Genomic DNA, 53367 nt, shown 5'->3' on the forward strand with positions numbered 1-53367 from the left:
CTAATCTTTCCAGAATGATTTTATTTTCCCTGAAATGTTCTATCAACCATCCCAATACAAAATACCCTGCCTGCTATTTCACTATTTAATATAACTATGGGGAGGGACAGGTCAGTGTTCACAGAACAAGAAATCAGCTACGGGAGCATCCCTGAGCCTCCAAGTGCCTGGTGGTTTACTGGCAGGGTACGTATTATGGCCGAAACATCTCCCCCGGGAGTGCTAGGCCAGGACGTGGAGAAAGCACTATCTTTGATCAGAAATGACAGACACAGATGGGCTTTGATCAGACAGAATCAGGGGCAGGTTTACTTTTCACATAGTTTTCTGTATTAAAAAATACATCAGTGAAATCTGTTACAGGCAGGGACAGGACTACCGAGTACACAACGTCAATAGACTACTTTCTGATTTTATTTTTGTTAAATTACTTTTGTTACTGCTAAAAAAATAATGAAAAAACAAAACCAAACAAAACAAAAAAAAAGGAAATATAATTCAAGGCTGTTGATTTTCATCTCTTGAAATTTTAGTGACAAGATCAAATATCAGACCCCTGTTACAGAAGATGGATAACTGACCAGAGCTAGATAAAAACCATACAATTCTCTTCTTTAAAAATAGTTTGGGTTTCCAATGAATTTGTGACCACTGGTCATCAGAAACACACATCTATAGCTTGAGAAAATGGAGATACAGACAGTATCTGACAATGTCCTGTTCTCTAAACACAATGTGGGAGCTTTTCTCTTCAAAAAGACGCAGTAACAGCCAAGCCTTAAAAAAATCTCTTTCGATTTCCAACACTATGACTAAATCTCTTTGGGTGGGGTGGGAAAAAAACACACATGGTAATTTTCTACCACAGTTCTGCTGTCAAAAGTAATACTGCATCCTTTGTACAACACTGCACGCGTTGCAAAGGTGGAAAGAGAAAGAGTGCATGTATCTTGCATTTGAAATGACAAGGCCCTCCAGATTTGCCTTATAAAATAACCAAAAACATAGGAGTAGGGAAAGAGGAGAAAGGAAAGCTGCCTTAAGGGAAAAAAAATTTCCGCGCACCACAGTATTTTCTAGATTATATCGACAGACTGCAGAGCTACTGGGCTAGGTAAGGGATTTTCTGCACATACCCCAGGACAGTCACTCTCCTGTACATACCCCAGAAATGTTCGTCCCGTAACATGATCGCTCTGAAGTTTGACCTACAGCACCTCTTCCACGTCGAAGACTGAACAGAGCTAGAGTTGGTATTAGCCTGGACCGAGAGCTAGATTCTGGCATCGTGTGACCATTTAACAGCAGCCAGACAGTTGTCCATTTAGATAGCTTCCCTGGCAGACATGCCAGCGGCTTCTGCCTTCCTAACATTTGATCCCAGTTTCAAAAAAATTGTAAGAGCATATGTGTACGTGTACTTATAACGGAAGGTGTCTGTCTGCCTAAATATCACCACTTTCTCTCCTGTCCTCGTGAAGAGCTCTAGGATCTCCACGTGTTCTTTGGCAGCAAGGACTGCCAGCCATCAGGCTGAGAAGTCACGTGAGCCACAGTCTAGCTCTCCATGCCCAACATTGCTATGGTAGATTTTACACAACCATTTTCCTTAAAAATATCTCGCAACTTTTAAAAATCCTAAACAGATAAAGGATTTATGCACCACTCAGATAGGTTAGTTCATCTTGAATTTGTTCAGAGGATTTATCAGTGCCACAGGACGTTGTTTCTTGCAGCTTACACAGCTTGCTTCCTTCCAGTTCCAGTTTGTACATCCACTGTGGTTCAAAATATGCCTGTAGGTGACATTATCGTGGCTTATTTGATACACATTTTCCAAAGGCTGGACGTATTCACAGTTTGGTGCTTCTGATGTGTATTCAAAGGAAAATACCCCGCTTCAGTTAGTCTGATAACTCAATATCAGAGTCCTCTGATTTGACTTTGGCAAGTTCTTCGTGTACCTCCCTCACCATAAGAATACGTGTTAACATGATGTCCAAGGTTCCTGGGTCTATTGGCAATGTGGAATACCACATGGGGCTATTGGGTACACAGGAGCGCTCAGGTTGAAGGTAAAATACATCACTTCTCTGCTTCACGCTTTCAGAACTGTCAACGTAAAGAAAGGAAGAGCACATTATCGGAAGGCAGCATTAACAGCCCTACTCACAAAAACGTTAAGGAGAAACAGCAAAGAAAATGAAAGTTACATTGAGACGACAACACTGTAAGTTAAACAGCATAATTCAAATCTTTTTGTTAGTGGCTTGGTTTCCTCCCTTCATTTTAGGGAACAGTTAAGTTATTTCCAGGTCACTTAGCATTAGTTGCTTTTAAAGAAAAATTAGAGTGACTTCTTTACAGATGTGGTTCTTCAATCATAGTATCATCCAATTAATGGTACTAGCATCTTGATATGATTGATAGATGCATTTGACATCCAATCTCTGAATGAAACTGTTTCTAGTATTCCAGAATTGCTGTGTACTTTGGCACAAGGAATGTTCAAGAGCTAGCAAAACTAAATCCTAGCTTGCCTGCTCATGGTGCAGAATAGTGGGCCCATCTGCTTGAAAGACTGACTGTCTGACTCTGAGGCAGCTTCCAGGCTCTGGTAGGAAGACACAAAGTCCTCTAAAGCAAGGATCCCTCCTGCCTGCACTTTGGAATATTCACATTAAAACAGTAAAGTGAATTTTTACTGCTGCTTGCACCGCTGCAGGGGCTCAGTTATGATATATGATGAGGTGCATGAAAATGTTTTCCCAGCCCAAAGCCAGCTAAAAGCTTCTAATCATATGCAAGTGAATACAAGGAAGGTAAGACGAGGGAGACAAAGAGTCCGGACACGTGCTAGGCATGCCTTTCCCTAAGTAATGGAACTATTTGTAGTAAGCTCAGTAGGTGCATTTTTGAGAGTGATTTATTTGAGTTTTAGCTGACACTAATGAGATGCTGTTTCATTTTGCATGTGTATTTTCTTTGAAGAGAGAACATCATATTCCACCTGCTCAAAGATCTAACTAAAGTTTATATAGAAACAGGAGAGACAAAATGATTTATATCTATGTCCTTGCTATATAGTCTCCTTTCTAACTCCTAAATACAAGTTAACCTCACATTTCAGCAGGCAAAAGCTATCAGCAGTTTTACCTAATTCACACTTTTTCTACCCTCTTTCACAAGGAACATGATGTCAGGGTATTAGTTATAATCTTCTCAAAAGAAGGATCCTGTATGGGAATTAAGGGAGATGAGAATGTCATAGTCACTGTGGTCATGTCCCCTGTTTACATTTACACCCAGTAGATGTGTAAACAGGCATTTAAAGAATACATCTCTCTCTGTAACTCTACTCTTGACTCAACGCCAGTAACAAATACTACCTATTTGCTGAGTCTAACAGGAGTGCTGACGCTGGAAGTCCTATCAGCATGGTTCCATTCACACTGAGGGACCAGGAACTGGAGAGAGGAGCCCACAGCACAGGCACAAAAAGTCCGAGTGGGATCCCTGCCCAAACGCCTGTTCTAGTCTACATACAGATCAAAAATCAAGTTCTGTCACTTACCATTTTGATAAGTAAAATTCATAAAGTCGGACTGGACATCGCAGGGGATTATCTGTATTTTCAGCCATTTCCACTGCTGTTGGAATCTCCTCATCTTCACTGCGTTTCCTTTTGCCTACAGATAATTTATCTGGATACACAAGAAGTTCAGTGAAACACAGCGCCTTCAAGAATAAGCCCTAGTCACTCAGCCTAGCACCTAGTGATAGGACTTTGCATCACACAGAGACACACTACTTGAACTGATTATCTGTCACATGCAAGTCAACTGGTTTGATCTGCTGGATGGGCAAAAGATTGCATATGCTACAGGCTGTCCACAGCCCATTCCTCTTCTAGAAAATCAACAAGAACTAGTATCTAGCAGAAAAATATGGAAGATATGATTTTTCTTCATAAAGTAGAATTCATGTAACACACTGGCACTATTAACTGAAGAAGCCAATAGGATCAAAGACTTTTCTTTTCCAAATACCAAAAAATAACTGCGAACAAAAATCTGTCTTTCTTTGCCTCTGAGGTCAAAACGATAGTCCCTACTCATCTGCAAGCCCCTGGCTTCATCTGAACTGCTGTTCTCCATTTGGGCTGCCTTGATTGTTCACCGCACAGACCTAGGATAAATCTGGGAATTAAAAAAGACCCAGATAAGAGTCTGGACCTCAAGAATATGAAGTCCCGAGAAAAGGTCTTCAGAAAAGGCCTTTAACTCATGCAGTGTTAATAAAGCTTTATGCAAGCCTAGGATGTTATAAAAGACTATTAAACAAATTTGCAGCCAAATGTGTGGCACCTCTTTTGTAAGTTTTTACTGGATGCCTTGGCTCATGAAGAATTTCTCTCTAAACCTTACTAGAGTGAAAAAGTTTTGAAAATGTACAGGATTACAGCATATTCACAGCTCTGCTTACTGCATAACATATTTTTCTCCCCAGCCCTTTTTAAAAAAAGGAGCAGACAATACAAATATGATTGCTAAAATTCAGATGATCAGAAAGCACTCACTTACCTGATTCTACCTCTTGTTTTTGAAAGGGTGGGAAAAAACGTAAATATGTCATCTTAGTATTATACTTCAGAGTTCGGGTGCGTCTCATAACATGGGCAAAGGATAGTTTCAGGTGCTCACTGACATTCTTTAGTTGGAAGTATTTGGTGTTGAAGAATAGAAGTGTGTTCAATAAAACAATAGGGGAATATGCACCCAGCTGTTTACATTCCCACAAGTGTTCCTCTTCAATTCTTGAGAACATATAACCTAGGAACAATGGGCAAAGAAAAACGAAGGGGGTTATTTATGCAATTTTAGGGCTGTCCCCATATTCACTTACAAAGGAACAGCTTTTACAGGCTGTGTCTAATCTAGCAGATTTTCAGAATTTTCCCAAAGCAATAAAAGCATCATACATGAGCAGGGTGGGAAGGCAGAAATGACTTAAATTAAGTAGGCAGATTTTGCCAGAGATTCATGTAAGTCTTCTTTCAGGTAACCTTCTATATTAATGAAGTGCATATCAGATCAAATTCAGACCTATCACAAGCAACTGTAATTCCAATAAAACCAAGAACACTGCATGCATGAACGTAAGAGGGAGCATGGAGAATCAAGCTGTGGAACAGCATGATCTTCCAATACCTGAAGATTGGAGAGAAGGATATGAAGGAAGATTGCAGACACCAGCAGAATCTCACTAAGCTCTAATTTCACTGTATTAAACCACAGTCAGCCAACTGCAAAAATGTGTAATTCCTAAGACATGGAGCATGAGTCTAAAATGTACCATCTTTATATACAAATAGCCCATTGTGATTATCATAAGTCAGTTAGGAAAAGGAGATAATGGGGGCTTATAAAAGATTTGTGGTGAAAAAAAAGCCATCGCTGTATGCAGCAGTTCTATAAGTAACTGGATCATTTCTGTATTAAATAAAAAGTTTGTTTTCTAAATGAAAAGCCAGTCGTGGATCCACATATGGAGTTGCCAACATCACTCAAGTTTCGCCGATACTCTGAAAAAGATCTTATGTACTAATATGGCTGGTGTCTAGCTTTATAAACTGCATGATCATACCTGAAAACGAATTAAAAATATCTGCAGAATTTGGGAACTCTTAATTTGGAAGTGACTGAGGTGAGATGAACTTGGAATTGAGGAGTCGAGACACGATTACAATGATTTGCTAATGTGATCCTCGGATTTATCAGGAGGAGTATTTCCAGTAGTAACAGGGAAATGCCAGTGCAACTGTACATGGTATTTGCAGTAACTCATCTCCAATACTATCTACAATTCTAGCTAACTGTATTCAAAAAAGATTAACTAAAACTTGAGGGAAGAGAAGAAGTAGCATGTTGACTACAGAAATGGGAAGCCTGTCTTTCAAAGGAGTTGAGAGATTGATCAGAGACAAAGGTATATTTAAGTGTAATCCATAACTGGGAGAGACAGACATAAAATCCATGATGCTAGTCTACCACAAACAATTACGTGGTGGAGAAAGAGAAGACTAACGTGAATGCCTCAGATCACATTCTTCTTCATGGCATTGAGAAAATATTAATTTATAATACGGCTTTGTCATGCAGCTACACAAAACAAAACAATTGTCCTACCATTTGGAAGAATTGTAGGTTCCCAGATTTTCAAAAGTTTTGTAAGTTCAATCATAAACCTGGAATAGGGCTCGGTAAAAATGTTATCTATTCTACCATTCTCAAACAGGTACTACAAGAGAAAAAAAGGAAGACATACAGTTTGTGATTATATAACATTTCAGAGAAGACACAGGACATCAGATTCTTTTCCTTTCTTATGTCCCAGTGTCATATGGTCCAAAACACTTTGTTGAAATCTTCAGTTAAGATATCAAATCAAATTTTCTGCAGGGACTGGGACCTCCCCAGTATGAAATGAGAGATCTAGGCAAGAATTATTGTTAATATTCCAAGCTCTAGAGCTGTTTTCTGAAAAATCATCATCCTCTAAGTGTTAAATATTCTTGAAAAAAGTCTGCCTATAAAAACCAGAAGAGTTATTGAGTATTTTTCTGTTGAAAAGAACTTCACATGCTAATACCTCCTGATAATAGATACAGGCCCAGTGCTACGCTGCTGAAATAGCTCGACTTACAGCATCAAGGTAAAAGTCCCTTAAACTCTTGTCAAGCAGCAGTTAAAAAAAGTTTTCTACAAGTCAGGAGTGTGCATCAATAAATAAGTCAAAACTGGAACACACAAAAATTGATGATACTCCTAGACCCTAACAATGGCACTTTGAATTTTAAGTCTTTCTACATTTATTTCAAGAATAGCCAGGGAAAAAAATCAGATAATTCCATGCCTAGTCAAATGATAGGTTTTACATTAGAAGTAGCTTTTGATTCCTTATCTCCAAATGACTGTTTAAGGAAAGGAACAAGCAGGCTATTCTAAAAAAAAGCCCCTAACAGAAATATACTGAACACTGAGTTTTAAACAGAAGTTAACATTATACTAGGTTTGTACTGCAACTGTTTCAAGGCAGGTAGCAAGGACTGATTACATTACTCTTAGTATTCATTAATTACAATGCTATTATTCCCATTGTATTTCTTCTGTAAATATTGCCAACACAACAGGTATCTGCCTAGCCACTGAAGGCACTCAGTCTTTGCTGGGTAACCTCTTCCATGTAAACTTGTATATTAGAAGAGCATTGCGCAACTACTTTAGATCTAAAACATTCCATCATAAAGCAAATATTTCTGAGGAGTAAATCTTTCCTATACATGAAAAAGGATCAAAAAGGTACCAAACCCGAAGATTTGTGTCTAGATAGAAACACCTAGCCCTCCACCCCACACTCCTCCCAAGTACAGAAGCAGCCTGTTCACTCTGATCATAAAAAGGTCCAGACAAACTAGTCAAATATGGGATTAACACTAAGAATAAAGCACCAAAAAGATACATTCTTGTCTCCTCTACAAAAACCAAGCAGCTACATGGGACTATGGATACAAAGCATAAATAACCAGAGCAAGTATTGTATGTTCTCAGCAATACCCTAGTTCTCCAAGTTACCTGCTGAATTCCAAGGCACAAGTATAAGATGCTGTCAGGATCATATTTTTCTCCATTTGGTCTCCGCACCTCTTGAATAAACTGGCACAAGCCAAAACTCAGCTCAGCAAAAGTGCATGAGAGAATGTCCTCCTTGAGTTTCACAGGACGAACTGTGGCCAAGAAAATTATTAGAAAAATTAACTTAATTCAACAGATTAAGGCTTCACACATTCCTTATTATTTCATGTAGGCAGAACTATTAAATCTTCTATCTCATACCTGAAGCACTTTGTATGACTAAACTTGTGAACTATTTCCTATCTGTTGGCTAACAATTAAATGAGGATTTGGCCAATAAAAAACAAACCACCTGCATGTGCAACCAGTACAAATGCTGCAACTGAGTAATAAGGCTGCAGGTATTTAAAGCTGAGACATCTAAAGGGAGTCTGCTGAATTCAAAGATGTGGCAAGGCAATGGCTGCACGTACTCGAGGCTGGCAGCGTAGGGTTGATAAATAGGTTTCACCTCTATAGCTGGACTCAGGGGAATTCTGAGTGAGAGCAAGATCTTGAGTATTTCCCAATAGTTCTGGACACGAGTTGAGAGCAGCATATTCAACTCCTTAAAGGGAGAAGGAATGAAGAGTTGAACGGGACGTGCATGGGATTTGGAAAGGGAAGCAGAGCAACCAGGGAATCGATCAGTCAGAGGACCTGCAGTGAAATTACCAGGCTTGGCTGCTCCACACCTTACAAAAGTGCCTGCTTGGGACTAAGCAGGGAACCTTTTTGGGAGGGGATGGGGGTGGACACAGTTTTCTGGAACTGACTCTAATATTTGCTTCCTTAGCCACAAGAAGAAAACACAGTAACTCATGTGATTGCTCTTCTTCTGGGAAACAAAAACCAGCTGTTCTCATATAATGACAACAAAAATTCCAAATAAGAGAGGAAAAGCAGAGCTCGTTCTAAATAGAATTTTTCCCTTTGGGATCTTTCTTACATATAAGCCCTGCCACACTTAGTTCTTTACATTGCAGAAGTATTTAATATGTTTTGCTCTCTTCCCTACCATCCCCAAAAAGCTCAATTATATTCCTAACTTAAATTCTCTGCTTGATTCTGAAAATTTGCCCACAAAACTCTCAGTGCAAGCATGTAAGACAGATTTGAGACCTGAGAAAAGGGGAGTTAGACACTGCCAAATCCCAGGATTGCTGTGCTTTTGTAAAAAAAAAAAAAAAAATCCATAATTAGAAAAATAAACAAAAGTGACATTTATATTGCCATTATTATCTATCGCCCTAGTGAGACACAAGGAACAATTCATGCCTTTTAAAGTTAGTTTCAGGCAGCACAGAATGGGTAGACTTTTGGAAAGTTTTTTTCCAGCTGTGAAGCCTAGGAATAAGGTGTTAAGATCTTAATGTTGTGGTACACAATTTTTTTTTACAGCAAACAGTTATGCTGATAAACAAATACTTTGTGAATGCGTTAGCTACAGATGAAGAAGATGGGGCCAAGTTGGTGTTGTCAACTTAGAATTATGGCCTGATAATAGCTCAGTAAAGCTCTGCAGCTGCATAAAGCACCTCTTCTACAAATGAGGAATTACTACATATAAATGAATGCGAAGTGGAAGCTAAAAGACTAACATTTCCAATGTTGGAAAGAAATCTGGTGTTTTAGAGCCTGTTTTAATAGGTAACAGATCAATTAAGAATGTAATAGCTACGATTTTTAAATGCATGACAAGACATAAGACAGTATTCCATAAAATCTTTTCTCCACTCATGGATATTTTAAAACTCAGTAATATCTAATCCTATTTTTTATTTGAACAACATATCGTGCCAAGTGCTTTTCAACTAAGTATTTCTGTTTCCACTGAGAGAGAAAAATTTACCTGAAAACTTCAGGTCCCCTTGTTCCTCCTGTGCATTTTTCCATTGGACCCAGTTTTTCCAGGCGTTTACCCCATACATATACTTTAGGGTCATCCCAGAAACAGAGCATCCTGGGTAGGAGCCCTGCATCAGATTCCGGGGCTCTACAGAAACTACAGACTTCTTCCGTCCCTACAGGCAAACGAACAAACCAAACCAAACAAACATTTAATAAGCTCTTCATCTATGGATGCTTAACTTGATCTCACATAAAAAGGCCATTATGATGACATGCTAACAAAATCCTACTCTCATGACAGAATCTGAGTGGATATATATGTATTTTTAATATGTGGACAAGTATTAACCACATTTTACAGAAAAGGTGCAATAAAATACAATAATTCTCACTGTGATATATATGCACAGAAATATATTCCTCTCTAGCTACACAAGAAAAATTTATTCTTTCCTGTACATTATGACATTACTTAAAAGACATATTTTTTGGAGTTTTTTGAAATGATACACATATAAAAAATGTTGTGCACTAAAAAAAGCATTTAGTCTACCTAGTTGCAGAGGGGGAGGAAAGAAAATCTTATCTCATATAGCAGAACAGGAAAAAACATACAGTATAGTTAAATCGAATTCTCATTTTCACCCTGGAGCAGTATTTTTTTATTTCTCAGAATAAGCATGTGCATAATGTTATTACTTCAAATGCAAGGAACTTGTGTTCCAGAGGCACTTTCTTACCCGTCTTTTTGGCTGTGGGAAGCCATCTCTATGTCTCCGTCTTGCTCGTGAACGTGAATGCAAACCCAGTCCTTTACTGAGAGGGTCAAATGAGTCTGAAGTCAAATCAACACCATTAAGAGTTTAATTATATGATTTAACAGCCCAGGTAGAAGTGTCACTTAGATACTACGGAATACCTTACAGTTGGCAATCACACCTGTATATTCAAATAATGCTTCACCTTTGAATAATTAGGCAATATATGTACCTTCTCTATAAAGAAAGTAAATTCTCAGAAAAGGAAAAAAGCTCCCCCCCTTCCCCCAACAGTGGGTGTACTTATTCAGGCAAACTTATATTCTTCTGCACCACTCACATGGATTATACCTAGGGACACAGAAGTGATAAATTCAAAGCAGTCAAGCAAGACTACCTGCTACTCCTGTCAGGGGTTCTGTAGAATGCTGTCTTTAAAGATAGCAATAATAAATAATAATTTTTAGTAGAGCTGATATATTACTGCAGCTTTAAATATCCAGTTTTACTAAATGAAAACACATACCCTTCATAAGCAGACTGCTGGTACAATGCTTACTCAGAAAATTGTGCGTACTTTTATACAACAATGCATTTTTCTTCACATTATACAGACCTGATGGAAAATCTGCCTCCAGGTCCTGTTCCACATCACCTTTGGAGAACTGCTTCAGTTCTGGATCTGGTTCTGGCAGGGCATTTGATCGTAAGGCATAGTGATTTAACTCATCCTCCCAGCTGTGTGGAGTGGACACTGCTTCGGATTCTAGATCTCCACTATAAGTGCTACCTTGATCTGTAATGAGAGTGACCAGATATACCATATGCTATAGGAAAGGGCAGACAAAAAGAGGAATTTGCAAGAAAAGATACAGCAGGATCAAAATCCATTTGCAAAAAAAAGATCCAACTGACCTTTCTCAAATATCTTGGGGTCCAGGAAGAGTTCATGCTCAGATGTTTGAGATCCTTTAGAAAAAGAAGGAAATCTGTATCTACAAATGACTGACAGCTTACGTAACTAATACAAAATACTTTGAACACCAAAAAAAACTATGTATTAGGTCACAATACTAACACACATGATGCATCTTCTCCTCCACTAGACTTCTCCTAACAGCTTTCTACCTTAGTCATGCTGTTATGGGAGAAACAGAAATGCAGAACTAACCCATGTTTGCCTTTCCAAACGTTTCCATCCCTCCATGTTTGTTATTTGAGTCATCTGTAGATAAGTTAGATGTTTTGTTCATTTCTTTTCAGCTTGTTCCGCTTTTATTACATGCGGTGATCACTATCCAACACATTCTAACCTGCATCACCCTCCAAAAATCCACCATAAAAAGCCTGATAGGAAAATATTCTCGTAAAGCAGCTGCTCTGTATTCTTGATTTTGACTGCTTCTGCTAATGCATGATGTACTGATCTGCAGATTACTACCTCTACCAATTTGTTACTGTCAACAAAAGTCAAATCAGCCCCTAGGATGACGGAAAGGGAATGCAAAGACATTTAAACCACTGTCAGTGCTCAGTATCTAATGTGGGTTCTATGCTAAGCATAGCTCAATTGAATATTGACTGATAAACCTCTGTGAAATTACAAAAGCATCAGAAAGGTGCAAGTATAACCAGCACCTGAGATGGGAACTATGGAGGAAGAGTAAATTAATCTTGAAAGAAAACGTGTTTTCAAAACAAAGAACAGAATATTGTACACAGAGACAATTTTCATTGTGGAAAATAAATGTTGGTAAGACAACAGGACCATTCAATTTGACATGCATACTTGGGAAGCAGCCAATATAGGCCCTACATCTATTTCTCTATCTATTTTCCATGATGAGAGGGCCTTCACCTCACTGCATTTAGTTTCCTTTTTAAAAACACCACATACCACCATGAGAGTGTGTTTTTTCTTTCTCCTCATCTTCTGCAATCATTTCTGCCATCTGAAGGAGATCAGCTTCAAATGGATTTGTGGGAATCTTTTCCTTGATATCCTGAATAGTTTCAATGATCTTATCAGCATTATCCAGGGTAGTTGGGAAGAGCATGGGAACTGGTACCTATGGAACACATGGAAAACATTCGCGCATGTTTGGGGGTGAAGGGAAACAGTAAATACACAAGGGAGATTCCTCTCATTTAATCTTACATATGTTTTAGGACTACTAAATTTTATTTTAAAATAACTCCAGACTGGACAACTTGTTTCATTTCTGCAATAACCCTACAAATTGGTAGTTTTGTGTGATGATGCTGAACCAAACATGATGCAATAACGAAAGAAATGGCTTCAAGGACTCCAAATACCACTTGCATGACTAGTCACAAAACCCAATGACACTGCTCTGTGTCCTCTTCAGAACCAAGACTGTAAACCAGTTCTCCAATGAACTGAAATATAACTTACAGGTACTGGCATCCCAAGTGGAACTGGTGTGTACTGAGTGTAGAGGTGAAGGGGCACTGGCACAAACACTGGTACAGGAACAGGTACCACAATGATCTGGGGTTGAACTTCTTCTTCTTCTGTTATATCAAAAATAGAACAAAACAAAAATTGTTTAGCCATATGATTATCCAGCACACTCCAGAGTGTCCATGATAATTGTTTGGACTTCTGCTTGTAACTCAGTGTGCACGGTACTGCATCTTGGTTCATAGTCATCTTTCACTTTAGCATTGTTGTAACAAGTATTAATACTACAGTTTGGAAATAAACAGCACTGTGAATACATGAATGCTGGAAGGGAAGAGTGGAAATAAGTATTAAATACATCCAGGTAAATGGTGTGTTATTGCAATTATCTCATAAGTAACTACAAGACCTTAAGAAGGTACCATTAAAAACCTAACTACAATCTTCCCACTTAACCTCATCTTCCTCATTGAGAGGTTTACATCAACACTAGATACCCTCCTTCTATAGCAACAATGATGAAAAAACCATTTCTCAATGACAGTCTGGACTATGTAATAGCCTTTGAAGGTGCTTCTATTTCCTCCTGCCCACAGAGGGAGCTTAGAGCAAATGTGAATCTAACGAAATGATCTTAGAAATAGGGACTTAATTTTCAGAGGTTCTTAGTATCTAATAATTAAAGGAAAGCGAGAGCTGAAACAATCTTTGAGAAATCATGCACTTTATTAAAATGAGTCTGCTCTTGTGGCTTGTGCTGTGAGAGCTAAGAACTCACATATTCTGTTCTGAGGAAAACAAGTTCCCTCTGCAGCCTTTTGCATGTCACTTAACTATTGCACTTCATTTTCCACAGTTAAGATGATCGCAGAATGCTAAAGATCAGTTAAAGCAAATCTCAAGATTCATCACACATGAAGCTTTAAGGATTTCAAAGAATAGCAGATGTTTTACATCTGTAAGACAAACTGCTACGTGGAAAATACCATATAACAATCTGTAAACTATTTAAAGTTTTAAGACATAGTAAAAAATATTCGCTGTTACATAAATCATGCATTACGCTCTCAACTGCAACACAGTCTTTTATAAAATGCGTAGGAGATTAGATACATACCTGTCTGGCATTCTTTGTTTTGTGTGTGAGGTTTGCATGAGGTGGCCTTAGTCTGTGTGATTGGCTTGCACAATAATGCTTTGTTTTTTAGAAGCCTAGGTGGCTGTGATGATGGTAGCTTTAGGGCATCTGTCTGAGTACTAGCCTGTTTGGAAAAATAAAAATGAGGGCAGAGTCAGTATTGGTTTGAAGGATATCATAAGATTAGTATTTGTTCTCTATTATGGGAGGTTGAACAACTTAAAACTCTCCTTGCTGATAAAAATGATCATTTAAAAACTACCACAAAAACAGCTTGCTAATGTATTTGGTGCTTTCTGGTCTTCACCTCAATTTACTTTAATCAAACAATAGGCTTTTTTGTTGTTGTGGTTAACAGTGCAGCGAACAAACCTGTAAGAATGTTTTGTTTCTGTAGTCAAATAGCCTCTATAAACTTTTGGCCTTGGAATCTTACTGATGGCAAAGATGTAAAGAGGAGTTATGTTAAGATACTTTTGACGACTAAAAGTCTGGCTGATACAGATACCCAAAAAACTTAGTAAACTGATGTGAAACCACTGGAAAGAAATAAAAGTAAAAAATGAACACAAATACTGGCAGTATCAGTATCACTTCCTGATTACACACAAACTGACTATTCGTGCTTGTACTAATTTCATGTCCTGCTAACTGTAATTTTCAGTCATGCATTCAAATAACAGGATCTGTTTCATGGGGAAAATTCATACTCTAATCCATAAATGACATTTCAGCTAAAAGCAAGGGTGTCAGTCTTCCAGAACATAAAAGCTACAAAATAAAATCTTCATATTTTAAGAGAGTTGCAAGATATTTACCACATACCTCACAGACCTCAAGAATAGGAACTCTAGTAGTTACTCACAGATAAGCGGTGACAATTGTTCCCCACAGCTCTGTTACCACACTACTAGGGAGTTGGGAAGGAAAGCTAAGCTGCAAGAGCTTGGTCATGTCAGCCCCAGCAGCCCACGCTGGTCCCCTTCCTCCCATGCTAGTCCTTTTGACATTACATCCCACTTCTGGCCACAAAAGATAGCCTCAAGTACAGAAGCCACACATGAACTGCTTGAGAACTACAGCCATCTCAAAAGCTACAATTTGACAAGCTTTGTCTTAAAACATCTAATCAATCTGTCCGTGGACAGAAAAAGACTTTTATACCATACAAGTTCAATCCATTTTTAAAAAAGCATCTGCAAGCTGGATGAATTTTAAATCCCAATCACAACCAGGAAAAGCAGTGACAAAATGACGGTGCAAAATTCTTGGATACTTTACTTGTTATTGACACAATCTGGGCGTAAGTGAGAAAAAGAGTCTCTCGTAAAACTTACATCTCCTATTATTTTTGCTGTCACAGTAGGGACTGCACCTGTGAAGAAAAAACATACAATAGCCTATGTATTTATCATCAAGGACCATAACCCATACTCTGCCAAGGTCAAGAAAAAGAACTCCCATTAAACCTCATTCCCTGGTGTATGTACATAAATTTAAGTCATATTTATACCTAGGTAAAGGAAGGACAAAACTGTAACCATCTGCACTGATGTTAAGCATAATGAAGAAGTGGCTGTTGCCCTCAGCAGAAAAGATCCCTGAATAAATATAAGTGTTCAGGAATAGAGATTTAAAAATACAGGCATTATATTCAGCAGTCTTACCCTGTAAAACATTGTTGGAGTTAACTGTAGGCTGGGCAGCTGGGGTGCTTGCAAGGGACACCACATTTGCTATGACAGGGGTTGAGTCCTTTCTCAAAGAAGGAGGGCCTGATGAGGAAGCTGGTGCCATAGAAAGGTTTGCTGGACAGAGTGAACAGAAGAAAACTAAAATAAGCAATAAGGTAATTTATAAAACAGCATTTCTGAAACAACACCCACCCTCCAGATTTAGCTCCAAATGAAAAAGCCTGCTGTATGAGGAGAGAATGTAGGTGTCAAACTGCAGTGTTTCAGTTTAAATAGCAGCTGGTTTCACAAGCAAACTTAAGCTGTTTTCCAGTTACTGAAACATTTCAGAAGTTCACCATAGTATAAAAGCAGCTTTCTCTTTGTAATACTGTGTGTATTACAGCAGCACTCAGGAGACAAGAGGACTGGATACCTTACTGTGCTCAGTACTGAACATACGTAGTATAGGAGACAGTTGACATCCTGACAAATAATGAATGAGGTGAATTTTATGAGGCTCTCACAGTTAGAGCAATTCTTAGGTTCTTTCCATTCGAAAGCACCATTCGTTACCGCATTACCATGAATTACCACAAGTCATCAAAAAATACTGTTCTGAGGCACTCCATTATCCTGGCTGCCCCCAGCTCAGAGAGATGCCTGGAGACCAGTTTTGCAAAGGCATTGCACGCTTGCCTCAGCTGAAGTTGCAGGCACACTTCTGGAGAAGCAGGCCCACCATACATTTTGCCATCCTTACTAACAGCCAAATGTACTGACAAGATCAGGAATGTCACATGGTATAGTTATGGCCTGAAAGTATAAAGTTACTTATATATGACTCTTAATCAGGAAAAACAGCTCCCACCAATGTAAGCAGCAGATGCACACAAAGTTGAGGAGTTGAATATGGCCTGGTGCCTACTATAAACTCTCAGTTAATATTCTTTATTGCTTGTTGGGTACCTTACTGTTGCAGTCACCATCACTCAGTGGGAGATTATGCCCCTCTTTAGGATCAGTGCTATTTCTGCCCTTTGTTTCGCTTCCTCTTCCTGTCTTTGTGGGCCTTTCTTCCTTTCTTCCCTTTGCATTTCATTCCCTACAGAAACTCACAGTTCCTATTGTGGGCTTCATTCCCACCCTCCTTCCCATTCCATCTGCTAAAATAATGAGCAAGGAAACAGCTACAGCACACATCAATCTTGGCATTGATACTTTAAGCATCAACACCTAATGACACAGAAACGGTAACTCTTCATATGCCTACAGACTACACAGAACTGGCTATTTTAAGTTCATACATGGAAGTCTGTATTTACAACCAGTAAGTCTACCAATTTCACCACTTGATTTTTTTTGTTAAATGAACATTAACATTCTACTGTATCTAACTATGTCTTATCAAGTCCAGGAGACAAGCTAGGTATTTAACGTCTTCAATAGATATCAGTACATTTTACCCTAATAAAATGGGCCTTTGTTTCATGAAAGTAATTGAAAAGTAAGTGCTTTTCTTTCATCTTCTTTAAAATCACAATCTAGAGGTTTGGTATATGAAGCAATCTCATTTCATACCTGCAGAGGTTTGAAATTGTCTGAAGTAAGAGAGAGCTCTAAAACTGAGCCCATTCAATGGGCAAGCCCCCCAGTAGAGGATATATCTCAAAAAGTTCACTGAATCAAGTTTCCAAATAAATGTTCTTATCGCTATCATGCACACCAAAAGGCAATACTATTCCCAGCCTGTTTTACCTGTGTTGTTTGGAGGTGGAGGGTCAGAAACACTTTGCTGATTACAGAACAACAGAATACAAAGCAGATTGCAAAAATGCTTGATCTCCCCTTGCCATTTCATGGACTCACTGAGTTTACCTTGTCTCTTACAACCATCACACTTTGCCATCTAGGAAAACAGAGTGAGGGAGAAATTAAACACACTTGTAAACAGCAACAAAGAGTATGTGTATAAAAACCTCTTTGCACCTGCTCAGCAAATAGAGTGTAAAGAAATCTGTAAGAGTGCATCATTTTTGCAGCGTAACACAAAGCAGCAGAACATTCAGTGCCTGTCTTCCCACAACCCGTATTAGGTTTTCTCTATATAGAAAACTGGTACTCAAAAGTTAAGAAGGATTTACTCATCTCTCACATATATGTAATATATCCCATGGACACAGAAGTCAACCACAGGTAGTTCACATAGCTCCTAATGTACAAAGGTTCTTTTGCTAACACGTTTATATTTTAGAGCATGCTACGTGAGAATATGGCTTACCTGGTAAAACAAAACTGTGAATTTAGACATGCACTCCTCTGAGCAAAATTCCTCCATTTTCCCCCCAAAGTGATTCTGGACCAGTTTGGGGGAAGCCTGTAAACAGTAACTGCACATTTTACAGTGGTTTCCCCAGCGCTTAGCCAAGTCATGTTTATAGAGCAGTTTACAACCTAAAAGAAGAGAAAATATCAAGAAAACAAAAGCATCCTTCAATATCAAGATGACATTTGCTCAGCACTTCTAGTTCTTATATTTCATTATGTCTGTAATAATTTGTTGAAACATACCACTAAAATGTAAAGTGTGAATGAAGTTCCGTGTTTCTAAACCTAAAAAATGGTTTTCTAACCTAAACCGATTACATTTGTCTTAGTATCACCAATTTTAAGGCAAAACACTTCTGACTTGATTTGTCCGAGACACAGTCTTGCCCTTTCTTACCTTCACTACAGAATGGCTTATCTATGCCTGAGAATCGCACTGTCTCCTTGATAATTTTCTCAATTTTGCAGTATTCACACATCGCCATTACACTGCTCCTCTTCTTATATTCATCACAGCAGGTCTTCCCACAAAACTGGAACATTTTACCCTGCAACACAGCCAGAATGTTTTGGTTTCAATGTTTGACATCCCAGATAATACATTTTAATTGTTAATAAAAATGCAGAAGCAGTTGATTTATGCCCTTGGAAATCAGCAACAGACAGCACTAGCGAATAAGTCTCCGCATTTAGCTTTATAACAAAGACAGCACAATTTTCAGCAGAAAGCCCTCACCAATATGCTTTGGCCTGGAATTAAAAGGATCATCTCTGGGACCAAGAATCAGGAATGTGCTTACCTAGCCAGGCAATCATAGGGTTTGGTTTTTTGGAGTTTTTTTTTCTGTTTTTAAGATCAAAGAGCTAGTATCAGTATTAATTTTGAAAATGGTTAAATGATACCAAAATCAATTCCAAATTCCTCCAGAGCAGGTCATAGTAAGCAACAGAGCAGTACTGACAGACCATTGCATATAAGCTACAATTTCTTGGGTTTCTGTTGAGAAATATGAGCTAGAAAAGCCTTAATCTTTATTACCTTGTAGTCAAGCAGTTCTGGTTTGGTTGCAAACAATCTGTTACAGTGCTGACACCTGAGTTTTACAACAGGGCGGGCAAAAGTGACTTGCTGGGATTGGGCAGCCAGCCTCTGTAGACCAGCTGCAGCTGAACTGCTCATGGAGCTGGGGGACACAGTCGAGGTGGTGCCACCTGCCGATACCGTTGCCCCCGAGGGAATGCTTACAATGACTTGACCTTGCGAGAGAGGTACCACTGAGGAGTTCATTCCTGCAGGCTTGTTGAACAAATTCTGCAGGAAAGCAAATTGAGAAATAGACTTTATTTTACAATATTAGGTATTTTACCCGACATCCCAGACATTTACACCATCAATTTATTTTTCTGTTAATTCAGCTAAGAAAAAATCCTAGATGTCACACCTGAAAAGCTACTACACAACTGTAGCTGCAAAAATTGCGTATGCTCCCATCTGACATAGCCAAGTGATACTGAGGGTTTGCTGAAGTTTTACAGCTGTTGCACTGAACTTGAACACCTGAGGGTGAAACAGAGAAGAAAAAGTGATTTATACAACATCAAGTTGTATTGCAGATAATTTTGCACTGTGCATACAAAATCAAAAAATCTGAATGACAAGCCAAGGTACACGCAGAAGCCCAAGACGAAGTTTCTAGAGATTCAGAAGCAGACACTGCAGCTGCGGTGCCTGTTGCTTGCCAGATCCTTTAATTAATCTCCCAGTATCCCTAGGATGTCAGTAAGCATTTTTCTGTTTTACAAGAAAAATAGCTGAGAATATGTTTGCCTAGCTCAATGCAACATTAGGCAGAGGTAACTAAGCTAATCACCCTGGAGAACAAGGGGCAGAGTAGTCACAGCAGTGATATGATATATGTCCACAGAAGTGTCTTTGTCTAGCTGGGAAACCCACCAGCTGCACTTGCAAGGGCAGAAAATAGATTAATGTCTATTATCATGCTCTCTAAAAACAGAGCTGAAAAGGGCTGTACTGTCACTGTTAGGTTTATCTATGGTAGAAAGTCTTTATGTTCCCATCTCAGCACCTCCCTTTAAAAAAAAAAAGCTGCTTTCCATCCCCCCCCAAAAGAATATCCACCTTAACTTTCAAGACAAATCAAGTTTGGATATGAGCTATACGAAATTATGCTTCTAAAGAAGAAGGAAAAGGATAAAGTTACCTGCAGAAGTAACCATTTTCACTCTATATGCTGACAAGCAGTTAACAGAGCAAAACAGTTCAGTTTTTCCCAAGTTATTTGTGCTCTCTATCATCTCGGCTGAAGATCTCAAAGATTTACACAGTGTGCAAGGTGTAATTTTAGCTGACTTCTGTGGAAACATGGAAATCTGTCATTCATTTGGAACAGTATTTTTATTAACCTGGAAATTAATCACTAACATATAAAACATATATAAAAGTGACTGCCAGTGCAGTTGAAACAGCACTTATTTTACAGCTGTATTATTTATGATGCAGATATACTTATTTGCTTTCTCCAGTATGCTTGCTGTATTCACAGTTTGACCACCTGAGACTTGGGCTGTCTCTCATTCAGGGTAAGCGCTACCTTTGCAGGCCAGTTTAAACAGTACCGAGGCTGTCAGGGCGAAGGCCTCCAAGTGCAAACCACACTACATGTTGTAATAGCACGTACCAAGCACCTTGTATCAGACGACTTCAACACTTTTGCTGAGAAGCAACATTTTGCTTATGATTTTTAATACATCAGCTATGTATGTAAGCAATATTCCCATCTAACAGATGAGAAAAGAAACAGAGAGGAGGTTCCTCTCTCACCCACAAAACCCCAGAAACTATCAGAATGTAGCTGACAATTGAGTTGAATGCTGTTTAAAAATCAATTAAAAATAGGTAAGACAAGCTTTGAACATACTGTATTTTCAGGAAGACTAACATATATGAGGTTTTGATGTGAAATGCAAAAGTAGCGTGAAATCCCTCTCCTTTCCAGCTTATTTAATTTAATTTCCAGATTTGTTTCAGAGGACAACTAATGTAGGTAATTTTCTGGATGAAATACTTTTACCAGATTTTTTTTTAATTCATTAGGCGTTTCTTGGCCTAAGTGGTCTGAATAATGGGGCAGCAGAGTCAAGTCACAAAATGAAGTTAAACTATCTTATCAGAGGGCAATTTTCCCTAAAGTAATTGCATTAAAATAAGCCAGTCAAAAATAATTGAGCTATTATAATAAATTAAGGTTCTCTCAACTGCTCAGCTCTTTAAGAGGCTCCATTATAATAAAAATTAAAATAGTAAAAGTTTAAAAATTAAAAATTATCAACTAATTATTACTTTTCCTCTCTACTTAATTCAAATGCCACAATTTAATAGAGAATACTCAAACAGGGAGCATCTCAAAGGCTGAAAAAAGTCACAGTGGACTGCTGCTGAGTGGTCCCATCGTGTCTTCTCTCACACTGGAATACTCTGATAGCCGGTTCAGTGGTAAGGGAAACAGAGCAACATGTTTGGGCAAAGATTAAGCAGCAAATAGCAAAAGGAGTTATCTTAGACCAAGACAGTAACTGAAATAATCAACTAATAAATTGGGTGTTTCTTAAAACACCCAAAATCTAATCAAAGACATTATTTTTAATATTCTGTCAAAATATACCTGCTTGTATGCTGTCACACATGTTGAACTGCAGAACTTTTTTGACTGTCCCTCTATTTGAAGCATGTGACATTGGCCAGAGCCACTGTAGCAGTATCCTCCACAATTCTCACAGCAGTTCATGGTCAAGTTGTTAGCTGAGCGGAACTTCGAGAAGCAGGCATCGCTACAGAGCTTGTGTACAACGTTCTGGTAATTCACTTCGTGTCTAATCTGGAAGAAAAGAATAAAAAGAATATCTGTGTTCACCTCTGAGATAGCAAGTTGTCCTGATCTAAAGGAAATTCAAATGAAAAAGAAGTTTGCAATTACCACCGCATTCTTCTGGCACATGCTGCACTTGGTTGAAATGCTGTTAGTATGAATAGTAACAACAGGTTTCCTTTTCAGTTCATATGTAGAAAGACATGACTGGCTGCAGAAATCCTTACTGGAGTTCGTATTGTCAAACTGGGCAGTGATTACATCCTTTGGATTTAGAATGTCTCTACGGAAAAAAGAAAAACAAACAAATAGATAAAGAATTACTGTTGGTTTCACATCAACTTGCTGTCGTTTCTTTTTCTGCAGACTAAACGTTCCTAGAAGAGGGCGGATTTTTTAACTTAAAGCTTTTCTTTTTGCTGATCTAAGTATCTAACTTCATTTTTCTTTTCCTATTAGGAAAATAGTTAAGAAGTACAATTCTCAAGTAGATATTTTGTGAAACATTTTGTACCTGGACTGAGGAGTGGCTTATAAATACACTAAGCTGTGTCATTAAATCTTTTCAAAAGGAACTGGGAAAAGATAGCTGTTTTGCAGTCTTTAGTAAAAAAAAATTTGGAAAGCAGGATATGTGGAATAATTCCCTTTAACAATGAAAATACCAATCATAATGGGGTAGGGAAAAAAAAGGGAAAAATGAAAGGTCACAATTTCTAATCACCGCCTAGTTCAGTTCAAAATGGTCTGACTAGTATCATAACTTTCCACCTCTGATCTCCCATCTATGGTTTTGTTTATTTGTTGCTGGATTTAACAAACTGAACTTTCTCCTTATTTCTTCTCTCTTTTGAAACATTTGTCAGTCACAAAAAAGTTTCAAAGCCCTTAAGTCAAAAAAACTAGGAGGAAATATTTATATAATTTTCTTGGTTGGAAGGATGCCTCCTTCTCACTTGTCATGTCAGAGGTAAACCATTTTTCAACAGAATAAATACAAATTACAGCCAAGACTGCTAAACTTTATTACAAGGCTTTTTCACACTGAGACAGCAAGCGAAAAGAATAATTAATGAAGTCTCAAGTTTAAGTTCAGCTGACCTTGTAAAACTGAGAGTAATAAATTTGTTGAAGAAATGATGAACAAAGCAGCATTCCTTTTGCAAAGTAACTTTCATAACTAAAAATAATGCATATGAATAATTCTCCTCTATAAACAGATCGTAGCAAAATCAGTCTGCAAAGTTATTTATTTGCCTCAAGTTATGGTATAGTAATATGACATCTTAAAGAGCTAGTCACAAAGGTCTCCTTTTGCTAATTTGGACACAATAATACAAATGAAAAAAAATTTCAATAATTAAAATGTTTTTAGAGCTGAAGATTCAGGCCTATGTTTCCAACAGGAGTGTGGAAATTCTAACGAACTTTTTCCAAGTAGGCTCACAAAAGCAAACCTCGCCTTTCCACTCTAGGCCTAGGTAGAAAGTAACTGACGTAGGTGCTGAAACCCCAACTACTTGAAAAACTCAATTCTTCATAAATTTAATCTCTCTACATCTTACAAAAGTTTAGCCACCATCAAATAACAGCAGCAGTGACATATTTTGAAAAATGTCACTAAAACCTACAGACATCTAAGCTCACAGAATGAAGCCAGACTGGATAGTTGAATTTTTTTTAGAATATAAGGAAATATCCTGCCTCAAATATGTTAATTTACCCATGTTTTATTTCATTTTAGGGGATTCAGTAACTCTATTTTCATCTGGAAGAAATAATAAAGAAAATATTTTTTGAAAACGTAGTCTTGTTAGTGGTTTTGAGAGCGCAATAACATTTTAAAACGGCAGGAAAGTGTAGTACCTTTTGAAATACAGTTCTTAATATTTGGCTCATTTAAATTAAAAAAGACAAGATGCACACTTCACAACAGAGGCTTTTAAATCTATGTGTACGTAAAATCCAATTAACAAAATGGAACTGAAAGCGGACAGACCAATTAACAAGGAACAGTATTGACCACGATTTTTTGAAGAGAAGCGTAACAGAAGTGGGCATTACAGAAACAGCACGTTGCGTAAAAAGAGAATTGAAGCCTTTCATTATCTGCTTGAATATCAATTATTGCTAGAACAAATTAAAACACTGTCCTACTTTGAGCAGCTTGAGCAGGTTTTCTTGGTAGAAGCTGGTGGGCGAGAAGCTGGAACAGTGTATCCAGTGAGGCACAGTGTGGAGCAGAAGAGCTGGGTAGAGCCTTTCCTCTGGTATGCAGTTTGCCCCTTCTGCAGGATTTTTTTGCAGCCAGAACAGGAAACCCGAACAGCTGTGGTTGGAACTGAAGGAAGCATTTTACTCATGCCAGAGGATGCCACAGCAGGCTGGAAACCTGATGACAGCTGTGGAGCTAAAAAAAACACAGAGAAAACATAGAGTAACTGTGATATATGTATTGCACATAATTCACTTGTGTTCAGGGGGCAAGCACAAAGCTTATGACTTCATTTGGGTTGTCAGGGTCTAAGGGAGAATTAAATAGCAGATGAACTCTCCATAAATACATGCCCTGTGCTGGTTTTCTGCATAGTAGATTGTTTCAACCACTCTTAAGACCGAGAAAGCACTTTTAACACCCCTTTCACGTTCAATTTTCCTTTGCCTCAAAAATACAATTATTTTTCAATCTCTGAATTTCATTATCTCTAAAATAAACTAGTTCTTTTTTTCTACTGGGTCAGACATAGCAAACAAAATGCAGAACAACCTGCAAGACTATTTGCAAAGGTGATATATTTTACAGATTTAAATACAGTTAGTCTTGCCTATTCCTTACCAAGAGGACTGCCACTGACTGAAAATACAGCACTGATTTTCAGCTCCCCTTCCTGAGTTTTTGGCTGTTGGCCGTACTCCTAAAACAAAGGGAAAGGAAAAGGAGAACAAACACACATGTAATAACAGGTTACATGATTTCCATTCTTTCATAACGCTGTATTGAATCTTAAGGTCCAGGAAGGCAAGAGTGAGTCTCCTAAGCCTGCTCCAAAGGCCAGGTTTACAGATGTAAAACTGTATGAGCACCACACAGAGAACCTGCTCAGAGGTTCACAGCAAACTACAACCAAGGGTGTCGTGTAGAAATGGAAAAGCGTGGCCGCCTGGCACATTCCTCTTTCCAGCTGTACTCCAAGACACCCCAGAATTCAGCCAGACAAAGCTTAAGAGAAATCTCTGCTTTCCAGTCACACAAACTTTCCATCTAGAAGTGCTTTGCAGTCCTTGCCCCTACTCTGTGAAACAAGACTTATCTTCACATTCATAGACGATAATAATGAAATAGAGACTGGGACCTAGATGGCGAGAAGCATTCTGTACTTAACCATGAGTTAAGTACCTTGGAGGAGCCTAAGGTGAAGCTTTGCAGCAGATCAAAGCTGGCACTACTAGAGCCAGACCATCACAGCCCTGACTTAGACTGGCTTCAGTGAGAGGGGAATAACCTCACATTTTCTACAGGATGAGAGAATCCCTCCAGACAGTCACTTGTGGAATAGCCGACATACTATAAATTGCTAGCTTACTCCACAGCAGCTACTCCTACTTTGACACCATGCTTCTTGCCAGTGCTCTCCCTGGAAATCTGAACCGTAAAGCAGCTTGTAACACTCTACATGTAAATCTTAATAGGCTGAAAAGCATAATCTCTTGGAACTACAGAGATGATAAGATTTAACCTACTTACAGTCATTTGAGAGTAGTGAGGGCATGATGTCATGTTATGATCGAGCTAAATTCATGGTTGCTGTCTGGCTGCAAGGTAAGCTAATCCAAAATCACTAAGCAAAATTAAGCTCTCCCTTTTCAGTGGCAGTGGACTGCTCCCTCATCTTAAGCCATCTCCTAAAATCACACACTAACATCCACACAATATATGCTAAAACTTAACACTTCTCTTACTCCTGTGGGAAAATTACAAGTTTCTATACTAGGCCAATCAAACTATTTCTCAACAGGTTTCCCAGGAGAACAGGCAATGGTAGTCGTTCATCATGTGAACCATCAGATGGAAACACTCAAGTCTCAAGTAAGAGAAGCTTTTAAGCTGTGTCTGGGCATGCCATGATGACAAGTTTTAAAGCACCACGGTTTTTTTTAATATTACAATTTAAAAACTAGTTATTTGCAGAAATACAGTTTTTTAAGCATTTTATCTGCAGTGTTATCCTTAGCCAATACAGAGAATAAGAGAAACAGAGGCAAATCCTGACATCAACTATGCATGATCAAGCATATAGTTTCACAGCAGTGTAACAGTGTTGAAAGCCAAGAACCTTCAGCTCCAACTATCGGTTACATCAAGAAATGCTCTTATCTTTCAGGATGCATGAAAAAACAAAAAAACCCCACATTAATTCCAATCTAAAGCAAAACAAAATGAACCTTCATCAGTTTTCATACTTTTCCAGTATCAGGCAGAGTTGATAATTACAGGATTTTACTCCAGGAATTAATATTTTGAAGAATATGATATTTGATATTTAAATTCTTTAAGTCTTCACTTTCACTTATTAATATGATCTTTGATAACCACAGACACCCTGCATTGCATTCCCCACAAATCCACACAGCCAGATGCCATCTTGGGAGGACAAAATAATAGAAGATTTAACTAACCTACACATGGTTTGACATTTGACGCTTAAGGAAAAATAAAACCAAACAATCTCATGGACACTGAACAAGATTTCACCGAAGGGCGGTGAAATCTGAATAGTTCTAAATACTTAGTTTACTTCTTTATTTTATTAAGCCAAGAGCATTATGGGAAAAGAAGAAAAAATGTTGGGAAGACAGGCCCAGAAAGAAGAGGAGGTATAGCAGAAGTACACAGCATGACACTAGAAAAACTAATGCCTGCCCAAGAATACCAGCACTCTAGTGTCGATGGAAGTGGGATGAATCGCCTTGGGAAGTTTTGCACACCTTTAACTGTAAAATTTGGCATGTAACCCAAATAATAGCAGTGAGGGGACAGCAATTGCAAGACAGATCATTTCCCTGGTGTCACACGGCAAACCAGGGGCAAGGAGATCGGTTACAGCTCAGCAATCCTTGCCCCAGCACTACTCAATCCATAGGTCAGACTTTCTCCATTTTGCAAGTATAGAACTTTTACCTGTATCGTCATAAAAAATGTCAGTCTCAAATGAGAAAGTCACTTCGACACATGCTTAAATTGACTTCACTGATGTGTACGTATTTAAATATTTTGCAAAGGTAAGACCTCTAGGTGTTAATTTAAAACAAGAACAAACAACGAACCACTGTGCTCGCAAAGGTAACCTTTAAGAGAGAAGTAGCAGGAATAACGCTGTTTCAACTACACATCTCTAACTGTGACAACTCACAAAATATTCAGTAAAACATGATTTACATTTTATTTCCTAGTGAGACCGAGTTGAGATAAAGTATCTACATTGCCACAGATTTAATAACGAAAGTTTTAGAGCACTTTGCTTTGTCTCTAACTGAAAAACAAAACATTTTCACCGACATGGTAACATGACATCAAAAAGTTGGGGGGTTGGGTTTCATTGTAGTATAAAAGGGAAAAATCCTTCTACTAAACTATGTTCTTCAAGTTAAATTTCGGTCAACAAACCAAATAAATTGCTGAATTTACGTCCAGCTTATGCGGTCAGCTGTCAGACCAAAATGAGAAATGCAATGGGAAACTTACCTCGGAATTATCAGGTTCATCTTTAATTTTGTCTAATAGTCCCTGCTGTGGGGCCATAGCTTTATCATATTCGTCATCCAAAGGCTCCTCCTTAATTCTAATATTTGGTGCAAAGGAATTCCCCAGCTCTTGTCCAATAGATTCCTTACTAGAAAATAGGTAGCTAGACTCCTGAAACAATAATATGAAAAAGAATTCACCCTCCTGCATCTGCCATTAGGAGTTGGGCTGCTGCCAAGGGGAGTTTCTGTTGCAGACCAAGAGAAATGGGTCCTGCCACTGGAAGGTGGGAGAAATGATGGGCAGCAGCTGCTGCCTCTACCTCCCTGCAGCACCCTCTGTCATCCCACCCCCAATCCTTTTCACTCCTCTGGACAAAGCAGAAGCCACCCAGCTGTCTAAGTTGGTTGTCAGTAAGGGCATTCGGCTGTTTGGGCAGTGTCTCCTGTTGATATAGCTGTTCCCTGTCTCATCTTGAACAAAGGCAGCAAGTCAGACGGATGCATCCAGCTCTAGATTCGGTTCACCAGTCAGTCAAACCATGCTCAACATGAAAGTGGCTATCAAAAGAATCCTCAATCCAAAGAGAGGTCAGCAAAATTTTACAAAATTATATGCACTGTTTAAGTAGCAAAGATGTCTAAGAGTCAGAAGATCAGTTTTCTTGATATTCAAATTTACACTCAAATACAAAATACGTATTTTGAATTATTCCAGTATATCGCTGCACTTGCAAAAGTGTTTGAAAGATCTATAGCTTACCCTGAAGTTAGTTTCTGGAGTTTGTGGCGCTAACTGCGTCCGTAATGTTTCTTCTACTTGATTATGAACTGAGGAAAACATATACATTAAATATAAATGAATACAGATTCCAATGCATTTCCTTTAAAACTATCTAGAGTCTCATACTGATCCCCAACCCCATAGTCTGACAGCACCTCAGAAGTATTAAACTACTCCCTTTCTCCTCCCTGCAAATAAGACAGTAATCCTTAGAGAGAATTGATATTTTTTATTATTCTATTGGGTCATTCTTTTCCCATTCCAGCAAAATGGTTGTAAAATTCTGAGGCGAATTGTTCATTCAGAATTTTCTCCACCCCAGTGAGTTCTGAACTCTGCCATGTTTCGCCATTTAAATCAGAAATATTTTTCAGAGCAACACCTTTCATCCTTTTCTTTGCTGTTCTGGTCTTTTGCCTCTTCCCCCCTTCTCAGAAACAGTAACTTATGCTTTTTTAGCAGGTATCTTTTTAAAAATACTGGATTTGCCTGGATACTGGATGCTGCCTATGAGCATTTACTATTGCTGTTTCAATTACTGACTACTCTACCTGAGGCTGCACAGCTTTCAGCCACAATCTTATAACTGTAGGTATTTACAATTTTCTGAAATATGTCTTTTGCACAGAAATATTCTTGCTTTCTACCTGAAGGTAAAAGTAAAGAGACATCTTTAACTCTTCTTTATTTTAAAAACAACCATATTGTTTCTCTATCATTTGTGGAACCTGGAAGCACTGATTTTAAGGTGCTGTTACTAAACATACAAAGTCTAAATACCAGAATTGTAAGCTGTGAATCTGAACAAGTAGCCAGGAGGCTCTCACTCGTTGGCCTACCCTCTCTCCATACAGTCTTCTGAATAAAATTAAATCACACATTCCAGCCTGGTTATTCTTAACTCCTTCATTCACTGTCCTGCTGTAACTTTCAGAGCCTGGGAAGTCAAAACCAGGTGTGTGGGCAGCAAGACTACTGGTGACTGTCAGGCTCCCTCAAATGAGAAATGGATTACAGGCATCTCTGGTTCTCTCCATGCTGGCTGGACAAAGTCCAAGACGCAAGTATCTGAGGAAGGAGAGCAGTCTCCCAGGACAAGCAGATCTCAAGTTACTCCCTGGCTGACTTCCTGCAGACACTAATACGTTTCTAGCAAGCCCTTCCATCATGCTACTATGAAATGCATATTGCTTTAAATACATATACATTAATGAAGAATTGGTACTTTGCTCAAAAAAAATCTTTCCTGGCCACCAACTTAACCTAAACTTCATCATCTTTTCTTTTGAGGAATTCCAAGGTCTATAAAAAACAGTGAGAAAAAACAAAAGGAAGCTTGAATTGTCACCCAGCTTGCTTTAGTAAACCACAACAACAAAGGATATGTTGAGGCTTTGAAACAAGCTGTGGAGAATGAGACCCCCCCCCTAATGCTGCCAGGCCCTTTTGCAAATCCTAGTCCTAATACAGAGTTCATTGTATTTCAGGGTTCTTTATAAAATGCTTCCCTACATACAACTATGCATATCCTCTTCAACAAGACGATGTTTTTAATAACCAGCCCTATTGCTAATTTCTGTCTAGTTCTTTCTGCCTCTTTGCTGGGTAGCCAGGTCTACGATGTCAACAGTTACCTGCTTTGTCAAGAAAACTGCTTTTCAATCTAGAATCCATATCTTTAGGAATTTTTTCCAACCGTTTTTCACGTTCTTGAAAATGTCCTTCTCTATTCTTGTCCTTTGCTGAAAAAGTCTCTTTGCCATTATCTCTTGTTATGCTAAAATCTTTTCGAATTGATTTAAATACAGGGCCCTGCTCAAATGGGGAAGTGAGATCCTTTTGGATTGCATTCTGTATCTGAATTTCTTTTTCACTGTCCAATTCATGTTCTGAAACTCTCTTGCCCTCTTCCAGATGGTCTTCATCATGAATCGCTGAAGAAAGAGTGTCTTTTGGAGTGAAATTTTGATCATCTTCGTTGTCACTCCCAACAACAGGTATGCCTGCAAGATCCCCAGAGTTCAGAAAATAATCATCATCATCATCATCCAGCAGTGAGTTTTCAGATCCTGTTCTATTCTGTATTCCATAAGATATGCTGTCGAGGGCAGGTGTTAAGTTGTGGTCAGTGTCCTCAGACATTTCTGCATCCAGAATTTCACCACCTAGGGCGAAAAAAACCCCATAAACAGTCAGAAAATTCACCAACTTTATGTGTAACAAAAGAAGAGTGTAAGTGTCCTTTGCTAATCTGTCTGATGCTGTAATTCCTTGAATAAGCCTTCTTGGGCCAACATTACTGATAAAATATTGCTGACATAACAAACAGTTCTGTCCCACTCACCACACAGTGAAGCAGAAGCTGAGCTGCGTAAAACTAACCAAAGAAAGAAAAAACATTCATCTCATTTGTAACACTTGTGAAGAAGGCAATTGTCATGGTTTAACCCGGCAGGCAGCTAAACACCACACAGCCATTTGCTCACTCCCCCCCCGCAGTGGGATGGGGGAGAGAATCGAGGGGGAAAGTAAGATTCGTGGGTTGAGATAAAGACAGTTTAATAGGACAGAAAAGGAAGGGAAAATAATAATAATAATAGTAGTAGTATAGTACTAATAATAATATTAATAATAATAATAACAACAACAACAAATACAAAAAAGTGATGCACAATGCAATAGCTCACCACCCGCCGACCGATGCCCAGCCTATGGCCAAGCAGTGGCCCTCCGGCCAGCTTTCCCCTAGTTTATATGCTAAGCATGATGTCATATGGTATGGAATATCCCTTTGGCCAGTTTGGGTCAGCTGTCCTGGCTGTGCCCCCTCCCAGCTTCTTGTGCATCCCCAGCCTTCTCAGTTGGTAGAGCATAAGCAGCTGAAAAGGCCTTGACTTACTGTAAGCACTACTTAGCAACAACTAAAACATCAGTGTGTTATCAACACTATTCTCATATTAAATCCAAAACACAGCATTATACCAGCTACTAGGAAGAAAATTAACTCTATTCCAGCTAAACCAGGACAACAATGCAGGGATGGAATGAGTAGCAAGGGCTAGGAGAAGGGCAAGATAGTCTTTTTCAGCAGCAATGATACTTATAAGAAATGTTTTGTGAAACTATGGACTTATATAAATAAATAAAAATACTTACATTTTTCTGTAATATCAAATACCGCATCAGATTTATCTTCAAACTGTAAAAAGGAAAGCACTATATCATTATCTTGGTCAGCTGCCATGTACTTTGCTAAAAAGTATCCGATCAAAAACAAATCAAACAAGAAGGATCACAATTCCTCCTCCTTCCTTTCTTGCCCCAAGCAAAGTTCTACGAATTAAGACTGTTACATTACTGAGAAGTCACATTTACCCTAACAAGCTCAGAAGTACATAGAAAAAGCAAACAATGAAAATTTAGAATCGGTGTTGCTTCCCAGAGAAGGTGAAGGAGAAAGGAGAGGGAAGGGAATGTCAAAATTTTCACTTCTGCATGAGATACTTGTACCAGGTCAAGACCATAGATTCTCCCCCCTTTGACGCTCTACGAGCCTTCATTTCCTCTGAACGTTATAAATGGAAAAATAGCAGCATATGCAGCTTCCTGTGACACGGGCTGCACAGATCCAAAGGTTTCATCTCTCTAACAGGGAATGTCCCCTTTCCAGGAACACTGAAATGTAATGCTTAACTTCCTAGCAGTAATGAGACAATGAGTGTCAGTATGAGCGTAACCAAAGAAGAACCAGGTGATGACTCTGAGGGCTGTACAAAACATCCATTTACGTTAAACATTCTCCGTCAGACATTAAAGTTGGCGGCATGCTTGCATGCTGTCTGAAGAAGTATGCGCGCTCAGCATAAGTAAAGTTTCCTTTAGAATGTCCAACTCATTAGCATCCTTCCTTTCTGCCCAAAAGATAACAGCAATTCATTTAAGTCATTTCTCCTTTCTCTCTGTCTCCAGCTCTATGCTTTGTTTTCTGGTAGATCCTGCTCACACTTCAATTCTTAAGCCATCTTAAGGAAAGTAATGGGATTTGATAGCAAAGGGATGATCTCTAATTTCATTTAACTCAAGTCATTCAATTGATAAATCCGATATTCCACAGGACTGTGATGGGAACTATCAGGTTAGTAGCAGCCAGCTCCGGGAAAGGATGACAACACATTGTCCCAGGGTTCACCTGATGGCAAAAAGTCCATCAGTCTCTTTCCAATATCACCTGCAGGTCTACAAAGACAAGTTAGCTCCTTCAGCTTAATTTGACACACATGGAATAGTGAGGACCTGTCCAGCATTGTGACTATCAAGACAATTTGATACTGCACCAAAACTTTCCAGCTTCTCTGAGCAGATAGTTGAGGCTGGAAAAGTGAAATACAGAACCAAAAGAAAAAAAAAAAGAAAAAACTTACACTTTTCCACAAGGCTGATGCAAGTCTATTCATTGTAATTATCTAGAGGAAAAAAGAGTAAGGAAACACCTTCCAGGAAGGTTTGCAAGGCCTGAGTTCTGTTACTGCTGTAATGATCCTAGGAGTGTCTCCAGAGATGCAAGTTTAATGTTGATCTAGAAGTCCACTTGTTTACAGTCAACTAAGTCAACTAAGTTTACACTAGTGTAGAATTAATCCCCATAAATATTGGATATACTTAGTGCTAATACCAGATGCTGAGGACAAGGATAGCGGTGGTTTACTGTTTTTATAGAAGAACAGAAAAAGGAACTTGTTGCCATTTGATAATAATATCAGAGTATGAAGCCTTGGGAGGCAAAAACGACAGCCTAGGTGCTCTTCTCTATGCTGACCTTCCTTGATCCTTTTCTTGCTTCTTGTCAGTAATGCTCTTTCTTCTCCAAAAAAGTCTCAGACAATTTGCTGGTAGGGCAAGAGAAGTTTTCAGCTGAGATGAAGCATTAGATCGTCCTTTTCTCGAAGTAGGTTTTGATCAAAGTAGTTCTTTAACTCTTGTGAGATCCACAGTACCTGTGGGAAAGTATTCTAGGTTCTACCACAATCCTGGTTACCTTATACATCTAAACCCTAGGTATTTCCCTCCTCCGGTGATAACAAATCTTTTAATAATAAGTGACAAAACCAGAAATGCTGTTATTAGGAAAAGAATACATTTTGCAGTCTGGACCTCTCTAACTGTTTCATTCAAAGAAATGACAACATGCAAGTCAGCACAAGGGGCCACCTGCAAGAGCGCATTAGGGATTACCATAAATATTTTGGTCAAGTTGGAAAACATTTACAATCTACCTGGAAGGAATCCAAGATGCTTCCCAACCACAAGGTCATCCTAGGAAAAAAAAAAACCTATTTTGTTTCTTTTCTCCTTCTTCCTTTTTTTTCTTCCTTTAAAAGGTTTTAGGGTACAGAGGAAGATCTGTGTCTGTGGTAAAAGCATCCATTGGAAATATTTATAACACAGGAACTTCAGCATCTGATAATACTAGCAGTCTTATCTAAGCCACCATCTAGTTTCTGATGGTGAACGGCATCAGAATTCCCACAAGGTGTAAATCCAAAGAGAGAAAACCAGGGGAAGTGTTTGTGGATACATATGTATCTACATACACATAAATATATATATATCTCCCAAATAAATTACTCATTCCATAACAGTCTATAACTGGACTATGCCCTGAAATGAGGGCTCATGTACTCTTTTTCTGAAAAAAAAAGTGTTGGGTGTTCTCTCAATTATATATACTTCTATTCCCTTCCTGAATCCTATTACAAACTTGTTTAATGCCATCTCAGGAGGAAATTTTGTATACCAATAGTTACATAAAAATGTATCACTTTAATCAGTTATATAAGTTGGCTTTCACTGGATTATGGTTTTGTATTACACAGAAGTGTAAGTAATAATGCCCAGCTTACTATTTCTGTATTATTCTATTACATTTCTGCAAGGCAATTCCCTCTCTCACCAGTCCTCATACCTCCTCCTTTGATTAGCTGCCATCACTCTTAATTCCCTTTATTTCTTCTGCTCAGATTTTTAAAAATTTGGTGATTAGTGGAACAAAAGTACTCTAGAGGCAAACATGAAACTAATTCATCAGATGGCATTTCCTATGGGTCATTTTTGACAGATCTAAGAAGAGGTACCTCAATATCCCAGATTAAGTCCTAGATAATTACAGAATGGAAAGTATCAGAAAGTTTTCTGTTAAAATACTCTAGGCTTCAACTTCTCAACACAGTCCTCAAAACGCCCTTGCTGTTCTAAAACAAAACTCAAAAAATATCATATTTTAAAACACCTTCATTCAATCACTTTGGCTAATATTTTGCCAGAGAATAACTTAATGATACTTGATGCTTTTAGGTAGTGAGCATTCCCTAAGAGTTTAAGACAGAACAGTTTAATTTTGATATTAGCAAAATTAAATGTTGTAGGATATACCTTTCTTAGTGACTCTGTCTCATTAGCTAGCATCGTACACAAACCAATGCTCTGCCTACTCAGGTTGTAATAAATAAATGAAACAAGAAACAGAAATGGTGACAAAACAATTAGTTATTCCCGGAAGCAATGCGTTTTGCTTTAACTTAACTACTCTTTGCATAAAGACAGTACTGCTTTTATAAAAAAAAAAATTCCACTAGGTATGTCGGGGGTTTTTTTATAATTGTATATTAGGCTCCAGGGGAACAGTGTAACATCCTCAGCACTAACACGCCTTTGCTTGGAGCGGGTGACAGAAGGACACTGTTTACACTTTAATACAATGTGCTAATTTGAAATAACTAGAAACCTGTTCAAAGTTACCATAGCATCCATAAATCAAACAATTAATAGATTATTTCTGTGCAATATAAAGAGAAAAGCTGCCTATGGCTACAACCTTGTTTTATATGCAAAATAGAGAATTTCTTTAAAAAAATAAAGAAAACAATGTAACAACTTTACATACACAGACACATATCTTTCTAGCAAGCCTTTTGAAGTTTGATCCTAGGTTTTACTGCATCCATAAGCAAACTGTGGAAAGGAAGCAGATGTTAAGAAAACTGCAATTAAAAATAGTCAGAGATGATTCTCAATTTCTTGTCTGTACAATTTTCTTGTCCCTATATATGCGGCATAACCCCCCACTTCAGAATTCATTGAACTGACAAGGAAGACACTATTTTAAAAAAAGAGTCATTTAAATTGTAATTGCTATTCTTGAACCAGGTGCAGTGAGCTCAGGAAGCATCCCCTGACCTTTTACACATGACATCCCTGGAAGGGATGCCAGGCAGCCAGCCAGCCGCGCTGCACTTCTGCTACGGGAAAACTCCGCAGCACGAGCAGAATTAAGCAGCGAGTCTCTCCCAGAGCTGCTTTCTACTGAAACACAGACAGACCTGTCGATTCATACCTTCCGAGCACCTAGGGAGGGAAGAGCAGAGGGTAACAAAGAGCCAGCCTACTGCAGATACCTGCTACAGGAAAAGAACCGCTGCGGCAGGAAGAGAACCCGGCGGGGTCAGGCGAGCCATAGAGCTCGGCGCGCGGTGCGGGGCCTGCAGAGCCCCCTAGCCGCCCCGGCTCCGCGCCGGACCGCCGCGCCGGACCTCCGCACCGGACAGTCACCCGCCTGGCCAACGCGTGGCCCGGTGCCCCGGGAACCCCTGCGGTTTGCTGGTGGGGGGCCGCACGTTGCTCTTCGTAGGCAAGAACGGGTTCAGAGCTGTGTGTGGAGAGAGGGAGAGCCTGAGCTTGGCTGAGGTGCGTCCTTGAGGCTTCCCTGGGCATCTGAGCCATGCCCAAGACTTCAAAGATTATTTTTAATCTAGTCTAAGGGTAATTAAATGGATGCTACAATGAGTATTTTTAAAGGCAAATCCCAAACAATCGCCTATACATGTAAAAAGACAAAGGCAGGCATTTTTCAGTTTCTTGTGGCTTCCTATCTTTCTGTTCAAGAAACAGTTTTACCTTGCATCTCACTTGCTTAGGCATCTTCGATTTTTAGGTTTCTGGAAAGAAGATTTAGGCACGTGCTGCTGCCATTCCATTTGTGTATTTTTTAGAATTCTGAATGATTCACCAGAAATTATGGGGAGCAGTTCAGCATGTAAGTGTTTCACCCCTTTCTATCCCCAGGATTTTCTGACATTCCTGAGTTTTCTGAATATTCACAGGCCAATTCCAAACAAAGCCCCTGTCGACCTTATGGGTTCCATATCCACCAAACACGCACACACAAGCTGCACACTGTTACCAACCTACATGGGGCAAAGTAGATGAGTCTGTCAGGCACACAGAAAGTTACGGCATGCCTTACTCTTTCTGAATGATCAGTGGTTTTAATCTATAACTACAAAAACCAGAGGGGAATCCAAGCCCTTCTCCCACCCACCCACGAAAAACATGGATTTGAGAAGGAAGCAGCTCCTCACGGGAAGGCTTCACCTTGCGACGGTTTTTGCAGACACCAGAGTTTGATGTGCTGATCTGAAGTCTGCTAGACGTGTGGGCTTTGCAAATTGAGAAACACACACAGACACAAACCACACATCAAGCAAACAAACCAAGACATCCACAATAAAGACTTTCTTTTAAAAACAGAGAACTTCTCCCCTCAAAACCTCACCCCTGGCTACGCACTGAACTTTCCTATTGCTGGTTAAGACACTACAAACAACTGTTGATGCTGGGATTTTGGTTACACTAAATCTGTAAGTGAGCTGAAATTAGGAAAATTCCTATTTCTCATCGCTTAAGTCAGAAAAACTAAACTGAAGTTACATGGATGTAAAGATCACCAAAATCAGAGCAGGGTCCATATCACAACGATGTATGTTTCTGCTGTGATACTCAGCAAGCCATTACTCCAAACCAAATACTTCAGTTCAGTTACATATTTTAGCATCCCACAAGACAGATAGCAATTTCCAGGTTACAAATGTATACTTTTGGCCAAAGCTTTCGAAAGTACAGCTATTTAGAGATTATGTTCTGCAAAGCACGCAATCCCCTTAATTCCACTTAACTCAGAAGCTGAGCAGCTCATTAAGAGAGAGCCATCACCATTTTTTAAGGTCTTTTAAGGGAAAGCCAGTCCATATAATACAACTAAGAAGCAATGAGGGTAACAGTCTGGGGTGAAGGACCAGTACTATAACCTCGGAAAGATCCCGGTACTCAATGTCTCCCCCAAGAGGATAATTAACCATGTTAGTAATTGCTTGCTACTAGTTATGTTACTAATAGGGAAAAAAAAACCCTTTGTAAAGTACGCTTTAAAGAAAGTGAAACATGCATAAAACCTAAGTCGTCTGCTCTTCATTATAATTTGTCCTCAAATAAGAAGCCTACAAGATGGCTTTGCATGCAAATCAGGAAAATTTACAAATGTAGCACCTTCTGCTTGTTGATAAACACAGCAGGGATTATCAGCCCTCCTTCACAGAATGGTTTATATGTTAATAGGCCCACACTGGTGAATCATCTTATCTACCATTAGGTACTGCAAGTCTTTTCCCTTCTCGTAAGAGTTCGGTGCCAACAACAACAATTGATGGTGAAAACTGGAGAGCCTGCATATTTAGTTCTATTTCAGTATTTCTGTCCTTAAAGAGAGAAAAGCAATCATGTGATCTACTTTAGTCTTCAAAGTACCTTCCTAACTCAGGATTCCTTTTTGCCTGTTCCACTGCTCTTCCACACTCCTGTACAGTTCTACGACTTTCTCCTCTCCTGTTCTTATAAAAACTGGTATTTCTCTCTTTCAGGTGGCTACAATTCCAGTCCCATTTGTAGTTGTTGCCCTGGTTGGCTTCTACTTTTTCTTTTCCTATGAAGAAGTCGTTCTTACAATAGGCAGCTTCGTTGGACGTTCAACCGTCTTTGCAGATATTATTACAAGTATCCAAGGCTCTTCAGAATGAAATGCCTGAACACCTGTAAAAACAGGCAGAAAAAACACTCGTACTGTGTGATCAGAGCTCTCAGCAAAGCTCCTGCGATTGCTTCATGAAGCGCTCGAGAACTGCCCTGTTACATGAACAAACAAACCTGTCTGCACAAAACGCCTGCAAGAACATGAACAACTATCACAGCGAGACAGTAAAAAATAATGACCCACGTCTGTTTGATTCTTCTGCCTGCAAATAAGTGATGGAGGTGAAGCTTGCCTTATATAGGCATCCTCCCCCCAACGAAACTTTCTTTAAACATATTTAACCAATCAATTTGGTAAGTTTCTAGATAGCAGAAATTTTGCCAAAAACCACAAAAGAGTGTAATTTTTTCAGAGAGCATTATAACAACTCCTACCAGGCAATATTAAACATAATAAAGACCTGTTAATAGTCTGCATTAACTAAACTGTATCTCATAAAAGCTTTCTTGAGCAAATAGCACCATTTAATAAAGATTAAATCTTTCAACTTACTTTTTAGACTGTTTTAACAAATATCAAGATTCAAAAAACTACACAAATCAGTTATTAAAAAAATAATAAGAGAAAGCAAGTACTCCAAAATTTCTCCTGTAGGAATAACTGTACAGTTGTGCTAATTCTGTCTCAGGTTCTTCTTACCTAAATTTAGACAACTAAACATTAGTTTATTAGGCTAGTGATTCAGGTTTCCTCTCTTTCCAATGGAAATGAAGAGGTTCCTCCAGCAGCAATTCATCCTGCCCTGGGACTGGGCAGATGATCTTTCAGAGATTCCCATCTCTTACACTGAAGGCAGAAAGAGTCCAGAGAACCTGGGCAAGACTAGACAGATAACTATTTTGTGGGTACAGCTTACAGCGTAAAGATTGCAAATGGAAAACGTTTATTTCTACACTCTCCTTTACACGGCTAAGAAAGTAAAAACAAGAATCTCCTATCACAACTATTTGTCCTGTATTTCTCACCTACAATTTGACACAGTCTGCAAAGACCATTTCAGCACAGCAGACACAGCAGACACACACAAGGGCAACTTCGCAGTGTTTGTCAGTTCAGAAGAGTCCAGGATTCTTGCACCTTGCTTGTGCTCTCCTGTGCCACTCTCCCAGGGGGAGTTTGTGCTTTCTGACCACCATCATGGACAGCATAAAGATTGGGTCTTAAGTAACTGCTAATCCTGGTGGCTCTCAGATCCAAGTACTTAGTTAACTCAGGGCCAAGACTCAGATTTTTGATACTAAACTTCTCCAAGCTCTTAGAAGACTTCAAATATTTTTCTGAATCTGGACCAGCTATTAAAAGGGAAAAGGACCAAATGTAAAATTTAAGTTTTGGTTTTGTTACCAAAAAACTGATGTAATAAACTTTGGTTATAATGATAATTGATTACCGTACATTTTTTACTAAAAACTTCAAATGTATAGACACAACACACTTTAAAACTATCTAACGTATACGTAAGCCCTATAATACTTCAAGCTACTTTTAAAATTAAACAGATGTATCTAAAGCAGATAGCAAATATGGTACCCAAAACTAAATACATTACCATCATTCTTCAATCAGTATTTACAGAAAGGACAGAATATATCATGCAATTTTTGGATCAGTACCAGCTCGGTAAAGCAAAGTTAGAGTCTTTTAGACTTTTTATTTCCCTTGAAATTTCTGAGTAGCACTTCCAGAGAGTCAGAGTTAAAGGAAAAGAGTATGGCAACACAGGTCATGTACTCTAGGTCCTAAGGTTAGCACCAAGCTGCAGCCTGCTCGACACTTAAATCGGTCTCCCTTTTCCTGATATGGTTCAAGAGCAGCTCGTGATAGCAGATTTCCACCTCTTTCAAACTCAGCTGTCATGTGGCTTTTGCTTCAGCCTGGTATGAGCTTCTAGAAATAAAGAAACCGCTCCTGGGATCAGCAACATGCAAGGATTAGTTTAGCATGGCCTCACACCTACAGCATTCATGAAACACTCTGCTGGACCTTTCCAATAACAGAGTTCATTTTATCCTCAAGTTATTTTCCCAGATTGACTCTTGCTCACTCTCTTTTTTATGTTTCCACTGGACAACTAAAAAACCTAACCTTGCGGGTATACGCTACCCATCTCCCTCTTTTGCCCCTGTGGAAACACAGTTTTTTCTATTAAAGAACGTAAGGCAAAACACAGGCTAAGATGATAAGACACTGAGAGCACACACGATTCTGCTAACATGCCCTTGATGAAATATTCTCTGCTGGAGAAGACTTATTTTGAAGAGTTTAGATGATCTTAGAGAATAAGCGTTATGAGAAAAAGCAGGAGTGAGGTACAAAAGTGCTGCTTTTATGCTGTTATGACACTTAGAAAATGGATGGTGGAAATCATCTGAACAGAGTCAGTCATTGACAGAAAACCCTGAAGAAAGTTCTCTAGATAAAACTTGCTACAACACTTGTTTAGGGAAAGGCCAACATGAATTGGAATGTCTAGAAGGAATGAAGGGATACAACAGTCATTAAATGAGAGAAAAGTTGAGATAACCACTTCAAGAACATTGGGAGTGATTTCAGAATTAATTTCCACTACCCTAATCATGCAAGGGGCCCTGAAGTGGGCATAAAGAGCTTACTTAACTTTTCTGTATTTTATACAACGTGAAAAGCCCTAATGTAAAAGACTGAGATCCACTATGCTTATTTTTAGAAAGTGAATTCAAAGATTATGACATCAAAGCATCCTTTGAGAGTGCACAAGCCTTTGCAGAGAAATGTTTTCATCCTCTTTGTACCATTCAAGAGTAGTTCAGTAACAAAACTTTCTAAATGAGATGATCTCCTTCAATTTTTAATTAAAACCATGCAAAATTAAAAATCTGCAAACAGCTCTTTTATTGATGTAGACACCCAGGTGTTCACCTATTCACACCAAATTAACTTCCAAGAGTCCAAGTGTCAAATTTCAGTAGTTAGCACTGTATAGCCCAAATTGTCCTGTCTAGTTCAATGGGTTGACAGAGTATTGTCGTAAATAAATGATCATTCTATTCAAAATATAAACTGCTCAAGACAATGACATTATATACAAATTAAAGTTGAAGCAGACATCTTTCAAGTTAATCTTGACATTATGAAAAAGTATGAAAAGTTAAATATGTTGATATACTTTCCTCAGAAAATACAACTGGTTTGATTTTGGGCAGAAATTAACCTTCTGTAAAATAACAATTTAGCCATAAAAACTTTCCATATACTATTAAAAATCAAAATTAGACAAACTTCTAGTCAGTCTTACACTGGCAAAAACTTCCATGTCAGTCTTACACTGGCAAAAACTTCCTTTTTTAGTTTGTTCCTCGTTATCGTGGATTGAGCTAAAAGATGGCAACTGCTTATCAATGGGTTTTGCAAAATGCCAGTTTCCGTGTATGCACTTTTGGAATAATATTTGCAAAAGATTTTAATATTGAAAAGAGCAATTCTGAATGCACCAGCACTTGCTAAGTTCCTCTCTGAAGAAATTATTAAATCAGCCTTTATTTTTTCCATACAAAGGAACAGAATGTTTTATAAGAAACGCTCATTATTCCTTAGGCACAGGATTTGGAAGAGTCCATCATTTTAACTTCCTGTAGAATGGGAACTGGACCACTATGGGGAAGAGAAATGGGATATGCAGGTTTTTCAAGACCTCATTATTTCTGGCTTTAATGGAAGATATACAAATGTGCCTTATTTACGGTATGCTAATCTCACTCTTCACAGGTTCCATCAGTCATTCAAGCAGCCAGGAAGAATTCACTTCTCCCCACGTTCCTCAAGAACATGTTGGTGCATAAACTGGTTTTGGGATGGGGAGGAGAGATGAGGAAATTCACCTCTCAGACTTTGAAGATTACAGACTGATACAGTGCAGTACACTGGTGCTACTATTTATTTTTAAATCTTACAGAAGTCTTTCTGGTACAGTTAAGATTAACCTCACTGTCAGACTTGGGACCAGGAAGGTATTTTCCTTCAAGCTAGATTGGCAAGCTGTGTTTCCTCTTTCCTTACTAAGTCGCCTGTGGCAACTTCCACTTTCCTGGATCATCCCTAAATTTTACCAAACAAGTTCTCTGCTTCTGCAGGAACAGAGAATGTTGTCAATGCCAACAGCACAAGAGGCTTTCCATAAGGTACAGGGACATGTGGAGCAATAAGTGATGGAGACTTCTGGACTTACCACCTAGTGGATGATTAGCCAACCAATAGAGAAATGTTTTCTCCTGAGACCAATGAAGATGATACTAACTTGACGATACTTTTTTGTTATTCCTTAGCAGATAATTGGCAAGCTTAAGAAGAAAAAAGGCAATTATCATCTTTTTTTTTTTTTTGGTAATACCAGGTAACTTGACAGATAAATTGAGCATATGAAGGCAATGAGCATGAAGAGACCACTAGACACTAGGCTAGAGACTGCACAACCTTTCTGAGCAATCTGTTCCAATGCTTGACTGTCCTCACGGTGTAAAAGTATTTCCTTATGTCCACTAACATTCCAATTACTGGGAATGAATTTTAATTTAAGATTTCTTAAGTTATTGTGTTACATGCAGCTACTTCCCTTTAAACTTCCTGCAGACAGCCAGAATCTCGATCCCCCACACACTTACATGTTTATGTAATACTTGTGAGCAATTCCACAAAATTCCTTGAGTTTGCTCGTTAAATAAGTGCAAGTGTCTGAAAGACAAGGGTCTGACACAATTCAGTGATGATGTTCATTTCCATAACCGCAGAGCAGCCAAACAACATCTGTGCAACTCCTCCAATTAGACCCTGAAGGTCAACTGTTCTGTTTAGCAACAATTAGTTTCACCGCAAGCCCAAGTTTCATGTTCTCTGAAATAAATTCAGCAAATTAAACTTCTCTCACATATAGGAATGGAAAACTTGAGCTAGTGTTCTTCTCTTTCTCAAGGCTGGAGAATGGGAAAACTTCTTCATCTTTGGGAAAAGGGAACTGGACAGCTCAGAGTCTTGTAGTGGACTACGGACCCTTCCACACAACTTCAAATGTGACTTAACCTCATTTCTATCAGAAAGTTTTCAATCAAAAGTTACATGCATGCAGGAAAGAGGAGGTGACTCGTTGCAAGATTATTCTGAGCACCGCTTAAAAAGTTATTCTCCCTCAGTTACTTCACAGGCTACAAGGCGTGGGCCACAAAGAACCTTCCATTTGTTTAAAAGACAAAGTATTTCTTCAAGTAGATGAGTATGCCCACTGTACGTACAGACCAAGTCTCAGGATTAACATGGCGAATGGTACTCACACAATGGTTACAGCCTGAGTACCTAAGAACTGGATGGAACTGCCATCTTGACTCACTATGGTTTGACACGGACAACTGAAATAAATTTTAAAAGAGCAGCAAGAACATTGTGTTTTAAACAAGGAGACAGACGGTGATGATGGATCCTAGTTAGCTATAAGTTTATTATTTAAGTGATGCCAAGACTCTTATGAAAATGATGCCTGGAAACTCTCCTTAAGGAAAACTAAGAGAAAACTAAAGAAACCTTGAGGGGCAGCGTGGCTCAAAGGCCAGCGGGGACAGCACTGCTGGCCGGCCTGGTGCGAGCAGGCAGCTGCCACGCACCGGCCGGGGGCCGCTTGTCCCCGGGCTGGAGGGGGTCCCGCACGCCGGGTCCGGCTGCTCGGCGCCTGGGGAGGCTGCTCGCCCCCCGGCCCGGCGGGACCTCCTGTCAGGGCCCTGGACAGCGGCGGGAGCCGCGGCGCCTCGCACGCTGCATCCCCGCGGCCGGCGCCGCTCGGCGATGCGTGGCCGCCCCGGCCCCGGCCCCCTCCCGCCCTGACCCCTCCCCTTTGACCTCCCCTCGCACCCCCCACTCACCCGGGCGCGGGGGCCGGGCCCCTCCTCCTTGGCCTCCGCCATGTTGCGCCCCCCCTCAGCTGTCCCAGCCCGGGGCGAGGGGCCGGGGGTCACTCCCTCTCAGCCTTCCCCCTCGCTTCGGGGGGCGCCGGAGGGAGGGTCCGCGGGGTGCCGGGGCCGGCCCCGCGCCGTGCTGCGGGGGAGGGGGCTGGCGCGGGGGCCCGGCGGCTCCCTCAGGGCGGCGGGGGGGGGTCGGACCCGCCAGGCCGCGAGCCCTCTTAAAGCTGCAACGACAAGCCCAGCGCGGGGCCCCAGCGCGCATGCGCCGCGCGCCTGCGCACGGCCGCGCGTCCCCGCCTCCCGGGCCCCCCCGCGCAGGCGCGCTGGGGCTTCCTCAGGGCCAGGCTGGGTGGCTCCCCCAGAGCGCCAGAGGCCGGGGGGGGCCGGGGCCGGGGGCGGCCCAGCACGGGCACCCCCGGGCGGGCTCGGGGCAGGAGGCGCGAGGCTCGTCCTGGGACGTGTCAGGCCCTGGCGGGCCTCGACTGGCCCCATGGTGGCCACAGGGCCTATGACCTCGTGGCATGGCCGCCAGGCCCAGTCCGTGGTGGCAGAGACCCGCTGTGGCACCGTGGGCCGGCCACACCTCGCCGCGCCTCACACTTCACCAGGCCGAGGCTCTCTGGCGCGTCTGGCCGTGACATGGTGCTCCCGCGCGGCGCTGCCAGGCCGCTGCACCCGCCTCACGGCATGACGCCTCCATGGCACGATGCTCACCCCGTGCTCCTCAGCATCCCGCTCGCCCCGGGACACCCCGCCTCGTACCCAGCAGCAGTGGTGAGGCTGCCCTGGGGGATGGATCCAGTGGTGCGGGGTAGGCCAGGATTGTTGCGACTTCCCCTCAGGAACGCGCCAGAGGTTGACACGTTGGACTCGTGGCCTTCCTGTTGGAGAGGGTATGTATTTGTTTATTCGACAGGATGCTCAACACAGTACAAACCATAATTTAATGAAGTAATTGCGTTCCAAACCCAAAGTAATGAGAGGTTTTAACGTACCTTTCGGGCCAAGTCTGTTCACTTTTAATTTTGTACTGCCGTGGAGTCTAGAAGCGCTTCCTTCCTGTGCTGAATCTACTGCACAGTGGTTTTGAAGACTGCATGAAGTATTTGCAGGACACTCGGTTTGTTCGCTTTATTGGAATCAGCCTGAGAATATAGACCGATCTGGTTTTTGTTTGTTGCGTCTCTGCTGTATCACTCATGAATGAACCATTATGTAATTTTTTAGTTAATTTAACGTTTGTTGGTACAACTGTAAAACAGCCAAGTTTTTAATGTTGGAATGGAATGGATGGTTTATATTTGACCACATTTTTCCTCATCTGGTGTTGATCAAAAGTTCATATAAGGGTTGTTTCTACAGACTCTGAGGACTTAATCCTGTGAAGATTTGCATATCTGTTTAACCTGAAATACCTGAGAGGTCACATTTCAGTTGCAAAAGTCAGTGTAACCTTTCAAGGTTAAAACCTAAATATTTAAGGCTTTGTAATGTTGCCTGTCATTTTCACGCTTTCCAATAATTAAGTCACTCAAAACATTAGCAAGACATAGGCCTATTAAGAAAAAAATTGAAACTATGTGTACGATACAGATTGTTGCCTTTTTTATTGTGAACAATGTCAAAAATTACCAGCGCCCACAAGCAGTTGATAAGAACAATGTGTTCCCTTCTCCTTACTACTTAAATAATCAAACTGCTAATTAAAAGTTTGTCTTAAAGAGAAATCTCCACTTCCTAGCTTTATCTGATTTGCACAATTAAAGGGTGGTATTAAGCAGCAGCTGCATTTCAATGGTGGATGAAGTGATCCTTATATAAACACTGTCCTTCATCTGGCCTTAAATGCTGGATACATAATATTGGGATTCATTGAGGAAACCCTGTCAAGTCTGTCTTTAGAAATGACTGCATTCCAATGACAGTGAAATAATTAATGTAATAATTTAATAAATTATGAATAATGCTTTTCACTTATACAATAACCCTCATCCTCAAGTATAAAATAATTCTAGTTAATGAGTCATTTTGTGAAATTTCTTAAAGAATTTGGGATTTTTTTATGACAAAAGGTGTTATATGTAAACTGTGAGCTTGATGTGAAATTTAATAATTATTCAAAAAGTACTTTTATCCTTAGGTAGCTACAGATGAAAAGAATTAATATTTTAGTCTTTTTAATGGGCACAAAATATAGTAATAATTAAAGATTTTAATATGACTTAATATTTATATTGGTATTGTTTTTTGAAAAGCTAGAAATTCTAATATAGTCTAAATATAGGGCTACCACATGTCAAGGTTTCCTCGGACAAGTCCACTAGTGCCCTGAGCAGACGGTAGGACATGTGGATGTTGTGCATAAATGGCCACTGTGCACGCACAGATTTCCCAAAAGCATGTGCGTAACAGCACAGATGTGCTGTACATGTGCAGATCATCTGAACACTGAAAACGCACATATTTCTGAATGGGACTTTCCAGGAGGGCAGAAAATACAGAGCGAGAGAAAAAAGAGGCAATAGCCCTCTTGGAATATAAATATTTATAAATTACCTAAACAATTAGTAACAATGGTGAGAAATCCAAGTATTCAGAAGTCAGGAGGAAGACCTTAAAAGATGAGGTTGGTTTATGAATTAAGATCTTAAGGATAACAAACTTGCTTTTTCTTTTTGACCTCTGGTTTCTGAGGCATTGTAGTGCACTGCCTTCACATTTTTAGGTTTAAGTTTAGAAAGTGTATGTGTGGGGGGAGTTGTTTGTTTGGTTGGTTTAATTAAACCTATATTTTCATGTAATCACAACTCCAAATGCTCAGGCATTCAGAATGACCTCAAATACTAGGAGACTTCCAGTAACGTCATAAGAATCGACAAAACTGTTATAACTTCTTGGGGCTACCTTCTAAATTTCCATAGTATTTTATAAAATGAAAACTTTATATAACTTGTTCAAGCATGCTAACGGGAACAAACATCTTTATTTCATTGCATGGTTCTCCTGAGTAAATTAGGGAGTTGATGGAAATATTTGAACTTTCAACATGCAACTGAAAATGCTTTCAGACCACTAAATAAAATTTTTTGTAAGAAATAGATCCTGTCATTAACATAGATCATAATACAACCATATGCTGTTGAAATCTATGCCTGATGGAAGGTTTGCTTAAGCTGATACTATGGACAGATGAGAGGATGACAGTAAGCGTGGACCATTTAAAACTAGATCAATCCTGGTGTGTTCTGTAGATGTATCTCAGCCCGTTCTCTGAATAGGGCGTTTAAACTAGTGCAGGATGTTTTCCAGCTTGTTCAGACCTGACTTACTTTTGACTCTAAAGGAACTGTATATGTACTAATGTGGCTAAAAAAGACACTGTATAATATGTAGATAATGTGGTGATGACTAGTGCAGAACAGACCTAGATAAATGCATGGATAAGGCAGGGAAAAGATAATATTGTTCCAAAGTATTGTTTTTGAATTGCTTTTTAATTTACCCCTGGAGTGCCCATATTATAATCTGCTGCACAATTCTGCGTGAGACTGTTTGTCTTTAAAACAGTGACATTTAAAAAAGAAACCATGAAACTCCTTTCACATGCAGGCTGCAGTTCAATGAACTGGATGAATGATCTTTCCACATACCCAGGGGCATGCACAGCTGAATATAGATCACCCAGAAAACCTGCCAGCCGTACATATCGAGATCTAGGCACTCCTTTTCTGTTCCAGCTCAGGTTCTCTTCAGAGAATTGCAGTTGCAGGTGCTTACAGTACTGCTGCATGTTTTGGGCCAAACACAAATTAATAACAACGAATTATCTTGTTTCCTTTCCGGTGAGCTCAGTGAGCATCCAAATAGGACAGGCTTTGTAAGGTGGACTGAGAAACATGGCTGTTGCATACATTGTACCCACATCCGGCACCCAAGGAGAGCCTCAGAAGAACAACATAGGATGTACTGTATAAAAATATGGGACTTTGGGGTTAGCAAAGCGTTCTCTCTCCTGACTTCCAAGATACTGCATTAGAAAAGGTTGAACCAGTGTGGACTAGACCAGTGTAGCTATACTGGCGAGTCACCCCTGTACAAACATGCTTTGTGCTAGTAACAATGTGCTATTTGCCTGGGCAAAATCCAGAGATTCTTTCAGGTTGTCCTCAACCTCTCTGCAAATTCCGCCTTTTGCCAGGACGGCGTTTGGCCTCCAGTGGACACCATGACACAAGGACGAGCATCTAGCGCAGACAACAGGCACGAGACTTGTTAAGAGCAGCATGCCCGTTGGCTTGGCACGTGACACCAAGGATGGAACCAGCACAGCATCGTGTGGTGGTGGGATAAGATGGCCTGAGAACAGGGACAGAGTGATGAGAAAACTGAGGAAACAGAACTTGGAGAATTGAGGGAACGTGAGAGATGAAGGGAGGGAAGGCTTGGAGTTGAAATGTGGTGCTTTGGGCACTTCTTTGTCCCCGTCTTTGTGGGGGACTGAGACTGGATGTGATGAGAGGCCAATTCTACATCAAGTGTGGAGAGATGCACTAGGCAGTGCTAATGGGAGCGGGAGCTACAGCCTCCCTAAATCCCAGTCCTCGGCACATCTGGCCTGGGTGCACAGAGAAGACTGCGTTTAAAGCTCAGAGGAGGCTCTATTGGGGAACGAGGTTGAGTCTGGTCTAGGCGAGACAAACTGGAGCCTGGCAGCTTTATTTCCTACTCTCCCTACTGGTTCCTTGAACCTAGAGGCAGCTCCGCAGCGGAGCAGTAGAGGCAACTCTGGAGGAGATGAGGAGCCAGCAGCCTTTTCTGTCCCAGAGGTGTGCAGAACTGCTGAAACATCTTAGTTTTAGGTGACGCCATACTGCAGACACTTCCAAGGCAGGGCTGTAATGACGTAAGCAAAACCAGTGAATATTTCAGTGGGAAAACAATGGCTAGTGGAGTCTCCTCTTGGTGCCTGAGCAGACTGGGAGGACAGGCAGTCCCAGGGTCAGCAGCAAGGTGGGTTTGTCTCCCAGCTCCGGAGCTGCTCTGGCTTTGTCCCCCAGCACCAGGCGCATGGGGTGGCCGGCAGCGCAGCTGGCCAGGCGGGATTTGCATTTCCCTGGCACTGGTGATGTCAGGGGCCTGCCTCTGCGAGGTCCCCTGGGGCTGCGAGGACAAAGGGGAGCAGGAGGCTTGGAAACAACAAAGATCAAGGAAAGAGAGAAGCCAAGTTTTGAAAAGCGACGCATTCAGCGTGCTTAGTCATAGATACACAGACGCAGGAGGGCTGGCAGAGGCCTATTTTCATCCTGAAACTCCCCCTCACGTCCCAGACTTGCTGGGCTGTGTTTGCTGTTGAGATAACATCCCCTTCCCCCACCACCCACAGATTACTGAGGGAGCAGCCGTTGCAAAAGGAAAAAAAAAAAAGCAGTTGCCTTGCTCTGCCTGCAGGAGAAATGTCAGGAATTGTCTGATGGTGGGTGGGATGAAAGGAGGAAGCTGAACTCTAAAGAGAATATTCTAGCTCTGCTCGTGCAAACAAATGCCCCTCTGTATTTTGCTTGATAAGAACATCCAGGAGCAAGTCTTCCTGTGTGCAGGCAGGACGAGAGTGGAGTAGTCATTTACACATCTCTGAGGGATTTGATTTGTACACGCTGCATTATCCAAAGCACTCCATGAACTGGAGAGTGAAAAGATGTAAACAGCTAGGAAGAAATACAAGCGTCATCAATAATTAATAGTGTCTTTTTATAATGAGAATGATCCAGTATTAATTATGAAGTTAATTTCTATTTGGATGGATTTGTGGGTGTATATGAAATTTGGACCAAGATTTAAGTTCACTGCAATCATGCTTTTATCCTAATCACAATAATTATAAATCTATTCTGTATCTTCTTTTTAAGTCTAAATAACACAGGCTTTTGTTTCCAAACATGCCAGACATCAGTTTTTGCGCACCAAATATGGCAGTTCTCAGATCCCCAAATCGAATTTGGTTATAAATACAAAGGAAATTGTTTTCATTCATTGTCACTGTGCAACCCTGTGGAAGTGCGAAAATAAGCCCGGAACATAGATAATGATAAGTACACTGGATTTCTAAAATAACAGTGTCAACAGGGATGAAGGAATTTAATGCATACATCATGAAATATTTAAACAGGTAGTGACCAACATGTGCAAATGTGGTATCTATCTAGACTTCTACACCTAATTCTGTACTATAAACAGCTGATGCTGCTCTGCGCCAGTGACTCTGAATCCTTTTTGCTCTGAAGTCTTAAAAATTGTCAGTACGCCATCCGCAAGTCACTGTTTCTTGCAGTACTTTTGAAGCTTATTTTTTGTACTGGGTGATTGATTGTGAAAAAGTCTATGGCAGAAGCACAAAACTGAGGAGAAGCGAACTGGGTTTCTTATTTAACTATAGACCATCAGCTAGATACATCCTCGAGACATGGATGCATCTAGTCCATAGCAGATTGCAGATGGAGGTTAGCATAGAGAGCAAGCAGAAAACTTATCTTTGTTGCAGTAGTACATGGTCATTAACTATTTTCCAGCTATATTCATGCCTTGCTTGTGTTACCAGTGTAGATTTATTGGCAAGTTTTTCTAATGGAGATCCAGTTTATAGTAACAAAAGTTTTGTACCAGGCCCAGAGCAGATTCTTGCGTCAAGGCACAAGAGAGGAAATACGAATTTTCTCTTTGCTTTTGTGTCTTTGCTTTTGTTTTTTCATCTGCTCTTCTCCCCTTGCTGCAAATCTAATCCCACCCCATGTGAACTTCCTTCCTGTGGCGTAGTCCTGTGCTTCTTTGATCAGCAGTGGAAGAGTTAGTCTTGGCAACAAGCTGTCTGAGCACCCAGAGCGACATAGGGTGAGATTAGTAAGACCTCAATGAGACATTGTTTCAGGCTGCTTGCAGGCTCTTCTAGGCATTGCGATACGATGATGTTTAGAGGGTATTATTTGCCATAATAAGAGGCCAAAGCTAATTAAAAAAAAAACAACAAAGTGACCTGTTAGACTTTTGCAATCTGAGTGTGCTCAAGGTCACAAATTTTGCCTGGGATAGGTGTCAGGTTGTCACACCTATAATCCTCTGGGAAGTCTATTCAACTGCCTGATGCTACAGCAGTATTAATTTTATGTTTGTCTTCTGAGAGTTACTGAAAAATGAGATGAATAAATCTACGGAGTTGTTTGGCCATTTCTGTTGTTTGGAGACCTCCTCTTGATTCTTTATTGTAAGTTACACAGGAGTGCCCACTTACAAACTCTGGTTGCTGCTTTTTAACATCATCCTGAATTTTGTGCTGTGACTACACCACTTTTTCCAAATGCAGAATAAAACTGTTTATTTGAATACTTCGACCATTTTCATGTTATGAAAAAAAGGTTTTCTAATTTTCTTATGGTTATCTCCTGTGTGTTTCCAGTGTTCCCCCTCTTGTGTGAATTTATGTTTTGGAAAAACAGTGGATTAAAAAAATACACAGAGAAGACATTGCCAGTCTTTAAATTTTTAAGAAAGTCATGGCAGTCTGATGAAATACAGCATTGTGAGTCTACTCCCTTTTTCTGCCCCACTTACATTCTTTGCATAGCCAAACATTAACCAGAACTGCAGTTCAGAACTGCTGGTATTTTTGCAGAGCTGATGTATCTGTTTTCTGTTGAGCCCTTGTCTTGTCTGTAAGAATGAAGAACAGGATTCTCTTTAACAGCTATCTCCCATTCTTGTCACATATTTATTGTCAGTGACAAAATTTTAAATTCTCTTTACAGAAGAAATGGAAGCTGTTAACTGTAGGGCAGCAGGATAAATTTTAGTTATGCATATCTTGTTTCTCTCCACAGCTCAAGGAAATGTATAGATTGATGGCTTTGTCGTACAACTGTGCTGAGTGCTTCTGCAAGCCAGTAAGCATCCTTAACTCCAATTGACTCCATTGGAAACAGAGGGCTCTTGGAGCCTCTTGGAAGCCAGGCTTGGCATGCTCAAGTGTGCCTTCAGCAGACATGCACAGTGTGTACAAGCATCACGCTGCCCACTGGCAGAACACAGCTACTGCTGGGAGAGGAGGAAACAGGCAGCCAGAGAATGGAAAGACCAGTTGTTCCAGTGCTCAAGACACCAGATTCCTCTTCTCGCCTTTCTATGGATTGTGTGATCTTGGGTAAGTCACAGGACTTCCGAATCTCGGAGCTCTCTATTTTTAAGCCAGGATATGAAGTTAAACATGTTAAAGGTAATGAGATGGTCAGATACAATGGCAGTGGGAACTGCATGAGTATGAATGATAAGTTGTTGCACTTCTCAGGTTATAATAGCAGTGTATAACACTTCGTGGGTTATAATAGCAGTGTATAACATTTCCTTCTTGGGTTCAATGATTTCATTGATTCTTTTTTCAGGCCCAGTGCTTGTCTTACCCGTCCAGCCTCACCAACCAAGCCCTCCCTCATGAAGACTAGAACACAGAGCAGTGTCAGAAAAACCACTGAGGAGTCAAGCGATGTTCTTGGATCTGCTAAGTAGTGCAAAGTAATTATAAACAGGCTAGAGATTCCCCCTGTGACCTTCCACACCAGCTGCATTGCCCATCATGGGAAGGGTTGGGAGAAGAGGGAAAGGGAAAGGGAAAAGAGGGGACATGACCAGGGAAGTTTCCTGTTGCACTTCCTCACTGGTCTGCTGAATGTTTCTTTCACAGAAAGAAATCTCTTTTGTGACTTTGATGCTAATTTGGATTTTGACAGAGGACTCAAAACTACTGCTACTTAAGACGTTTCAGTAACTTAATTTAGTTCAGAGAAATTAGAAATGGAAAATCCTGAACTTTAACCTTTACAGGTTGAGAGAACGTGGTCTCCAGCAGAACTGTGAATTTGTGGTAGTGTTCAGATAGCAGACTTCCCTGCAGACCCTACCATTTTTGTAGACTCTTGAGCCTGATTTGGCACTCTTTTGTTCCATTAGGAATCAAGATTATATCCACTGAAATCAATGATGTTACTGTGCAAAGACAATCAACCCCTCCTTCTCTTCTTTCAGTTTCTAAATTTGCTTGACTATCACTGTAATCTCTTATCTGTCCCTGCATTACTTTCACTCATCTGGCTTAAAAAATGGCCTACAGGCATATTTGTCATGGTATACAGGAAAAACCTCTTGGAGAGCAGATTTAATCCATGCTCAAGGAGGGAGTGAAAACAGTGCAGGAGGGAGAGGAGAATTCTCATCATCAGGTGCCACA

General features: G+C 40.0%; 1 protein-coding gene across 10 annotated transcripts; it reads right to left on the reverse strand.

Annotated features, from left to right (window-relative positions):
• Positions 1–281: 281 nt before the first annotated feature.
• On the reverse strand, positions 282–44350 carry LOC142092764 (zinc finger MYM-type protein 4). Of its 10 annotated transcripts, XM_075173192.1 has the most exons (30): positions 44061–44337; positions 31416–31458; positions 29894–30424; positions 28239–28306; positions 27477–27647; positions 24570–24648; positions 23891–24143; positions 21842–22016; positions 21530–21742; positions 20069–20219; positions 19289–19404; positions 18886–19158; positions 18244–18394; positions 17800–17972; positions 17277–17427; positions 15513–15653; positions 15183–15220; positions 13825–13969; positions 12699–12817; positions 12180–12351; positions 11198–11251; positions 10899–11078; positions 10265–10359; positions 9526–9697; positions 8146–8241; positions 7635–7786; positions 6189–6300; positions 4584–4832; positions 3575–3704; positions 282–2112 (listed from the first exon to the last, which is right to left on the reverse strand). In XM_075173192.1, the coding sequence occupies exons 1-30, from the start codon at positions 44100–44102 to the stop codon at positions 1905–1907; spliced, it is 4653 nt and encodes a 1550-aa protein (XP_075029293.1). In that variant the 5' UTR covers positions 44103–44337; the 3' UTR covers positions 282–1904. The 10 variants fall into 10 exon arrangements, with proteins under 10 accessions (XP_075029293.1, XP_075029284.1, XP_075029285.1 ...); XM_075173183.1 differs by lacking the exon at positions 8146–8241 and having other exon boundaries at positions 44061–44336; XM_075173184.1 differs by lacking the exon at positions 8146–8241 and having other exon boundaries at positions 20069–20216; positions 44061–44335.
• Between the last annotated feature and the right edge of the window lie 9017 nt (positions 44351–53367).

This window comes from Calonectris borealis, chromosome 25 (genome assembly GCF_964195595.1).
Source record: "Calonectris borealis chromosome 25, bCalBor7.hap1.2, whole genome shotgun sequence".
In the NCBI taxonomy this organism is placed as follows: domain Eukaryota; kingdom Metazoa; phylum Chordata; class Aves; order Procellariiformes; family Procellariidae; genus Calonectris; species Calonectris borealis.

Excerpts from the sequence above, each read along its gene's own strand:
- LOC142092764 (XM_075173192.1), bottom strand. The coding sequence starts at position 44,102 with ATGGCGGAGGCCAAGGAGGAGGGGCCCGGCCCCCGCGCCCGG. Across the intron at positions 28,307-29,893 it reads CAGTTTTCTTGACAAAGCAG|TTCATAATCAAGTAGAAGAA; the intron begins GTAACTGTTGAC and ends TGTTTTCCTCAG. Across the intron at positions 12,818-13,824 it reads AAACAAAGAATGCCAGACAG|AAGAAGAAGAAGTTCAACCC; the intron begins GTATGTATCTAA and ends TTGATATAACAG.